This window comes from Oncorhynchus gorbuscha, linkage group LG19 (assembly GCF_021184085.1).
Source record: "Oncorhynchus gorbuscha isolate QuinsamMale2020 ecotype Even-year linkage group LG19, OgorEven_v1.0, whole genome shotgun sequence".
NCBI classification, from domain to species: Eukaryota; Metazoa; Chordata; class Actinopteri; order Salmoniformes; family Salmonidae; genus Oncorhynchus; species Oncorhynchus gorbuscha.
In genome coordinates this window covers 8,339,117-8,410,453 of record NC_060191.1, presented here as the reverse complement: position 1 = coordinate 8,410,453, position 71,337 = coordinate 8,339,117, and the positions used below count along the sequence as shown (strand labels likewise).

General features: G+C 42.9%; 4 protein-coding genes and 1 pseudogene across 15 annotated transcripts; all 5 read right to left on the bottom strand.

The window, feature by feature from the left end:
• Positions 1-21,102: 21,102 nt before the first annotated feature.
• LOC124006329 (gastrula zinc finger protein XlCGF57.1-like) lies at positions 21,103-25,257 on the bottom strand. Of its 2 annotated transcripts, none has more exons than XM_046316286.1 (3): positions 25,120-25,257; positions 23,760-24,267; positions 21,103-23,364 (listed from the first exon to the last, which is right to left on the bottom strand). In XM_046316286.1, the coding sequence occupies exons 2-3, from the start codon at positions 24,211-24,213 to the stop codon at positions 21,941-21,943; spliced, it is 1,878 nt and encodes a 625-aa protein (XP_046172242.1). In that variant the 5' UTR covers positions 24,214-24,267; positions 25,120-25,257; the 3' UTR covers positions 21,103-21,940. The 2 variants fall into 2 exon arrangements, with proteins under 2 accessions (XP_046172242.1, XP_046172241.1); XM_046316285.1 differs by having other exon boundaries at positions 25,000-25,180.
• Positions 25,258-27,931: 2,674 nt separating this feature from the next.
• LOC124006014 (zinc finger MYM-type protein 1-like) lies at positions 27,932-42,597 on the bottom strand. 2 transcript variants are annotated; one of them, XM_046315675.1, is made up of 3 exons: positions 42,334-42,597; positions 28,615-31,278; positions 27,932-28,475 (listed from the first exon to the last, which is right to left on the bottom strand). In XM_046315675.1, exons 2-3 carry the CDS (start codon positions 31,189-31,191, stop codon positions 28,473-28,475), a joined length of 2,580 nt encoding a protein of 859 aa, XP_046171631.1. In that variant the 5' UTR covers positions 31,192-31,278; positions 42,334-42,597; the 3' UTR covers positions 27,932-28,472. The 2 variants fall into 2 exon arrangements, with proteins under 2 accessions (XP_046171631.1, XP_046171632.1); XM_046315676.1 differs by lacking the exon at positions 42,334-42,597 and adding an exon at positions 31,620-32,908.
• Positions 42,598-43,289: 692 nt separating this feature from the next.
• On the bottom strand, positions 43,290-57,974 carry LOC124005279 (gastrula zinc finger protein XlCGF57.1-like). Of its 6 annotated transcripts, XM_046314387.1 has the most exons (7): positions 57,894-57,964; positions 56,074-56,253; positions 55,882-55,977; positions 55,699-55,774; positions 45,215-45,594; positions 45,032-45,107; positions 43,290-44,829 (listed from the first exon to the last, which is right to left on the bottom strand). In XM_046314387.1, the coding sequence occupies exons 1-7, from the start codon at positions 57,921-57,923 to the stop codon at positions 43,445-43,447; spliced, it is 2,223 nt and encodes a 740-aa protein (XP_046170343.1). In that variant the 5' UTR covers positions 57,924-57,964; the 3' UTR covers positions 43,290-43,444. The 6 variants fall into 6 exon arrangements, with proteins under 6 accessions (XP_046170343.1, XP_046170341.1, XP_046170342.1 ...); XM_046314385.1 differs by having other exon boundaries at positions 55,882-56,253; XM_046314386.1 differs by having other exon boundaries at positions 55,882-56,253; positions 57,776-57,904.
• A 978-nt stretch (positions 57,975-58,952) lies between these two features.
• LOC124005281 (gastrula zinc finger protein XlCGF57.1-like) lies at positions 58,953-63,765 on the bottom strand. 5 transcript variants are annotated; one of them, XM_046314393.1, is made up of 4 exons: positions 63,666-63,765; positions 62,924-63,230; positions 62,736-62,820; positions 58,953-61,702 (listed from the first exon to the last, which is right to left on the bottom strand). In XM_046314393.1, the coding sequence occupies exons 2-4, from the start codon at positions 63,215-63,217 to the stop codon at positions 60,270-60,272; spliced, it is 1,812 nt and encodes a 603-aa protein (XP_046170349.1). In that variant the 5' UTR covers positions 63,218-63,230; positions 63,666-63,765; the 3' UTR covers positions 58,953-60,269. The 5 variants fall into 5 exon arrangements, with proteins under 5 accessions (XP_046170349.1, XP_046170350.1, XP_046170351.1 ...); XM_046314394.1 differs by having other exon boundaries at positions 63,677-63,762; XM_046314395.1 differs by having other exon boundaries at positions 63,390-63,745.
• A 3,041-nt stretch (positions 63,766-66,806) lies between these two features.
• On the bottom strand, positions 66,807-70,609 carry LOC124006169 (annotated as a pseudogene).
• Between the last annotated feature and the right edge of the window lie 728 nt (positions 70,610-71,337).

Here is a 71,337-nt window from a genome sequence, read left to right as displayed (position 1 = left end):
TGGCCCCCCAATGGTGGAACAAACTCCCTCACGACGCCAGGACAGCGGAGTCAATCACCACCTTCCGGAGACACCTGAAACCCCACCTCTTTAAGGAATACCTAGGATAGGATAAGTAATCCCTCTCACCCCCCCCTAAGTTTTAGATGCACTATTGTTAAGTGACTGTCCCACTGGATGTCATAAGGTGAATGCACCAATTTGTAAGTCGCTCTGGATAAGAGCGTCTGCTAAATGACTTAAATGTAAATGTAAATGTCTGTATCATAATTCCAGTGGGTCAGAAGTTTACATACACTATTACTACTGTGCCTTTAAACAGCTTGGAAAATTCCAGAAAAGGATGTCATGGCTTTAGAAGCTTTTGATAGGCTAATTGACACCATTTGAGTCAATTGGAGGTGTACCTGTGGATGAATTTCAAGGCCTACCTTCAAACTCAGTGCCTCTTTGCTTGACATCATGGGAAAATCAAAAGAAATCAGCCAAGACCTCAGAAAAAAACATTGTAGACCTCCACAAGTCTGGTTCATCCTTGGGAACAATTGTCAAACAACACAAGGTACCACGTTCATCTGTACAAACAATAGTACGCAAGTATAAATACCATGGGACCACGCAGCCGTCATACTGCTCAGGAAGGAGATGCGTTCGGTCTCCTAGAGATGAACGTACTTTGGTGAGCAAATGGAAAGGAATGAAGAGAGGGAAAGAGAGAGCGTGTGTGTGTGTGTGTGTGTGTGTGTGTGTGTGTGTGTGTGTGTGTGTGTGTGTGTGTGTGTGTGTGTGTGTGTGTGTGTGTGTGTGTGTGTGTGTGTGTGTGTGTGTGTGTGTGTGTGTGTGTGTGTGTGTGTGTGTGTGTGTGTGTGTGTGGTTGAAAAGCAATGGACAACAAAATACACAGAACAAATACTGACGTGTCAATATGAGCCTCAGAGGAATAAGACAATCCGCTTCTGGCACCTATACAAATCAATGGATTAGAGGTACTCATTATATATAGAACTTTCACACTATCAAATAATATGGATTGTAATCTCAAATTGAGAGGAAGCATTGAGAGAGGAGATGGTCTGAGACAAAGCGAATGAGAGAGATTGACTGAAATGTAGCGAGGAGTGGACAAGAGTGGGTATGCCACTGGACTAGGATGCACACACACACACACACACACACACACACACACACACACACACACACACACACACACACACACACACACACACACACACACACACACACACACACACACACACACACACACACACACACACACACACACACACAGTATGTGTTGACACAGAGGGAGAGTGTGAGTGTGTATTGAACGGCAGTGGTAAGCGAACCCTCCCCTCCCTCCATCTCTCCCTCTATCGGATATCAGTCCCTCCTCCTCTAATCATTTCCTTCCTTCTGGCCCTCTCTTCTTTCTAATGCAATTATCCATCATTCATCTCTTCCTCTCTCCTTCTCTTTACCTCTTGTTTTATGGTTACTTCATCCCTCTATCATTTGTACTCTTTGCTTGGATGGCAATGGCCTTTTGCTGCATCTTTATCTGAAGCTTCTCTTGTTGTTTCTTCTTTTGTTGGTTCTCACCTTCTGCTCTTTTGTTCTGATCAATTTACACCCTCAAATAGTGAAACAAAATATCACTCATCCATGTATGTCACTCTCCAAATCCTAAAGGAACTTTCCTATGGTAAATATAAATGTCTATTACGTCTAACCTTTATGAACAGAATTCAATTATCATTTTCAAGCAAATGCACAGTGGAGCATCCACCTGCTCTATAGCCTCTCTGGATCTGGCCCAAATCTTTGGACACTGTTGGAGTCAACAACAACAGATCAGATCTAAGATCACCTCTCCCTCCCTTAGCTTTGATCTGAACCTTTATGAGCAGAACAAGATGACAGGCCTGGGACCAGCTATTTAGCTGACCATAAGATGTAGTTAGACATACAATAACAAGCACCAGTCAGAAACAGAAAACCCTCTAATATGTGGTCCTCAACCTGTGGGCTGAAATGTAGCAAACCAATTTTGGGACCTATGCTGTAAACAAAACCAACACCACAGGCTAGGACACAGTCTTAAGATACACTTCAGAAGGAATCAGCTGTGTGCGTTCCTCCAGTGCCCACAGTTGGGAAGCACTCCACTCCTCTAATCTATGCACTGTATATAATCACATGTACTGTATAAGCCATTGACTGCCTTGGGCACTTCCCCTCAAAGAGGTGCTTTGTCTCTCTGCCAGTTCACCTTGATAACACACACACACACCTTGTTCTGCGCCAGACGTTCTCTTAATGAACAGAATGGGAACAGTGTTAATTTGTTGACAACCTTCAACCCACCTGTACTTTCCCTGGTCTCTCTTCCTTCCATCTTGCTCAATCTTCCTCTATCCATCTCTCTGTTTCTCTCTGTCTCTCTCACTCTCTGTCGCTCTCTCTCTCTCTCTCTCTCTCTGTCTCTCTCTGTCTCTCTAATGTGCAAGTTTTTTGATCTCTTCTGAAATGAAAGAATACACATATCTCAGATTCTGTTTATGAGAAGTACACTTACAGTATATACATTTAATGCAATGTAACTCGATAAAATTCAGTAATGTAAGATAGGTAATAGGTTAGTGATATAGGAATAAGCCTGTGACGCCAGTGTTTGGTCACTCTCATATGGACCCTATATGAACTCAGTATGTTGAGGATATCCTTTGAATTACGATTTTCATCCTAAAAGAAGACCGTTAATCTGATGGGAAGATGTGGGTGTTTATAGACTGGGCTAGTGTGTGGCGGTAGGAAGGAGGTTTGTTGATTTCTGGTTCTGCCAAGGAAATAAAGGAAAAGGAAGATAGCATGTATTTTCTTACCTCCTGTTAGGTCTTTAGAAAAGTTGAGTGGAGAGAGAAAATAAATCAAACGGAGCATTTTCACAGTAACAGGCGTATTGGCAGACAACCACCTTTCCCCGCAAATTTGCGAACTCCGCTTCCTACCCTGCGCTCAGAGATCTTCCGGAAACAGATGGTTGCCGGAATGTCCTCGAGCAAAGTTCTACACAACTTGCTAGCCAAGAGGCGCGTGACAAGGGGTGCGCGCATCTCTGACAACTTCTGCTATTTTCTATCGTCGTCCTCTTGGCATGAAAAACTGATAACAGTCGTTAAAATATATCTTGAAGTGTAAGTGCAAAACAGACAAATGAGACGGAAGATAAAGTAGGGCCTATTCGGTGCTAAAGGCTATTTATCTCTACGATGGAATATACGTGGCCCACATATGTCATAGGAAAATGTTAGAATGACAAGAACTGCCTACAAAGTTCAAAAAGTGATGCAGTCTTGAGTATTTTAGGAATCTGCAACGTGAACTCGATCTGGCGCTGACCAAAAGCAAGGTGCTGACCTGACGCTGTCCATGGTGCTGAAATAGCTAACGCCGGGCACGGTCATTCCGCGTTCAATGAAACTCATATATAGCAACATTGGCTATAGGCCTAATATGAATAGGATATTGTAGGCTGCACATTTTGAATCCCATAGGCCTAGGCCATGACTATATGAGAACCGTATCCAACAGTTTCGATTTGGCCTATGAGGGAGTAGTGGGACGACAGAGGCCTAAACGAGAAGCAGAATGTTGGAACCACCTCTTTTAATGGATTTACAGACTCATTTCCAATTAGCCCGTTGTAATCCACAGCTCATCCCTGTTTTACGCCCCGCTTATCCCAACACCCGATACTTTGATCTGGACTTAGCGGGCCTGACGCTCCTGCCCTTTGTTAAAGACTTCGCCGGGACTAATCTCAGTGGCCCGGTGGAACCTTGACCACCCACTCCCCGGCCTTGGGTTTGGTTCGTCACCGCCACGGACAAACAACGTTTCCCGGGGAAAGACCTTGATCGTTTCATCAAACAGTGTGCGCCGTCGACTTCTCTCTCATCCTAACATGGATGGAGGGGGCACCGCCATCAAGAAAATGATCTATAAACAGCGCAGGCCAATAGTCAAATGGGTAATGAGATACTTTATTTAAACTTCAGAAGCATGCGCTGAAAACTAAAATAAACTAAATAAGTGGGAGAGGATTTTGCATATGGCTATTGTTGATTATGGATGGATGTATGGAAAGTTTTTTTTCTCTCCCTCTGAAGACAGATGTGATAAGGGAAGGGGTTAGGCTACAATGTCTCAGCAGCTAACAATGATCTTAATGGGAGTCTACGTTTGTCATCATTGTATCATTAATAACGGCACGCCAATTTAACAACACTTCAACCAAAGAGAATGGGGAGAGCTAATACGGAGGCGTATACATCAATCGTTTTGCATATATTTAGTCGGAAGGGTACAGAAAATGATACGCACAGACGAGTAAACTCAATCGGATGAAGATAAAAACGGTGTCACTGGCTCTTATTGCAAAGCAATATACAACACAAGACACTCTCACAAGCACTCAAACTCAAACAGAGAGAAGGAGAAGGAGAGAGAAGGGGGAGAGAGAGTGAGAGAGCCACACAGTGGCACCTCTCACCCCCAACCCTCCATCCTTCCTCTATCTCTCGCTCTCTCTCTCCTCTCTTTCCCTGTAAAAAAAACGGCAAGCAGCCGTGACTCGCAGGGCCGCACATAGCTGATCAATATTCGATTTAGTTGCTAATTTAGGGCCTTTCTATACCTGTCATCCCGTGATGTATGAGTCCTAACCCGAGGTCGCCGCGGAAAAGAAGAAGGAAAAATAAGAAGAAGAAAAAATCAAACACCAGTCAACTTTTCACTTAACAATAGAGCGACTTGAATATTATTTATGGGCGAAAGGCTCACTTTATGGGTGAATTGCTCCTATAGCTGGCGGAATGATGAAGCGCCTTGTAAGTACATGCCACACAGGCATTGACACAGGCGTAAACAGACACACAGGGGACAAAACATGTAAACATGTGAAAACATGCTGTTTTGTATAACGCCTGCAAAGAGAGGAAGCATTGGCATCAGCACACATCAATTGAGTATCGATACACGGGATAACTAACTACACATGAGGTCACAGCTTGTGTTTTTTTTTATGTAAAGGGGATTTAGCTAGTACAACATCAGTGATGACATTTGGCCATTGTAAGTAAGTACATTATAACGTACTATAACATATGGATTGAAAACAAGCCTTATGGACTTTTACTGTTAGAGAGTTACATCCAGAGATAGATGATGTGCTTTCCTGAGAAGACACACACACACACACACACATCCCAATCCCTGCTTTATTTTTTATCAGTTAATGTCTTACCGATCGATCACTGTTCTAAGGATGTTATCAATAATTTCAAAGCTTGATTAACTTCAACGTTTCCACAACAATCCTCTACGTTTATACTCTCTCGAATTTTTAATTAACGCTTGCTTAATTAGTTCGAGATCGTTTAGGAGTAAGACGCTTTATTTTAGGGGGAGGGGTGAAAATGAACATAGAAATCTCGGCTGATAAATTGATATATTATCAGGAAATGTTGTAGGAATTTCTTGGCGGAACGAATCATAAACAGACATCCATCAAAATAAGGCAGCTAGAGATAAAATATGATTCTTTAGCAATATTATTGAATTATTTCATGCCTTTACAACCGTTTAAATGTTTTAGACTGGAATAATGAGGATACAGTCATAATGTACTTTAGTACCGCCTCTTCACAAATGCCAATTAAATTGCCTATTGCTAAATATTCTATCAAAGGGCACAATAAACAAAGACAGGCCACCAGAACACTATTTATCTCTCGAAGCCAAACAAATCATTTCAAACATCAGTAGGTCTGTTGTTGGGCAAGTATAGAGCACCTTTGATATGAAAGTACTGACTTTGTCTGTGGTGCAGTAAAGTCCCATTCCTCCTCATTGGATCTGTAAAGATAATCAAACATGATGCATCGACAATTTTAGATACAATTGCCACTTCCGTTGTTTTAGGGTCAGTGGAATGAGTCAAAGGTCACGGGGGTCAAGGTCTGGGTGATGTGCTGAAGGTAACCTATATTCCAGACAAAGAGGAAAGCTCTAACTCTGTATTAGTTTGGCATCAGACCTAAGACCTAATGGTGAATAAATTAATGCATGTTCTAATGCAATGCTAGTTCATAGAAGGCATTTCATTAGTATAATCACTTGAAGGATCAATGAGCTGGTATTAGCAACACTACTGTTGGCCAACCATCTCCTAAGAGATCTGTGGTGACTTTGTCACCTGCATAATACCTCGTGTTAACATTTCAGAACCATGGACAGCTATTATAGCTGTGTTCAGTTTCCAAACTTCAGCACTACAGGGCAATGGACTGGGACCATCAGCCATATTAGAATTTTTTTCCCTTTAGAATTGTAAATAGTCGCACCACCTAAGGGCTCTCTGAGACTTCTGGACAGACCAATGTCGAAATAACACACTATGATTAAACATGAGGTGAATAAAGTATACTAATTTATGTCAGTTGTTGTAGGTCCCTTATTAGAAGCTTAGGAAGCATTGACCGTGAGTCACTGGCTTTAGACTGCGATTTCAAATTATTCACACACATTCAATCATACAACACAAATGTGATTCTCTTTTACAGTATAGAAACAAACCATGATAGTGGATGGAGAATGGATCAACTTGACCTGTTTATAGCTCCCTCAGCTCAGTCCTATAGGATCCAGTTGTTTGGTGGAAGTGTGAGTGTGATTTCCCCAGACCCTGCTCTCCAGAGACGCCCCGCTCCCCTGCCATTTCTCTGAGCCCGGCTGGTTAAATGGACAGGTCATTCATTCCCTGCTGCCTTTCAATCTCCCCCCCCTAGATGGGCCCTCACTGCCTTAAAGGCCACATTTCCCTGCCCATTATCTACAAGTCACAGGGAATATCTCAGCGCACTGCAGAATGATAACCCAATCAACACCATTGTAATCATCATAACCCAATCAACACAGTCGGAATCATCATAACCCAATCAGCATCTCTATACCAACACCAGTGAGCTACAGATGTAGGATCTTAATTTCAGCCAGTTTGCTACTGCAGGAAAATAATCCTGCACCAACAGGAAATGTGAATTATTATGTGGATTAGAATTAATGGACATTTTACATATTTTTCATGAGGGGAAATCAAGTCTGAAATTTCTAAGTGAAATTTACAAACTTCAGAAGCCTTTTTGAACCTCAAATAAATTACAAGTTTTAAATGTCCTGCAACAGGGTGATCAAATTAAGATCCTACATCTGTAGAGGCATCATCTAAGTGAGTCAAATGAAATGGGTGCCACCTCCAAGAGCCTACATGACAGGCCATAGTGCTGTGTGCTGGGAATGAGAGATGATCAGAGTGTGCATTAAGACTTGTCTGTGTTGATGACGGTGGTCCTGACTGGGCCGGTTAACAGTGTTATTAATAATCCTATGATCTATGAGCTTGTCTGATGTCAGTCAGCCATTAGAGACTTGCCTCTATGTTCTCCACACCTCGTTTCCTTTACGTCGGTGTCGGCAACGGCCAAGAGGCCCGTTCACATAATTGTGCGTTAATAGGCAAAGAGTGGTGGGGGTGAGGAGAGGGGGAGGAGGGGGAGAGAGGGAAAGAAGGGTTTAAAAGGCAGGGTCATTATTTACAGGGATGATTAGGTGCCTTGACTGACCCATGCCATGCAGCTCACTCACCGGAGTCAAATGATGGACAGATAGACGGACCAGAGATAAAGAGATAGAGCGAGAGGGGGAGGAATTAGAGACTTAGTAAGAGAACAAGCTTGTGAAACAGGGAGACTGCAGACAGATAGGGAGGCCAAAAGAGAACAGAAGAAAATATGAAGAGAGTAGACAGAAACAAAAAGAGTGAGAGGAAAATAGAACAAGGTAGGGGTGCTCTGACAGGATGTCTAGTGGGCAGAGCAGTAGCCTACAGGGTAGGGGTGCTCTGACAGGATGTCTAGTGGGCAGAGCAGTAGCCTACAGGGTAGGGGTGCTCTGACAGGATGTCTAGTGGGCAGAGCAGTAGCCTACAGGGTAGGGGTGCTCTGACAGGATGTCTAGTGGGCAGAGCAGTAGCCTACAGGGTAGGGGTGCTCTGACAGGATGTCTAGTGGGCAGAGCAGTAGCCTACAGGGTAGGGGTGCTCTGACAGGATGTCTAGTGGGCAGAGCAGTACAGCCTAGTGGGCAGAGGGTAGGGGGGTGCTCTGACAGGATGTCTAGTGGGCAGAGCAGTAGCCTACAGGGTAGGGGTGCTCTGACAGGATGTCTAGTGGGCAGAGCAGTAGCCTAGTGGGCAGGGTAGGGGTGCTCTGACAGGATGTCTAGTGGGCAGAGCAGTAGCCTACAGGGTAGGGGTGCTCTGACAGGATGTCTAGTGGGCAGAGCAGTAGCCTACAGGGTAGGGGTGCTCTGACAGGATGTCTAGTGGGCAGAGCAGTAGCCTACAGGGTAGGGGTGCTGACAGGATGTCTGGGCAGACAGGGAGGGGTGCTCTGACAGGATGTCTAGTGGGCAGAGCAGTAGCCTACAGGGTAGGGGTGCTCTGACAGGATGTCTAGTGGGCAGAGCAGTAGCCTACAGGGTAGGGGTGCTCTGACAGGATGTCTAGTGGGCAGAGCAGTAGCCTACAGGGTAGGGGTGCTCTGACAGGATGTCTAGTGGGCAGAGCAGTAGCCTACAGGGTAGGGGTGCTATGTCTAGGAGGATGTCTAGGAGGCAGAGGCAGATGTCTAGGAGGATGTCTAGGAGCCTACAGGGTAGGGGTGCTCTGACAGGATGTCTAGTGGGCAGAGCAGTAGCCTACAGGGTAGGGGTGCTCTGACAGGAGGATGTCTAGTGGGCAGAGCAGTAGCTACAGGGTAGGGGTGCTATGTCAGGGTAGGGGTGCTCTGACAGGATGTCTAGTGGGCAGAGCAGTAGCCTACAGGGTAGGGGTGCTCTGACAGGATGTCTAGTGGGCAGAGCAGTAGCCTACAGGGTAGGGGTGACAGGATGTCTGGGCAGAGCAGTAGCCTACAGGGTGTCTAGGAGGATGTCTAGGAGGCAGAGCGGTAGCCTACAGGGTAGGGGTGCTCTGACAGGATGTCTAGTGGGCAGAGCAGTAGCCTACAGGGTAGGGGTGCTCTGACAGGATGTCTAGTGGGCAGAGCAGTAGCCTACAGGGTAGGGGTGCTATGTCTAGGAGGATGTCTAGGAGGCAGAGCAGTAGCCTACAGGGTAGGGGTGCTATGTCTAGGAGGATGTCTAGGAGGCAGAGCGGTAGCCTACAGGGTAGGGGTGCTATGTCTAGGAGGATGTCTAGGAGGAGGCAGAGTGGTAGGAGGCAGAGTGGTAGCCTACAGGGTAGGGGTGCTATGTCTAGGAGGATGTCTAGGAGGCAGAGTGGTAGCCTACAGGGTAGGGGTGCTATGTCTATGAGGATGTCTAGGAGGCAGAGTGGTAGCCTACAGGGTAGGGGTGCTATGTCTAGGAGGATGTCTAGGAGGCAGAGCGGTAGCCTACAGGGTAGGGGTGCTATGTCTAGGAGGATGTCTAGGAGGCAGAGCGGTAGCCTACAGGGTAGGGGTGCTATGTCTAGGAGGATGTCTAGGAGGCAGAGCGGTAGCCTACAGACAGAGTCAAGTGAAGAGGACATTTTAAAGGGCCTAATCGGAGCGGAATGAGCCATGAGAGGAGGGAGGAACTAACGAACACTGACTAGCAGGTCTCCCCTGACCTCTCTCCAACTCCCTCTCTCCCACCTCTACTCCCCCCCCCTTCATTTCCTCACTTCCTTCCTCCCCGTCCATCCTCCACTCTTTCTTTCCCTTCCATCTACAAACAAAGTTGCCCAGTGTTGACTGGACTCTGGAGGCTTCAACAGGACGGTGGGGGAGAGAGAGAAAGAGAATGAAAGAAAGACGGGGAGGAGATTGAAGCAATTCTAATTTAAATAAACCCTTTGGCAGACTGAAACTGGCAGCAAGCTTCCCCTCCACGCGCCAGTGAAAGAAAGAGGAAAAGGGAAAAGAGGGAGGGCAAAAGGAAAGGAGAGATAGATAGATGGATATAGAGATGTCTCCATGTTGGTTTGGTTATCCGCATGGGAGAGCTAGGGGCGGGGGACGGGGGTCGAAGGGAATAGGCTAAAGTGGAAAAAGATAGGAAGGTATATAGAGGGGAAAGAGGTGGGACAGGTAGAAATAATGGGTCCCAAAGAGAAAGGATAACGGAGAAGATAGAGGAAGTAAAGAGGTGGGGGGAAGAGAAGATAGCTGGGAAAAGTTAGGCGTTAAGGAGAGAACTCACTGTGTGTGCATGTGTGCGTGAGAGAGCTGGGAAAAGTTAGGCGTTAAGGAGAGAACTCACTGTGTGTGCATGTGTGCGTGAGAGAGCTGGGAAAAGTTAGGAGTTAAGGAGAGAACTCACTGTGTGTGCATGTGTGCGTGAGAGAGCTGGGAAAAGTTAGGCGTTAAGGAGAGAACTCACTGTGTGTGCATGTGTGCGTGGGAGAGAGAGAGATTGGGAAATAAGGGACAACGGCATGAGGTCATCCATTGGGAGACCTCCAATCCTGCTCCCTGTTTCAACCACACACACATTCAAACAGGGTCTCTCAGTGGTGGGCCGATCAGTCTAATTTAATCAAAAGTGGGCTTAAGTTTTTTGGCTTGTTCCCAGGACATAATGCTAGTCAGTCAGATTGTCTCCCCCTGCCCCAGCACAGCAGTGGCCCTACCTCTCTATCTCTCACTGGGCCACATATCAACCACCTGGAAAGATGGTTCAGTACAGCAACTAGGCTGAACAATCATTAAAGTCTCACTTTCGAATGCCTGAGAGTAAGGACTGTTGGACAGTGATATCCTAAGGATTTATTTGTTCATGAAAAGTTTGTGGTTCAGAAAAAAACAGTCTGTTCAGTCATAAACAGTAATAAAAGAAAAACAGATGGAAAGAAGGCAAATGCCTTACAGCCTCACAGACATACAGTCTATTTTAAAACTATGAATGTAGTCTGTAGAAACCCAGAACTAAAGCATCCTGTTACCCTGTATTACATGAAGTATGGACTATCACCGAGCTCCATAAGAGGCACCAATCGAAGAAACAGGTCCTAAGACATGCATGTAGACAAAAATGACAAGATGCGATTACACAGTCCCGGAATAAAGGAGCATGTGCACATTGCGAGACACGCGAGTCTGTTAGTGTATATGCAAGGTATGTGGAGAGAGAGATCACCCCCTCCTTTCTTCAAACACACACACACACCGAGAACTGGCTCTGGCTTCGGCGGCGCTGGAGTGGAGCGGAGACGAGGGGAGAACCATAAATCTTCATATAGCGGCTGTTTTGATTAATGCAGCCGAGTCGAGCTAGGGGGCTGGACCTATCCCATTACGGCCTAATGGAAGATGGAGCGGCGCTGTCTCCACCACTAGGCCCCTGTCATTTGTTCCACTTTGCAGTCCATTTGGCCGAGAGACTACAAGCCACTCCATCAAAAATATTTTCAGAGTTAATTTCCGCCCGCTTAATTCGCCTTGATTCGGATTGCGTATCGAATGGCAGGATCGATTTTCGCCTCGCGTCTAAATTAAATAAAAGAGGGGGGTATACTTTAAGTCTGCGTTTTCTTGCTTTTCTCTTTTCCATTTCATTCTTCCACCCATTTTTCCAACCATCCTTTACTGTTGGTAATCCTCATTCCCCCCCATGCATCTCATTTCCCACCTCTCTCTTAGATTTTGATATGTTTGGGGAGGAGGAGGAGAAGGAGGGAGAGTGGGCACAGATTCTTGGGTGTAGTTACAGATGAAGGCAGACCTATTGAAAGACAAGTAGTTTAGGTTGATAGATTTATGGATTTGTCATAAATTATAAACGGACACAAATAAAGACACTCGTTTTGGGTAGCCTATGGGGTTAGTAGCATGATCCCACACTGAGAGTAGCATCATGAAATGGGTTGATCTTCGGTTAAATGTAGGCAGGTAGCTTATTATTAATAATACATAATAGCATAATGCAAAAAAGAAAAATTACAAACAGATACAATTTTAGGCAAATGATAGGCGAATAGTAGCCTAAACAAGACAAACACAAAGTGGGAAATGTGTAAAGAGAATGGATGGAACAGGATGGTGGGGTATATTAGGGGCATCGGGGTGTTGAAGCGGCGAAAATAATAGGGGGAAAAGTACAAAAAAAGACATGAAAAAAGGTAAAGAGCGCAGTGACAAATTGGTCGAGTGTGTCGCGAATTCCCTTTCAGATTTAAAGCTGCGTGTAGCCTATCGTCATATCTTTCCAGAGTCATTTATTTTCTCATTTCTCCTTCAGTCTCTTTCCCTCAGTCTTTCTCTCAGCCCCCACACAGGCTCCAGTCACGTGCGATTGAGGAGGGGGAAAGTCAATACAAGTCTCCAGCGCCAACTGTTTCCCCCCCATCGGCCTCGAGCGTATCTAGCACTCTCTTCCCGGCTTCGCCTTTTATTTGTTTATTCGTAAAAGTTTCTTTGTTTCTCCTTGTTTCCTTCCCGTCCTCTTTCTCTCTTCTGTCTCTCAACATTTCCCTTTCTATCACATTGCTTCATTTATTCTCCTCAGCAGTCAACATTTAGATATTGATTTGATTCTTCCTCCTTCTCAACTGTTCACACTGAAATGAATGATTAGCCTAAATCTATCTCGAGTCCAGAGGGGAAGTTCTTTAGAAATATGAACACAGGCATAGACATACATGGGGGTCACAGTTGATAAGGCCTCTGCTTAGCCCACCCTGAGGGGGTAAGACATGTCCAGATAGGAGGACTGATGACCAATGTCTCTACTAGTGATATGACCAGCGCACTCAACCCATCCCGATATCTGTGTCTCTATTTCAGACCCCACATCTGTTATTGTATGATCTTTAAGAAAAACTGCCTGAGCACAGAATAATGAAATCAAAACACAACACACACAGTCAACAACCCTCTGGTAAGAAACACACCGTGTCAATATTAATCACACTGACAGAAAGTCGAAATATGGCATCTGCCACACGCCATCTTCCCTCTCTCCTGTCTTTCTTTGTGGAGGAAGGAGAGATGGAGGGAAAGGCAGAGAGGGGGAGGTTTGGGGTGAGAGAGGAACGGGAAGGTGCTTTCAATGGAGGAGTTGGAGGGTCAGTGGAGAAGAGGGGAATTTGAAAGTGAAGGTATATGAGGTATAGGCCTAATGATGTATAAATGGTCTAGTTGCCTTGGTAATGTTTAATGTGCAGGTTTGAGTTACAGTGGGGAGAACAAGTATTTGATACACTGCTGATTTTGCAGGCTTTCCTACTTACAAAGCATGTAGAGGTCTCTAATTTTTATCATAGGTACACTTCAACTGTGAGAAACGGAATCTAAAACAAAAATCCAGTTTATCACATTGTATGATTTTTAAGTAATTAATTTGCATTTTATTGCATGACATAAGTATTTGATCACCTACCAACCAGTAAGAATTCCGGCTCTCACAGACCTGTTAGTTTTTCTTTAAGAATCCCTCCTGTTCTCCACTCATTACCTGTATTAACTGCACCTGTTTGAACTCGTTACTTGTATAAAAGACACCTGTCCACACACTCAATCAAACAGACTCCAACCTCTCCACAATGGCCAGGACCAGAGAGGTGTGTAAGGACATCTAGGATAAAATTGTAGACCTGCACAAGTCTGAGAAGGCAACAACTGTTGATGCAATTGTCATAAGGTGAATGTACCAATTTGTAAGTCGCTCTGGATAAGAGCGTCTGCTAAATGACTTAAATGTAAATGTAAATGCAATTATTAGAAAATGGAAGAAGTTCAAGATGACGGTCAATCACCCCTGGTCTGGGGCTCCATGCAAGATCTCACCTCGTGTGGCATCAATGATCATGAGGAAGGTAAGGGATCAGCCCAGAACTACATGGCAGGACCTGGTCAATGACCTGAAGAGAGCTGGGACCACAGTCTCAAAGAAAACCATTAGTAACCCACTACGCCGTCATGAATTAAAATCCTGCAGCACACGCAAGGTCCCCCTGCTCAAGCCAGCACATGTCCAGGCCCATCTGAAGTCTGCCAATGACCATCTGGATGATCCAGAGGAGGAATGGGAAAAGGTCATGTGGTCTGATGAGACCAAAATTGAGCTTTTTGGTCTAAACTCCACTCGCCGTGTTTGGAGGAAGAAGAACCCCAAGAACACCATCCCAACCATGAAGCATGGAGGTGGAAACATCATTATTTGGGGATGCTTTTCTGCAAAGGGGACAGGACGACTGCACCATATTAAGGGCCGGATGGATCGGGCCATGTATCGTGAGATCTTGGCCAACAACCTCCTTCCCTCAGTAAGAGAATTGAAGATGGGTCGTGGCTGGGTCTTCCAGCATGACAACGACCCGAAACACACAGCCAGGGCAACTAAGGAGTGGCTCCGTAAGAAGCATCTCAAGGTGCTGGAGTGGCCTAGCCAGTCTCCAGACCTGAACCCAATAGAAAATCTTTGGAGGGAGCTGAAAGTCCGTATTGCCCAGCAACAGCCCCGAAACCTGAAGGATCTGGAGAAGGTTTTGTATGGAGGAGTGGGTCAAAATCCCTGCTGCAGTGTGTGCAAACCTGGTCAAGAACTACAGGAAACGTATGATCTCTGTAATTGCAAACAAAGGTTTCTGTACCAAATATTAAGTTCTGCTTTTCTGATGTATCAAATACTTATGTCATGCAATAAAGTGCTAATTAATGACTTAAAAATCATACAATGTGATTTTCTGGACTTTTGAAAACCTGCAAAATCGGCAGTGTATCAAATACTTGTTCTCCCCACTGTAATTCAGTAGGAAATGCCTCAACATAATGATAATGGCATCCAAACTATGGCTAATAGTGTAAAAAGCATGGAGGGAAAATGACCACAACACAGTAAATAAATGTATTTATTGGTTTACGTGGAAATCTCTTTAAGAAATGAAGTGATTGAAGGTCAAGGTCTGAGGTTCAACCAGTCTCTGAAATTGAGATCCGAAGCCTGTCCGTCTAGAGGGTTAGAATGACACCAGGATCTACACATTGTCAGGTATCACACTTGTCAGAGCTCAAACAATATAGAACACATTCTCTGTCCCTCTACATTTCATCAGTCTTCCTGTTTCCCATGCTGCCCCAAATACATCCACTATCCTCTATTTATCCCTCAATCCTCTCCAATCTGCCTCCTCCAACTTCCCCTCTCTCTTTCTCCCTTCTTCTTTGGCTACGGTGGTCACTTCTGTTGCCGCTCCTCCTTGCTCCTTTCCTCTACCCTCCTTTCTGCCCCTCTCTGTCCCCCTCCTCCCTCTCCCCTGTGATGAATGAGTCTGTCTGCTGGGTGCAGTTCATATTTACTGAGCAGGGGAGCGCACACTGTCAGTCTCTCTCAACATCCACATTTCTATCCCTCCCTACACAGACAGAGGGAGCAAAAGGTTACATGGGGATGGAAGAGGAGGGAGGCCACGGTCAGAGAGCCCGACAGCAGCGGCCGCGACAGATGCTAGCTGGATGGTACAGCGGGACAAGCCCATAATCAAGCCAAGGGAAAGTGGTTAGCAGTTCCTGTTAGCGATAGCCCTGGAAGTCCTCACTACATACAATACATGTCCTGACTAGGAAAACCTCTTGTGTAGTTGATTCTACCAGTTGTGTGGGTGATTCTACCAGTTGTGTGGTTGATTCTACCAGTTGTGTGGTTGATTCTACCAGTTGTGTGGGTGATTCTACCAGTTGTGTGGTTGATTCTACCAGTTGTGTAGTTGATTCTACCAGTTGTGTGGGTGATTCTACCAGTTGTGTGGTTGATTCTACCAGTTGTGTGGTTGATTCTACCAGTTGTGTGGGTGATTCTACCAGTTGTGTGGGTGATTCTACCAGTTGTGTGGGTGATTCTACCAGTTGTGTGGTTGATTCTACCAGTTGTGTGGTTGATTCTACCAGTTGTGTGGTTGATTCTATCAGTTGTGTGTTTGAATCTTTTATGGTGCAAAAAACATTCACCTGATGTTACCAGAATATTCCCAGAACACATTACATCTGTTCTTTAAAAGTTCCCATAATAATGTTTTGGGTAATTAAAAAAAACAAAAAACATTTTGTTATCATCTTAACATTAGATAAAACCATAACTTGAACTTAATGGGAATGTTCTGGGACCTAAATGAGAAATTCAGTGTTTTCCATGGGCCCAAGCTCATAAAAACATGCCTCCTTAAAAACAATTTTCAGCAATTCTACTAATTTTGCCATGGGATGGAGTGAAATCTTCTCAGTTTTAAAGGTAGACTCAGAGATATGACGTAGATGCAGAAAGTAAACAGCATTGTGGGTCTGTGTGCCCTCCATGCCCAGATGGTATTCAGCCTTGATTACTTCAACTTTAGATAAACTGGCTAGATTAATTTACCATGTAAAAATTGTTCGATGACATGACTAATTGAGTGACTGTCAGTGATTGACATAACAAGACGAAAACTGCTGAGGCACAACCAAATTTCAAAATGAAACCTTGTGTACTATTCTAACTCTCAACCGTAAGTTGAGAGCCCAGAGGGAGTTCCTAATAAATGTAAAAATATATAGGCTATAAATATATATATATTTTACTCTGAAATGTTGCGATCCACCATTAACATATCAGTGGTCCACTTTGGGTCGCGACCCCACTTACATTCCCACGTTGTTCACCAGCCTCTTCATAGCACTCTTTACCAAACAATTGAGTTGTTTTTTTTCTTCTTCTTTTGTGTAAACCAATAGTTTTAGGCGTCTTTGGACTTGTGAGAGAGTGAAGCAAAATAACTATTACCAGCTGCAGCCTATACCAAAGCCCCCCCAAAATACCCAGTTTCATCTACGCCTACACACCAGCGCCTCTCTCCAGAGTCTAACGGGATGTTTTGACCCGTATTCTGACCCCTTCATGAATGAGAGGAGTGGATGCGGACCTGGTGGAGCCCAAAGGGACGGGCCGAGAGCAGCTCCAAAGCCCCCATAGAGCCACCCTCTCTTCCCACACACTGACCTCCAGGGCCAATGAGAGCCAAAACCACCGTACCGCGACGACACCGGTGACACCGAAGCACCAACACGTACAATGTGTTCCTCTGCCAAATTGACAAAAATATAGACAGTAAATACGAGGAAAATTGGATACCTCAAATTACATCACCGAAAGAAAATCCCCCCCAACTGGACTTTTATAGGATCCAATATGAGGTAATTCAATTTTCAGACTGCAACCTAAAAGACTACCAACTGTCTGTCAGGGGGACAGATTGAAAACGCTTTTGCCGTTTGTCTTTGGGATGTCGAAGGCTAAATAAATGTTTGGTTTCATGTTTCGATTTGTTGATGATTTGCAGTAGTATCCGCAATACTACCATCTATATTGTACTGATGAAATATAATGTCATTGCAGAGTCAGACATTCATAGAGTATACTGGAGCACCATAAATACAATGTATTTGAGGCTGGAGAAAGATAATGGATGGAAAATAAGAGCCATAGAGAGAAAAAATATATTATTGAAGGGAGGGAAGAGATGCATCATGCCATAATTATGTGAATATTATAGAAAATAGGACAGAATGTAGGAGAGAGAGGTTTGTCATTGGACACAATGACTGGTTCCAAAACAGGAAACACAAAAGCATTGGCTGTGTTGTCTCTCTCTACAGGTTCTAAAAGTAGTTTTAGATGTGAGAAAACTGTGCTAAATAAAAGGGGTGTATTCCACTTGTGGCATGTAACACTGATCAACCTTATAGATACAAGAATACATGTAATACTGATCAACACTATAGATACAAGAAAACATGTAACACTGATCAACATTATAGATACAAGAATACATGTAACACTGATCAACATTATAGATACAAGAATACATGTAACACTGATCAACATTATAGATACAAGAATACATGTAACACTGATCAACATTATAGATACAAGAATACATGTAACACTGATCAACACTATAGATACAATAATACATGTAACACTGATCAACATTATAGATACAAGAATACATGTAAAACTGATCAACACTATAGATACAAGAATACATGTAACACTGATCAACACTATAGATACAAGAATACATGTAACACTGGTCAACATTATAGATACAAGAATGCATGTAACACTGATCAACATTATAGATACAAGAAAACATGTAACACTGGTCAACATAGATACAAGAATACATGTAACACTGATCAACATTATAGATACAAGAATACATGTAAAACTGATCAACACTATAGATACAAGAATACATGTAACACTGATCAACATTATAGATACAAGAAAACATGTAACACTGGTCAACATTATAGATACAAGAATACATGTAAAACTGGTCAACATTATAGATACAAGAATACATGTAACACTGGTCAACACTATAGATACAATAATACATGTAACACTGGTCAACATTATAGATACAAGAATACATGTAACACTGGTCAACATTATAGATACAAGAATACATGTAAAACTGGTCAACATTATAGATACAAGAAAACATGTAACACTGGTCAACATTATAGATACAAGAATACATGTAACACTGGTCAACATTATAGATACAAGAATACATGTAAAACTGGTCAACATTATAGATACAAGAAAACATGTAACACTGGTCAACATTATAGATACAAGAAAACATGTAATACTGGTCAACACTATAGATACAAGAAAACATGTAACACTGGTCAACATTATAGACACAAGAAAACATGTAACACTGGTCAACATTATAGATACAAGAATACATGTAAAACTGATCAACACTATAGATACAAGAATACATGTAATACTGATCAACATTATAGATACAAGAATACATGTAACACTGATCAACACTATAGATACAAGAATACATGTAACACTGATCAACCTTATAGATACAAGAATACATGTAACACTGATCAACATTATAGATACAAGAATACATGTAACACTGATCAACACTATAGATACAAGAAAACATGTAACACTGGTCAACATTATAGACACAAGAAAACATGTAACACTGGTCAACATTATAGACACAAGAAAACATGTAACACTGGTCAACACTATAGATACAAGAAAACATGTAACACTGGTCAACACTATAGATACAATAATAGATTATCAAATGGAATAGAGACCTTCTGATTCGGACATTCTGTGTTAAGTCTGTTCACTGCCGTCTCTAGCTTGTGCCATCTAACAGCACTCAAGCTCTTCCTCCTGCCTGCCCCTAACTCAGAGGAGAGATTTCCTCCTGTATTCTCTGGCTGAAGCATCCATCGACAGCTAGCGGTTTCCCCCTGCTGCCCCGAGAAAGGAACTGCTTGTCAATTAGGACCCTTCAGTGACAATTCACGGGTGAACTCAACTGCATTAAGGCAGTTCAGGATTTCAAACTATGACACATCCGGCCATTACAGTACTAACCATAACAGAGACACACACTCACTCAACATATCTTCACACTAACACCTTTATCTGTGAGGCAGGATGCATTCTCTGCTGCTGCCCTGTGTGTGTACTGTTTTATTCCCCCACCACAACTCCAGATCATATTTGTCCATCTTCCTGCCAAACCAATGGAACATTCTAAATGTGTTTGCTGCACAATCCATCTCAATTTTCTAAATCTATTAACTTTCTTTGTGTGGCCTGCCTCCCCTAACGCCCGATCTTTAAAAACCGTGGTTGTTCAACAATTATGATAACGGCAACAGGGGAATTAGAAGATCCAGCCCATTTATCTCCCGGCTCCTCCTCTGCACAGACATGACGCGGCTAAATGAAAAATGGACACGGTTTAAAACATATTGATTCCAGCTTTAAACAAAGGTACACTCAATATTATTTAGCTCTAAATACATCTGTGTTATCTGTGCCCGAGTGGTAGTTACAGCTACGTCCTCGTAATCACAGACGTAAAAATAATAGAGCAATTCCCTTTGAATTGACACAGACAAGCTTGTTTGGGACCCTAGTCCAAGTGATGCATATTCAGGCTGTAAATTAATAGGTTCCCAGGTGACGACTGTCTGGCTTACTTTAGGATACTATTAGGGACAAAAGTGTTTGTGGTCCTCAATGACCTGAGGAGTGGATTTAACACAAGTTCAAACGATGCAAGTGATTTCAAGAATGCACATCAGCAAATAGCTTAGTGCCTTTGAACGGGGTATGGTAGTAGGTGCCAGGCGCACAGATTTGTGTCAACAACTACAACGCTGCTGGGATTTTCTCACTCAACAGTTTCCTGTATGTATCAATAATGGTCCACCACCCAAAGGACATCAAACCTACAACTGTGGGAAGCATTGGAATCAACATGGGCCAGCATCCCTGTGGAACGCTTTCGACACCTTGTAGAGTCCAAGCCCTGAGGAGTTGAGGCTGTTCTGAGGGCAAAAGGGGGTGCAACTCAATATTAGTGTATATCAGCAGAAAGGAAGAGGCGAAGCGAGAGGGTTCACTCTCACAAAAATCTGTCCAAAATAAGACAATGCATTTCTATGGGCTTAAGCTACTGTCCCGTGGGCTACCTTCCCACCTTTGGGAAACTACTCCAGGCTGAGACATGAGCATCTCATCATCATATACAGATCTTTCACTTAAATCTATGGTTGTCTAGCAATGACCAACAACCAATTTGACAGAGCTGAGGCAAATGTTGCACAATCACAGGTGTGGAAAGCTCTTAGAGACTTACCCAGTGTGAATACTTATGTAAATGAGATATTCCTGTATTTAATTTTCAATACGTTTGCAAAAAGTTCTAAAATCATATTTCACTTTGTCACTACAGGTTATTGTGTGTAGATGAGTGAGATTTTTAAAATATTTTTTTAAATCAATGTTGAATTCAGGCCTTAACACAAAATGTGGAATAAGTCAAGGGGTATGAATACTTTCTGAAGGCCCTGTACGTGCTATATTCATTCCTGGCATCTATTAGGCTTACATTGTACAGAAATGGTAAGCTTCAAAACAAAACACATCTACATAATAAAATAATATATCAATATACCATTTTTTGAAATAATTTATTGCATTGTGCAAGGTTTGGTTAAATAGCCTTAACATTTTTCATATGTATTAGTCAATGTAATGACTTAGTAGATATCAAGTCATTGACACATTCTTATAATAACAGTTGCCTAATCATTTAGAATAAATACAATGTAATTAATCAGTTATAACACTATTTATCAGACAGCAAGATAACACTACTATTTATCACACACACAAAGACAACACTATCAGTTAAAGTAGGTTATAGGTTCAGTACATAGGCTGTATAAAGAGTATTTGTTTCATGTATGTACTGCAGAGACCCAATCTGCTCACCTTCATAAGAAAAAAATTGTCATCATACATTCAGTAAAATAGTGTCAAGACTTTAGATATAGTACAAAACAGAGATAATTCACTCAAAATAGTAACTGACGTCTACCTTACTTTATTGCGCTATAATCACATCTTGACGTTTTGATGAATCATATACACCTAACGCCATGGTAATTGGGAAAGTATATACATTTGTATTTTGTCGTGAACTATCCTTTAAATGTCCAGAAAACAAATCTGAAACTGCATGCAAACTAAACTCTGCCCAACATCTAGCTGTATCTAGTGGAGTGTCAATGTCTGGAGCTCTTGGACCTTTGAATTGATGCTTCCTACAGCTTGTTTGTCCGCTGTAATAGTCAGCCAAATACCCCCCTCCCCAACCACCTCAGTGTTCTGGTGAAATATGGCTGCCCCCCCAGGTAAGGGCGACACATTGGGAGTAGTGGAAAGGGTGAGTTACCCCCAAAAAGCAATGAGTTTGAGAATTGCACGACAGTCAGGCAAATCATTATCATCAATCATCGACACTGAGCCAGGTGAACAGAGAGGTGGTGGGTGCGAGCGAAGGTCCGGAGGCAGCGGGGGCAGGAGTATGGTCTCTCCCCAGTGTGGGTCCTCATGTGAGTTTTAAGGTGGCCGACCAAGCGGAAACTCTTGTCACACTGCTGGCAGGGAAAGGGCCGTGAGCCATTGTGGATCCTCATGTGTTTGCCCAGATCCCCTGAAGAGGTATAGCAGCCGTGGCAGACAGAACATTCATACGGCTTCTCACCAGTGTGGGTGCGTATGTGTTTTGTGAGATCTCCAGACTGAGCAAAGCTCTTGCTGCACTCCGAACAGACATATGGTCTCTCCCCTGTGTGAGTGCGTTGGTGGTTCTTCAGATGTTCCAGTCGAATGAACTGCTTGCTGCACACTGTGCAGTGGTAAGGCCTCTCGCCGGTGTGTGAGCGCATGTGTGTCTTCAACGCTCCAATGTCTATCACCTTCAGGCCACACTCCCCACACTGGTGGCCTTTCTCATTGTTGTGGATCTTTAGGTGAAGCCTCAGGTTTCTCTTGATAGAGAAGTCTTTACCACACTCTGTGCAGTGAAAGGGTTTCTCCCCTGTGTGAGAGCGTAGGTGAATGGTCAGACTAGACTTGTATCCAAACTGCCGGTCACAGTGGGAGCAGGAGTACTGCTTTTTGCCAGAATGAGTGGTCATGTGACTCCTGAGACCCTTCATACGGGCAAAATCCTTCCCGCATTCCTGGCATTTGAATGCCTTGACTCCAGAGTGTATCAGCAGGTGTTTGCGTAAACTGCCGCTCTCAGAAAATCTTTTGCCACACTCCTTGCAGGCATAAGGCTTCTCTCCGGTGTGAATGCGCATGTGAATGTTCAGGCTCTGAGGACTACAGAGGATCTTGCCACACTCTGAGCAATGGAAGCCGACATCCAGACAAACCACAGGCTTAATGTCCTGAGGTTCAGTGCCCTCTGGTTCGTGACACTGGTGAGGTCCCAGTCCCCAACAATTCTTGAAGCTCTTCCCACAATCGGCACAACTGAGGTGTCCATTGGTGCTGACAACAGCCATTTTGTGTGAAAGCTCACAGTGGTTTTGCAGACTGCCCAGGTACCTGAATCTGCGGGCACACTGTGGGCAGGTGTAGAGTTTCACCGAAACCCTGTGGGGACGGGCAGGTTTCCGGGGAGTGGCAGAAGGGTGGATCTGGAGGGTGTGGATGCTAAGCAGCCGTGGGGTTTGGAACATGAGGCTACAGTGGAGGCAGCTGTGTGTTGGGACCGTCTCTGTTCCACTGCTCTTTGAAAAACTGTTTCTCAACATGGCCAGATACTCCTTCTGGTGGTTCCACTTGATGTGCTTCTCCAGGAAGGAATGGTCGGTGAAGGAGATGGTGCAGTATGTGCAAGGAAAGAACTGAGGAGAAGAGACTGAGGGAGAGTGGTAGAAGCAAGGAAAAAGACAAAGGGAGAATACTAGATGGTTATAATAAGAGTATTTTTGACCTGACTCTTTTTATTGTTATTATTGCTATTGACTGATGCACTGCATAGTTGAGGGCGCTAGCGCATTTCACTGCACCTTTTATACCTGCTGTAAACTGTGTATGTGATGAATAAAATGTGATTTGATTTACAGAAGAGAGACATGAAAACTAAAATAAAGAATAGAATTTCAAAAGTAAACGAGAGTAGTCCTATATTTTCATGATGAATCTTAAATTCAAAGTCAATATCAAATAGCCATTTAGCCTAGTCAGTCAATATCAAATATTCAAGCAAATTTTAAGATTGCACAGACTTTAAAGATGGGTGTGTATGCATACCTCTGTTGCTGTCTGTATCCCTCCTGTCTTCGGTGTCCTCATCTGTGTTTTCTTCACCCACATTCTCCTCCTTCATGAAACACACTTGAGTTTCTCTCTTAACCACCACCTTATGTATTTCAGTATCAGAATCATACTCCGCTTTTATCTCTACTGTTCCTTGGCTAATGTAAACGGAATCTGTTTCAGTCTTGGTTATGACGGTTCCAGAATCCTTGTGGAGTGCTCTAGAATCGAAGCAATGACTCTGTACTTCAAAGTCTGCTGGTTCCTCTTTAATTTGGATGGAGTTGGAAGTTACCCCTTTAGTGTTGGGAGAGGGAGCTTGGCTAATGTCTGGTTCTTCTATTTTGCAGTTAACATCATCTGACTGTGTTTCACACTCCGTTTTGATGGGGTCTCGATGGTGGTTAGACCTGATTTTGTGTTGTTTTTTCGCAGATTTGTTCTTCATCTTGTTGACTAGTGTGTCTCTGCTAAGGTCAACACCTTCCCATTACTTTACATTCTGTGGAGAAAAGACCAGGTTTGATTGAACATCACCCGTATTATTATTATTTGCCTACCTCCTCATGCCTTTTGCACACAATGTATATAGACTCTCTTTTTTTTCTACTGTGTTATTGACTTGTTAATTGTTTACTCCATGTGTAACTCTGTGTTGTTGTCTGTTCACACTGCTATGCTTTATCTTGGCCAGGTCGCAGTTGCAAATGAGAACTTGTTCTCAACTAGCCTACCTGGTTAAACAAAGGTGAAATAAAATAAAATTACAGAGAGCTACCAGGTATCATAATAACCCATCCAACATGTAAAAAGTAAGAAACCCAAATTCTGCATTAGCAATGCTGAAGTCTGGTTTAGTAACACTCTCAATAGCCTACTACTTCATAGCCCTTCATTGGGGCGGCAGGGTAGCCTAGTGGTTAGAACGTTGGACTAGTAACCGAAAGGTTGCATGAACAGGCAGTTAACCCACTGTTCCTAGGCCGTCATTGAAAATAAGAATTTGTTCTTAACTGACTTGCCTGGTTAAATAAAAAAATACACCGCATTATCATCATTACCACGGTCAAATGGATAGCATGCAGTGTAACTTTTGGTTACAACCGAACTAGCTATATTTTTTTACGCCGTCGTTGGGTAACCTTTATACGCTTGCATAGTTGTAGCAAGATAGCCTAGCGTGTCTTTTAGCTAACGTTACCAGGAAATGCTACTTTGTAAGATTGTCACCCACCAAATGTAGCTATCTTGATTATGAAGACAACCACGAGAGTAAAAAGCTGTGTTTCTCGTATAAATGCTCACGGAAAAAAAAGCAAGCTAGCAAAGTTTTGAAAATAGCTTTGCTAGCTACCTTATTTCTGATTGTTGTCATCTGAAACAGAGACGGAAGAGGAAGCGAGACATCCCACTCCCTAATTGTTCTGGTTCATCTACAGTCAATGAACCAAGCAGACCAGACCAAACTGCTAATGCATTGGAGAGCCACCACGTTAAGCAGACCGGAACTGAACATTTTATTTCAATGATCACCGGCCTGAGTGGGACATCTTTATTTATCCACCATCTTTGACCGGAAAGACGCTGCATTTCCTGGATTGTTAATGTCACGAAACCTGACCAATCAGGCAAAGGTCCCTGGGTCATGTGCAAAGATGAAGCGACTGATTCATTCTCGCCAAAAAGTATCTGCCATAGAGAACGATAGAGGCCTCTAGTGGCCAACAGGCTGAATTAGCATGGCCAGCACAATTGAGGGATTCCACCATTTTAATGTAGCCAACTGGGTGGGATTTACAACTTCATTGGCTGATCACTCCTGGAGACCCTGTTGCAGTCATGTCCAACCAGGCCATCAGGAGGGATCAGCCAATTGTGAAGAAGAAAATTGACCACCTCAAAATGGAGATTACCGCAATGTCGCTGCCCATGCTGTCACAGACACTATAATCACAGATAGAGCAATGAGACAGATATTTTACTGAATGCAAACGTGAAGCATCAAGGTTGGCGTTTCTACGCACTACAAAATATGGTAAAGAGATGAAGACCAGTGGCCAGCAGTAGGAGAAGATGGAGCGAGATGGATATTGTCCAACATTCTGCAAATGTTCTAATCAATGAAACATTTTATCTCCATACAGTTTTCTGTTTCCAAAACTAGAATCTGTAACAGTGGACTGCATTTAGTAGAATTGACCCTTTGCCAAAGTTTTACAAAAATTGTGTTGTTTAGGAGTGCAAGGGCAAATTGAGTTATTACACACGCACACTTCACAAGGTAGGCGTTCCCTAATGGAAATATGCAAATAAATGCTAGAACGTGCCAATAGGATCTCACTAGCTCGCACTTAGCTCTGCCCACCTCCTTGCTTGTTCTGCCCACTATGATGAATTTTCTCCCATTGGAAACGACAGGCTCTGGTCTATCTTGGGTTAGTTATAAAAAAACATTTGCTGTGATAGCACATATACAAAGATGAGTCTTCTATCTATCTCTATGTTATCAGCACAGAAATGAAACAGTTAAAAGTACACTACATGACCAAATGTATGTGGACATCTGCTCATCAAACATCTCATTCCAAAATCATGGGCATTAATATGGAGTTGGTTCCTCTTTTGCTGCTATAAGAGCAACATCTAGTGGAATGCCTTCCCACTCTTCTGGTGCCTTCCCACTCCCTAGATGTTGAAACATTGCTGCAGGGACTTGCTTCCATTCAGTCACAAAAGCATTAGTGAGGTCGGCACTGATGTTGGGCGATTAGGCCTGGCTCGCAGTTGGCGTTCCAATTCATCCCAAAGGTCTTCAATGGGGTTGAGGTCAGGACTCTGTGCAGGCAAGTCAAGTTCTTCCACACCGATCTCAACAAATAACTTCTGTTTGGACCTCGCTTTGTGCACGGGGGCATTTTCATGCTAAAAAAGGAAAGGGCCTTCCCCAAACTGTTGCCACGAAGTTTGAAGCACACAATCGTCTAGAATGTCATTGTATGCAGTAGCATTAAGCTTTCCCTTCACTGGAACTAGAGGGCCTAGCACAAACAATGAAAAACAGCCCTAGGCCATTATTCCTCCTCCACCAAACCTTAAAATTGGCACTATGCATTCGCGCAGGTAGCGTTCTCTTGGCATCCGCCAAAACCAGATTCGTTGATCGGACTGCCAGCGTGATTCATCACTCCAGTGAACGCATATCCACTGCTTCAGAGTCCAATGGCGGCAAGCTTTACACCACTCCAGGCTGTTAGGCTATGGAAACCCATTTCATGAAGCTCCCGACAGTTATTGTGCCGAGGTTGCTTCCGGAGGCAGTTTGTAACTCGGTAATGAGTGTTGCAACAGAGGATAGGTGATTTTTACGCACTACGTGCTTCAGCACTCATGTTCTGTGAGCTTGTGTGGCCTACCACTTTGCGGTTGCTCCTAGACATTTCTACTTCACAATAACAGCACTTAGTTGACTGGGGCAACTGTAGCAGGACAGAAATTTGACAAACTGACTTGTTGGAAAGGTGACATTCTATGATGGTGCCACATTGAAAGTCACTGAGCTCTTCAGTTTGGGCCATTGTACTACCAATGTTTCTCTATGGAGATTGCATGGCTGTGTGCTCGATATTTATACACCTGTCAGCAACGGGTGTGGCTGAAATAGTCAATCCACTAATTTGAAGGGGTGACCACATACTTTTGGTGTATCTTTTAGTATCAGTTGCACCCTTCTCATTTTATAGCTTTATCAAAGCAGTACTTACTGTAATAGTGTTGTCAACGATTAAATGTGTCCATTGAATTAGCAAGATGACGGTTATTGTAACCAATATCTAAACTACAGCGGAGGCTGGTGGGAGGAGCTATTGGAGGACGTGCTCATTGTAATGGCTGGACTGGAGAAAATAGCATAGGAACCCTAATCTAATTGGTAGAGACCATCACTGTCAGGATGTGGGAATGACAATGTGGCCTTCATGCTTGGCCCAATCATCTTCAATAGAATGAATGTGTTTGATTATTAGCAACTGAGACATGGAGCAATATCAAAACCAGTGCAGGCCATTGATGGCATATGATTGACACAAATCAGTTATGACAGGCTGTTTAAGTGATTACTGTATAATTGATTTTAAAGTCATGTCTAATGTGCAATTACCAAACATGTCCTCTTTCACATACTTTATTCACAGCAATCATTGTCACTTTTGTCATCCCCTGGCAGTAAGTCAGGCATATACAACCATCATCTGTGCATCACTTTTCCCTTGTTAATCAACTACAAAAATGTTATAACTGCCTTAATTTTGCTGGACTCCAGGAAGAGTAGCTAATGGGGATCCATAATAACTATAAAATACAACACAACACAAAATCAAGAACCATGCTCAACTCAACAGTTCAAATAAGTCTTTGGGTGCAGGGTCCAAAAGGCATACAAACTAGAAAAGGAAAATAGGCATTCAGCAAAATAGTTTACGTTTGAATGTTCTTTAGTAGCAGCAGCAGCGGTCAGTTTGTTTGATATCTTTCGATGACATTGACAGCTTTAGTCAACGCTGACTGCAGTGCATGAGAAGGGTTGAGGTCTCCAGAGGAAGTATGAGAGGATGTGGACATGTGCACACGCTGCTTTTAATACATTACTGGCATCATGGGACCTTTTACTCCATCTCAGTAGTTCAGGGAGTTTCCACCATCCGGTCTCAATCACTGTTGGAAGCAAACCAATTCAAAACACAGTTGGGCCGAAAAAAACCCCAAAACTATTTACATAAATATACAATCTATTACACATATGGATGCAATAAAAAAAGAGCACAATTAAAAAAAATGTTTAAATTAATATTACCTTGAATATAAAGTCCATTCTTCTCATAGTCTGGTTGGCAAACTGGTCAATGACCCTCTCATACCAGTGAGGATTCTTCTGCAATGATTTAAGAATTCTCCTTTCTATGGATAGGATTGCCAGGTTCTTGAGTCGCTCTTGTCCCATAGTGTTCTTTGTGTAGCTTTTCAGCCTCTTCAGACGAGAGAATCTGCTCTCCACGCCCGCTGACGTTGCCCCTATAGTTGCAACTAGGCACATGAGCCGGTACACCTCAGGCATCACTTCATTCAATCCACACCCCTTGAAATGCAAGATTCTGTCACACAGTTTCCGACTGTTCCCTTGAAGCTCCTCACCACAGTAGAACACTTGCAGCTCATTTTTCAGTTTTTCCATGTTAAAAAAACATCCATAGCTCTGGGACAGGCTTTCCATTGCATTTGCAGGGAATTCACTCCGGAATGACTCAAATTTCTCATCATCTAACAACTCCATGTATCTCCTGCTGTCCAGGCTTTGGAACCTCTGTGCTATTTGTGTCTTGATGTTGTCATGGATTGAATCATACAGTGATTTGTACGTCCGCAGTACATCCTGAGTGCCCTGCCTCCGCTTCCTTCTGTGCATCAACTCTGGATCATCTGTCATGTTCGAAGCCTTCTGATATATAGCACTAAATTCTTCTTCAGATTTGTGCTCCTCTATCTTGAGTAAAAGATTCTCAATCCTCCTCTTACAAAATTCTACATCCATGGCATTCTGTTGCACACTGTCAAAAACCACATCTGTGCAAGCAAATATATATTCAAAGGTGAGAAGTAAAAAAATAAAATGAAAATCTTCCAGCTGTGTCTTGAACCCATTTGCATCGAAAATCGTGTCATCATCCATGTTAGGATGCTCTGTGATACTTGTGAATGTGTCCAACAGATGCTCAAAGTTTTTTGCCACTGTGTTAACGGCTCTGGACGTGAAATTCCAATGTGTTGGTGTGTTTTTTGGCAAACTTGCACAAGCGGCCTTTTCTAGCAGCATTCTATTGGTGGACTTACAAAAAAAAGTTGCGAAGCCACCCAGTGTGGCAAAGAAAACCTTGGTCTTGGGCATAAACTTCACGCTCTGGCTTAATACGGAGTTGAGGGGATGTGCATAGCAATGCACAAAGGTAGCGCTCGGCGCTACAGCTCTTACTTTTGCTTGCAGACCATTTAAATCAGAAGCCATTACAGCAGCGCCATCATATGCTTGAGCGACTAGTTTCTCCACAAAGTTAAACTCTGACATCTCCGAATTCACTAGATCAAACACAGACTGTGCATCTCGCCCAGCTGACACATCAAAGTAGCCCAAGAAACGCTCCTGAACACACCCCCGATCATCCACATACCTGACAATGACAGACAACTGCGAATGGTCTGTAGTTTCATCCATTTGCCATGAGAAAAATGGAGCAGCGTCAACCTCGCTTTTAATCTCACTTCTAATTGATGATGCGATAGCAGTTATCAAGTCATTCTGAATAGTTCTCGACATTCCAGTGAACACAGTTGAAGATTCCATATGCTGAGCAAGTAAAGCATCATACCGCGCGATTACCTCTGCCAATTCCCTGAAGTTGCCTTTGTTAGCGGAACTTTCCGTCTCATCGTGCCCTCTAAAAGCCAACTCTTGCATGCCTAAGAATGCAATGCTATCAATGAGGCGTTTGAGAACATCCCTGTTTCTTCTGACCTTTTCGTTGTGTTGCGCAGCTTGAATACGCAGGCCTTCATTGAGTGAGTGATTGGTACAATGACTCGGCTGTCCCAAAAGCTTGAGTTTCGCGTAGGAGTTGAGATGCTCCCGGCTTTCGTCATGCCGTTTAGCTGAACGGTCAATGTTCTTCAGGTCACTGAACCCCCCTTTAGCCCAAGGCTCAAACGTTCCAAAGAGCAGACAAGGCCAGCAATACAAGCGGCTTGATGAAAGACTACCTGTTAGCCATTGATACTTTTTATACCAGTTGGTATTGAACGCCCTCCTCACTTTGTCATCCTTCCTTATGTACTTGATTTCAGGCAGAGGTCGACCCTCTGTTTTAATTCGCACCTTTTCTGTGGACTCCAAAGAATGAAACGGGGTCTTCAACAAAAAATCAACAATGTTGTCAGAATTCGCAACCTGGCAGGTGTGGACAAGTAGCTGTTGTGGTGTGTGGAACATGCAACTGCAGTGGGGGCAGCTGTGTGAGGGGGCGTGCACTAGAGTTTCTGTCTTAACCACTCTGATTTCAGAATCATGCTCAGTCTTAATTTCTGTCGTTCCCTGGCTAATGTAAACAGAATCTGTTTCAGTCTTTGTTTTGATGGTTAAAGAATCCTGGTGGAGTGCTCTAGAATCCAAGTGGCAATTTGATCTGATTCCGTTATGTTCCTCACTTGTTTCATGCACGTCAAAGTCTGTTTCCTCCTCTTTGATTTGGATGATATTGAAAGTAAACCCATTACTGCTGAGAGAGTGGGCTTGGCCAATGTCTGAATCTTCTCTACTGGAGTCAACATCATCTGACTGTGTTTCACAATCCGTTTTGATGTGGTCACGATGACTTCTAGTCATCTTGGTTTTATTGCCGTTGCTTTTTCCCAGGTTTGATCTTAATCTTGTCGATTGGTTATTGTCTACACCTTCCTCTTCATTTGCATTCTGTGGAAAAAAAGACTTGATTTGAATAAAAATCACCCTTGCAGAGACACCAGGTTAGGAATCAGCATGACAATCATCTTATCCAACACCACAAAGTAAAACAAACAGGCTGGTACATACTAAGGAGAGCACTTGGTTACAACATGCATTTTTACATAGCTATTTATTCACCCATGGATTAGCTAGCAACGTTACTCTTTAGTCGATGGACCTTACATGTTGTTTAAAAATACTCATAAATGTGAATTGATTCTTAAATTGCAGTACGGTTCTAGAAACATAAATCCCTCTACTTTCATCTCACATCAAAATAATTTCACAAATGCAAAATATACACTTACTGTAAGCTAATTAGCACAGGTAGTCGACTGTCTTTCGTAAACAAGCGCTGTAACATGGAAATAAGGCCGTGTGGGGAACCCTAACCCTATAAAAAAGGTGTGTATCAATTTAACCTGTTTTTTCAAAATTATTTCTCGCCAATATGAAAGATAAGGTCCTTATGCTTCCAAAACCGTACCGCAAGTGATGCGTGTCAAAATGTTCAGGCCGAGCATCACTAATCTTAACAAAAACTACCCACTACAGAAGACTCTTTAGTCAAATGACTATTTTTGTGTAATGCAGAGTCATATACAGTGCATTCAGAAAGTACTCACACTCCTTTACCTATGCCACATTTTGTTGTGTTACAGACTACATTTTTTATTGATTCAATTGAGATTGACACAATCTCACACACTACCCCATAATGTCAAAGTGGATTTTGTTTTGTAGATTTAAATGATTAATTTAAAAAAAGCTGAAATGTCTTGAGTCAATAAATATTCAACCCCTTTTGTTATTGCGAGCCTAAATAAGTTTAAGAGTGAAAATATGCTTAACAAATCACATAAGTTGCATGGACTCATTCCGTGTTCAATAATAGTAATTAATAACTACTCCATCTCTGTACCCCACACATACAGTTGTCTGTAAGGTCCCTCAATCGAGTAATGAATTTCAAGCACAGATTCAACCACAACGACCAGCAAGGTTTTCCAATGCCTCGCAAAGAAGGGCACCAATTGGTAGGTGTAAAAAAATAAAAATAAACAAATAAAAAAAGCAGATGCTGAATATCCCTTTGAGCATGGTGAAGTTATTAATTAGGCTTTGGAAGGTGTATCAATACAAAGATTCAGGTGTCCTTTCAAACTCAGTTGCCAGAGAGGAAGGAAGGTGCTCAGGGATTTCACCATGAGGCAAATGACTTTAAAACAGCTGCTAAGTTTAATGGATGGATAACAACATTGTGGTTACTCCACAATACTAACCTAAATGACGGAGTGAAAGGAATGAAGCCTGTACAGATTAAAAATATTCCAAAACATGCACCCTGTTTGCAATTAATACTTAAGTAATACTGCAAAAAATATGACAAAGAAATATACTTTTTGTCCTGAATAGAAAGCATTATAAAAAAAACATCCTTTTTTCAGGACCCTGTCTTTCAAAGATAATTCGTAAAAATCCAAATAAATTCACAGATCTTCATTGTAAAGGTTTCTAAACACTGATTCCCATGCTTTTTAAATTAACCATAAACAATTAATGAACCTGTGGAACGGTCGTTAAGACACTAACAGCTTACAGACGGTAGGCAATTAAGGTCACAGTTATGAAAACTTAGGACACTAAAGAGGCCTTTCTACTGACTCTGATAAACACCAAAAAAAAGATGCCCAGGGTCCCTGCTCATCTGCGTGAACGTGCCTTAGGCATTCTGCAAGGAGTCATGAGGACTGCAGATGTTGCCAGGGCAATAAATTGCCATGTCCGTACTGTGAGACGCCTAAGACAGAGCAACAGGGAGACAGGACGGGCAGCTGAACGTCCTCGCAGTGGCAGACCACGTATAACAACACCTGCACAGGATCCGTACATCCGAACATCACACCTGGGGGACAGATACAGGATGGCAACAACAACTGCCCGAGTTACACCAGGAACACACAATCCCTCCATCAGGGCTCAGATTGTCCACTATAGCCTGAGAGAGGCTGGACTGAGGGCTTGTAGGCCTGTTGTAAGGCAGGTCCTCACCAGACATCACCTTCACTGGACCAGACAGGACTGGAAAAATGTGCTCTTCACTGACGAGTCACGGTTTTGTCTCACCAGGGGTGATGGTCGGATTTGCATTTATCGTCAAAGGAATGAGCGTTACGCTGAGGCCTGTACTCTGGAGCGGGATCGATTAGGAAGTGGAGGGTCCGTCATGGTGTGTCACAGCATAAGCCTGTTGTCATTGCAGGCTATCTCAATGCTGTGCGTTACAGGGAAGAAATCCTCCTCCCTCATGTGGTACCCTTCCCGCAGGCTCATCCTAATTTGACCCTCCAGCATGACAATGACACCAGCCACACTGCTCGTTCTGTGCGTGATTTCCTGCAAGACATGAATGTCAGTGTTCTGCCATGGCCAGCGAAGAGCCTGGATCTCAATCCCATTGAGCACTTCTGGGACCTGTTGGATTGGAGTGAGGCCTAGGGCCATTCCCCCCAGAAATGTCAGGGAACCTGCAGGTGCCTTGGTGGAAGAGTGGGGTAACATCTCACAGCAAGAACTGGCAAATTTGGTGCAGTCCATGAGGAGATGCATTGCAGTACTTAATGCAGTTGGTGTCCACACCAGATACTGACTTACTTTTGATTTTGACCCTCCACTTTGTTCAGGGACACATTACTCAATTTCTGTTAGTCACATGTCTGTGGCACGTGTTCTGTTTATGTCTCAGTTGTTGAATCTTATGTTCATACAAATATTTACACATGTTAAGTTCGCTGAAATAAACACAGTTGACAGTGAGAGGATGTTTTTTTTCTCCTGAGTTTATGTTTGGGACATATCCAACATCGCTGAGTACCACTCCTCATATTTTCAAGCATGGTGGTGGCTGCTCATGTTATGGGCATGCTTGTCATCTGCAAGGAGTAGGGAGTTTTTGGGGGATTATAAACATAATACAGCTATAAGCACAGGCAAAATCCTAGAGGAGAACCTGGTTCAGACTGCTTTCTAACAGACATCAGTAGCCAAATGTATCTTTCAGCGGGACAATAACCTAAAACACAAGGCCTAATCATGGTCAAGGGCTAGCAAGATACAGTTGAAGTCAGAAGTTTACATACACTTAGGTTGGAGTCATTAAATCTTGTTTTTCAACCACTCCACAAATTTCTTGTGGTAAACTATAGATTTGGCAAGTCGGACACAAGTAACTTTTCAAACAATTTTTTACAGACAGATCATTTCACTTATAATTCACTGTATAACAATTCCAGTGGGTCAGAAGTTTACATACACTAAGTTGACTGTGCCTTTAAACAACTTGGAAAATTCCAGAAAATTATGTCATGGCTTTAGAAGCTCCTGAAAAGTTCATTGACATCATTTGAGTATTTCATTTGATGTATTTCAAGGCCTACCTTCAAACTCAGTGCCTCTTTGCTTGACATCATGGGAAAATCAAAAGAAATCAGCCAAGACCTCAGAAAAAAAATGGTGGACCTCCACAAGTCTGGTTCGTCCTTGGGAGCAATTTCCAAACGCCTGAAGGCACTACGTTCATCTGAACAAACAATAGTACGCAAGTATAAACACCATGGGACCACGCAGTTGTCACACCGCTCAGGAAGGAGACCCGTTCTGTCAAAAACTGTAATATCCTGTTTGTAAATAACAGCTGGTGCACAAAATCTAAGGAAGTATCTAGATTTCTCTCACCTAAAGTAGAGTATATTGTGATAAATTGCAGGCCACACTAGTTGCCTAGAGTTTTCAGCTCTACTCTTCATGGCTGTTTATTTACCACCACAGACAGATGCTGGCACTAAGACCGCACTCAGTCAGCTGTATAAGGAAATAAGCAAAAAGGAAACTGCTCACCCAGAGGCGGTGCTCCTGGTGGCTGGGGACTTTAATGCAGGGAAACAAATCAGTTCTACCAAATTTCTATCATCATGTTAAAGGTGCATCCAGAGGGGAAAGAATTCTAGATCACCTGTACGCCACACACAGAGACGCGTACAAAGCTCTCCCTCGCCCTCCATTTGGTAAATCCGACCACAACTCTATCCGCCTAATTCCTGCTTACAAGCAGAAATTAAAGCAGGAAGCACCAGTGACTTGGTCTATTACAAAATTGTCAGACGAAGCAGATGCTAAACTACAGGACTGTTTTGCTATCACAGAATGGAACATGTTCCGGGATTCTTCCAATGGCATTGAGGAGTACACATCAGTCACTGGCTTTATCAATAAGTCAATCGAGGACGTCGTCCCCACAGTGACTGTACGTACAGTGAAGGAAAAAAGTATTTGATCCCTGCTGACTATGTACGTTTGACCACTGACAAAGAAATGATCAGTCTATAATTTTAAATGGTTTATTTTAACAGTGAGAGACAGAATAACAAAACAATCCAGAAAAACACGTCAAAAATTGATTTGCATTTTAATGAGGGAAATAAGTACAGTGGGGCAAAAAAGTATTTAGTCAGTCACCAATTGTGCAAGTTCTCCCACTTAAAAAGATGAGGCCTGTCATTTTCATCATAGGGACACTTCAACTATGACGGACAAAATGAAAAAAAAAATCCAGAAAATCACATTGTAGGATTTTTAATGAATTTATTTGCAAATTATGGTGGAAAATAAGTATTTGGTCAATAACCAAAGTTTACCTCAATACTTTGTTATATACCCTTTGTTGGCAATGACAAGAGGTCAAACGTTTTCTGTAAGTCTTCACAAGGTTTTCACACACGGTTGCTGGTATTTTGGCCCATTGCTCCATGCAGATCTCCTCTAGAGCAGTGATGTTTTGGGGCTGTTGCTGGGCAACACAGACTTTCAACTCCCTCCAAAGATTTTCTATGGGGTTGAGATCTGGAGACTGGCTAGGCCACTCCTTCGTTGCCCGGGCGGTGTGTTTGGGATCATTGTCATGCTGAAAGACCCAGCCACGTTTCATCTTCAATGCCCTTGCTGATGGAAGGAGGTTTTCATTCAAAATCTCACTACATAGCCCCATTCATTCTTTCCTTTACACGGATCAGTCGTCCTGGTCCCTTTAAAAAAAACAGCCCCAAAGCATGATGTTTCCACCCCCATGCTTCACAGTAGATATGGTGTTCTTTGAATGCAACTCAGCATTCTTTGTCCTCCAAACACGACGAGCTGAGTTTTTACCAAAAAGTTATATTTTGGTTTCATCTGACCAGATTACATTCTCCCAATCTTCTTCTGGATCATCCAAATGCTCTCTAGCAAACTTCAGACGGGCCTGGACATGTACTGGCTTAAGCAGGGGGACACGTCTGGCACTGCAGGATTTGAGTCCCTGGCGGCGTAGTGTGTTACTGATGGTAGGCTTTGTTTCTTTGGTCCCAGCTCTCTGCAGGTCATTCACTAGGTCCCCCCGTGTGGTTCTGGGATTTTTGCTCACCGTTCTTGTGATCATTTTGACCCCACGGGGTGAGATCTTGCATGGAGCCCCAGATCGAGGGAGATTATCAGTGGTCTTGTATGTCTTCCATTTCCTAATAATTGCTCCCACAGTTGATTTCTTCAAACCAAGCTGCTTACCTATTGCAGATTCAGTCTTCCCAGCCTGTTGCAGGTCTATTTTGTTTCTGGTGTCTTTTGACAACTCTTTGGTCTTGGCCATAGTGGAATTTGGAGTGTGACTGTTTGAGGTTGTGGACAGGTCTCTTTTATACTGATAACAAGTTCAAATAGGTGCCATTAATACAGGTAACGAGTGGAGGACAGAGGAGCCTCTTAAAGAAGAAGCTACAGGTCTGTGAGAGCCAGAAATCTTGCTTGTTTGTAGATGACCAAATACTTATTTTCCACCATAATTTGCAAATAAATTAATAAAACAAATCATACAATGTGATTTTCTGGAGTTTTCCTCATTTTGTCTGTCATAGTTGAAGTGTACCTATGATTAAAATTACAGGCCTCTCATCATTTTAAGTGGGAGAACTTGCACAATTGGTGGCTGACTAAATACTTTTTGCCCCACTGTATTTGACCCCTCTGCAGAACCTGACTTAGTACTTGGAGGCAAAACCCTTGTTGGCAATCGCAGAAGTCAGACATTTCTTTTAGTTGGCCACCAGGTTTGCACACATCTCAGGAGGGATCTTCTCCAAGTCATTAAGGTTGAGGCTGACGTTTGGCAACTCGAACCTTCAGCTCCCTCCACAGATTTTCTATGGGATTAAGGTCTGGAGACTGGCTAGGCCACTCCAGGACCTTAATGTGCTTCTTCTTGAGCCACTCCTTTGTCGCCTTGGCCATGTGTTTTGGGTCATTGTCATGCTGGAATACCCATCCACGACCCATTTTCAATGCTCTGGCTGAGGGAAGGAGTTCTCACCCAAGATTTGATGGTACATGGCCCTGTCCATCATCCCTTTGATGCGGTGAAGTTGTCCAGTTCCTTTAGCAGAAAAACAACCCCAAATCATAATGTTTCCACCTCCATGTTTGACGGTGGGGATGGTGTTCTTGGGTCATAGGCAGCATTCCACCTCCTCCAAACACGGCGAGTTGAGTTGATGCCAAAGAGCTCCATTTTGGTCTCATCTGACCACACTTTCACCCAGTTGTCTTCTGAATCATTCAGATGTTCATTGGCAAACTTCAGACGGGCATGTATATATGCTTTCTTGAGCAGGGTGACCTTGGGGGCTTTGCAGGATTTCAGTCCTTCACGGCGTAGTGTGTTACCAATTGTTTTCTTGGTGACTATGGTCCCAGCTGCCTTGAGATCATTGACAAGATCCTCCCGTGTAGTTCTGGGCTGATTCCTTACCGTTCTCATGATCATTGCAACTCCATGGGGTGAGATATTGCATATGGAGCCCCGGGCCGAGGGAGATTGACAGTTTTGTGTTTCTTCCATTTGCGAACAATCGCACCAACTGTTGTCACCTTCTCACCAAGCTGCTTGGTGATGGTCTTGTAGCCCATTCCGGCCTTGTGTAGGTCTACAATCTTGTCCCTGACATCATTGGAGAGCGCTTTGGTCTTGACCATGGTGGAGAGTTTGGAATCTGATTGATTGATTGCTTCTGTGGACAGGTGTCAGTGGGCAAACATACAAAATCAGCAGGGGATCAAATACTTTCACCCCCCTCACTGTACATACCCCAACCAGAAGCCATGGATAACAGGCAACATTCACACTGAGCTAAAGGGTAGAGCTGCCGCTTTCAAGGTGTGGGACTCTAACCTGGAAGCTTACAAGAAATCCTACTATACCCTGCGACAAACCATCAAATGGGCAAAGCATCAATACAGGGCTAAGATTGTATCGTACTACACCGGCTCCGACGCTCATCTTGTGTGGCAGGGCCTGCAAACTATTGCATACTACAAAAGGGAAGTACAGACGCGAGTTGCCCAGTGACACAAGCCTACCAGATGAGCTAAATCACTTCTATGCTTGTTTCAAGGCAAGCAACACTGAGGCATGCATGAGAGCATCAGCTGTTCCTGACGACTGTGTGACCACGCTCTCCATAGCCGACGTGAGTAACACCTTTAAACAGGTCAACATACACAAGGCTGCGGGGCCAGACAGATTACCAGGACGTGTGCTCTGTGCATGTGCTGACCAACTGGCAGGTGTCTTCACTTACATTTTCAACATGTCCCTGATTGAGTCTGTAATACCAACATGCTTCAAGCAGACTACCATAGTCCATGTGCCAAAGAACACATAGGCAACCTGCCTAAATGACTACAAACCCGTAGCACTCACATCCGTAGCCATGGAGTGCTTTGAAAGGTTGGTAATGGCTCACATCAACACCATTATCCCAGAAACCCTAGACCCACTCCAGTTTGCATACCGCCCAAACAGATCCACAGATGATGCTCTCTATTGCACTCCACACTGCCCTTTCCCACCAGGACAAAAGGAACACTTATGTGAGAATGCTATTCATTGACTACAGCTCAGCATTCAACACCATAGTACCTTCAAAGCTCATCACTAAACTAAGGATCCTGGGACTAAACACCTCCCTCTGCAACTGGATCCTGGACTTCCTGACGGGCCACCCCCAGGTGGTGAGGGTAGGTAGCAACACATCTGCCATGCTGATCCTCAAAACTGGAGCTCTCCAGGGGTGCGTGCTCAGTCCCCTCCTGTACTCCCTGTTCACCCACGATTGCGTGGCCAGGCATGACTCCAACACCATCATTAAGTTTTCAGATGACACAACAGTTGTAGGCCTGATCACAGACAACGACGAGACAGCCTATAGGGAGGTCTGAGACCTGGCTGGGTGGTGCCAGTATAACAACCTATCCCTCAACGTAACCAAGACTAAGGTGATGATTGTGGACTACAGGAAGAGGAGGACCGAGCATGTCCCCATTCTCATCGACAGGGCTGTAGTGGAGCAGGTTGAGAGCTTCAAGTTCCTTGGTGTCCACATCAACAACAAACTAGAATGGTCCAAACACACCAAGACAGTCGTGAAGGGGGCACGACAATGTCTATTCCCCCTCGGGAAACTACAAATATTTGGCATGGGTCCTGAGATCCTCAAAAGGTTCTACAGCTGCAACATCGAGAGTTGATTCACTGTCTGGTACGGCAAATGCTCAGTCTCTGACAGCAAGGCACTACAGAGGGTAGTGCGTACGGCCCAGTACATCACTGGGGCTAAGCTGCCTTCCATCTAGGACCTCTACACCAGGGGGTGTCAGAGGAAGGCCCTAGAAATTGTCAAAGACCCCAGACACCCCAGTCATATACAGCCTGTTCTCTCTACTACTACATGGCAAGTGGTACTGGAGTACCAAGTCTAGGACAAAAGGAATTCTCAAACGTTTTTACCCCCAAGCCATAAGACTCCTGAACAGTTAATCAAATGGCCACCCGGACTACTTGCATTGTGTGCCCCCCAACCCCTCTTTTACACTGATGCTACTCACCATATCTATATGTATATACTACCTCAATCAGCCTGACTAACCAGTGTCTGTATATAGCCTCGCTACTGTATATAGCCTGTCTTTTTACTGTTGTTTTATTTCTTTACTTACCTATTGTTCACCTAATACCTTTTTTGCACTGTTGGTTAGAGCCTGTAAGTAAGCATTTCACTGTAAGGTCTAACACCTGTTGTATTCGGTGCACATGACAAATAAACTTTGATTTGAAGATGCTGGAGGAACAGGTACAAAAGTATCTACATCCACAGTAAAATGAGTCCAATATCGACATAACCTGAAAGGCCACTGAGCAAGGAAGGAGCCAATGCTCCAAAACCGCCATAAAAAAAGCCAGACTACGGATTGCAACTGCACATGGGGATTAGAAAGATTGTACTTTTTGGAGAAATGTCCTCTGGTCTGATGTAACAAAAATAGAACTGTTTGGCAATAATGGGGGTGCTTTGCTGCAGTAGGAACTAGTGCACTTCACAAATGAGATGGCATCATGAGGGAGGAAAATTGTGTGGATATATTGAAGCAACATCTCAAGACATCAGTCAGGAAGTTAAAGCTCGGTCGCAAATGGGTCTTCCAAATGGACAATGACCCCAAGCATACTTCCAAAGTTGTGGCAAAATGGCTTAAGGACAACAAAGTCAAGGTATTGGAGTGGCCATCACAAAGCCCTGACCTCAATCCTATAGAAAATCTGTGGGCAGAACTGAAAAAGTGTGTGCAAGCAAGGAGACCTTATAAACCTGACTCAGTTACACCAGCTCGGTCAGGAGGAATGGGACAAAATTCACCCAACTTATTGTGGGAAGCTTGTGGAAGGCCACCCGAAAAGTTTGACCAAAGTTAAACAATGTAAAGGCAATGCTACCAAATACTAACTGAGTGTATATAAACTTCTGACCCACTGGGAATGTGATGAAAGAAAAGAAAGATGAAAGAAATAATTTGCTCTACTATTATTCTGACATTTCACATTCTTAAAATAAAGTGGTGATCATAACTGACCTATGACAGGGAATTTTTACTAGGATTAAATGTCAGGAATTGTGAAAAACTGAGTTTAAATGTATTTGGCTTACAAGGTGTATGTAAACTTCTGACTTCAACTGTAGATACTACAGAGTAAACAAAATACTAGGCTGGTGGAAACACAATTCTGCCTTAGTAAACAGACTTATGGTTTTGTTTTCGACATACCTTAATTGCACAACATTATCATCACAGTACGAGTCATAATACCCATAAAACCTAGCAGTCAAACAAGGAAATGGTTCCAATCGTTTTTCCACCATACATTTTTCCCCATTGGGGATTTTAGAAAATTCATATATAGGCTTTGTTTCGTGTAGGTTAACCCTGGCGTGACGTTTTGATAACCATGTGAATCTCTCTTGGACAAGGTGACTTTTACCAATATATTCACCTATATTTACCCCCTCCAAAATTAAATGTGTAGTCTTGCATATCTACTTGGACTCTAATTAGCCATTTTTGGATCTGATAGTAAATAGAGCTGAATATCTTGATAAAGGTCACCTTGTCCAAAATAGATTTACATATTTATCAAAACGTCATACCAGGGTAAGCTTCCACGAAACACAGCCCTTATTTTAAGTGTTTCTTCAATTCCCAGTGGGAAAAATGTATGGTGGAAAAACGATTTGAACTATTACCCAGTTTGACCGCTAGGTTCTATTGGTATTAGGACTCCTTGACATACTACTATCAAAGACAGTAGCACCAAGTTTCTGTACAGTCGCAAATCACAGGTTTAACATGCAGAGAGCATTTGAAAACATAATACATTTTTACCATATAATTGGGAGGTTAGTTAAGTTAGCTAGGTTGCATATCTTTCTGGGTCAGACATGGACTCTCTTCGCCTGGCTAACGTTAGCTAGCAAGATTAGCTCGATTGTATATCATGTAAGCGACTTTACTACTCTTGACGACTAAATATCACCCACCAAATACTGATTGTAAAGATATTAACCATGAGAGGAACAAGTTTGTTTCTCGTAAAAAAATACTCACGAATAGAAAATAAAGTTTCGCTACTCCGGAAGAATTATGCGTTTCCTTACAGAGGAAGAGGCGAAGCGAGAGGCTTTACTCTCATTAAAATCTAACCGCGAGATAAATGTTTTGTTGTATGGAGTTCTATGAGTGTCGAATTCCGTGATGCTTTTTAAAATCAAATATAAGTTTCGTAATGTTTAGGTTGTTACAAATGTACGGTTGCAAGTGGCATTGCGGCAGCTAGGAGAAAAACGACTTAGTACTGCCTGTTGTGCCCAAGTTTATCTGCCCCCTGATTGGCTAGAATGGTCCCGCCTGTCTTCCTTCATTGAGGGAGGACATGCATTTCCATTGCTTGAGCGGTCACTTGACTATCTTGTCAACATAATAGACAAGCTTTGCTTTTCTGCAGTTAAAACGTCACGGTACCTGACCAATCAAACAATGGCTCCTCGATTATATGCAAAAACAAATAGAGGCTGTTGATTGGTGTGTATTCTTAAATAAATATTAATTTTCGCTAAAAGTATCAGTTTTGTATCAGCAATTTTTTTGTCGCTATGCCAGTTCTGGACTCTAATCTTATTAATCAAGGACGAATTGTGGTCATTGTAATAGCAAGAAGATAGTTATTGTAAGGCTAAAGCACCTGTTGTAAAGAAGATGGAGCATACCCTTTTATTTACTGTCCTGATTCTCCATAGGCAGACAGGTTGACTCCCACACTAACAATGTTGCCCTAGGTCTGGGATTTCAGAAACAAATAGACTAAATTGGTGAATCAATCCTCTTCAAAAGCTTTCAAATTGTAATATGAAATGTACAACTTACTGTAATATCAAAACCAGCCAGTGCAGGCCAATGATGGTTTACCAACAGAAAACTGGAAGACTGAAATGTATGTGATATGACTCTTATTTCAGCTCAAAGAAAACATACAAAAAACACCAGAACCACACAACAGGCATGGCATCTTTCACAGATTATAGCGGCCTTTATTGACATTACCATTTATTGTTAATAACACAACAAAGTCGGGCACAAAACCATCTTCTGTATCATCACTGTTCTTTATTAAATAACTACAAGAGTAAAAGAGTTGACTGTATATAAATAATCTAATCATTCAGCAACATCTAGGCAGGTGACCAGATAGGTGGTGGGCGCGAGCAAAAGTACGATGGCAGCGGGGGCAGGAGTATGGTCTCTCACCAGTGTGGGTCCTCATGTGAGTTTTAAGGTGACCGACCATGCGGAAGCTTTTGTCACACTCCTGGCAGGGAAAGGGACGTGAGCCATTGTGGATCCTCATGTGTTTGCCCAGATCCCCTGAAGAGGTATAGCAGCCGTGGCAGACAGAACATTCATACGGCTTCTCTCCAGTGTGGGTGCGTATGTGTTTTGTGAGATCTCCAGACTGAGTGAAGCTTTTGCTGCACTCAGTACAGGTGTATGGTTTCTCACCTGTGTGAGTGCGCTGGTGGTTCTTCAGGTGTGCGTGTCGGAAAAATGTCTTGTCACACACTGTGCAATGGAAAGGCCTCTCCCCAGTGTGTGCGCGCTGGTGGGTTTTCAACGCAGCACTGTTTATGAACTTCAGCCCACAAACCCCACAATGGTAGTTCCTTTCATTGTTGTGGATCTTCAGATGTGTCTTCAGATAACCGTTGTCCGCAAAGTCTTTACCACACACAGTACATTTGAAAGGTCTCTCCCCTGAGTGTGTGCGCAGGTGAAGCTTCAAAGAATAACTGTATGCAAACCGCCTGTCACATTTGGGGCAGGATAAAGGCTTCTCGCCAGAGTGAACGGTCATGTGAACTCGGAGGTGCCACATCCGGGCAAAATCCTTTCCGCAGTCCTGGCATTTGAAAGGCTTGACCCCCGAGTGTATCATCATGTGTTTACAATGACTGCTGGCTTCTGAGAAGCTCTTGCCACACTCCTTGCAGACGTAAGGCTTCTCGCCGGTGTGTGTGCGCATGTGAATGCGCAGATTCTGAGGACTAGAGCAGCTTTTGCCACACTCTGAGCATGGCATGCCGATGTTCAGACAGACAGGGCCATCCTTAGGCTTAGTGTCCTCAGGTTTGTGACACTGGTGAGGCCCCAGTCCCCAGCAATTCCTGAAGCTCTTTCCACAGTCAGCGCAACTGAGGTATCCATCGATGAAAGTAACAGCCATTTTGTGCCAAACCTTGCAGTGAGTATGCAGTCTGGCTATGTACTGGAAGCTGCGTTCACAATAGGGGCAGGGGTGGAGTTTCCTTAGATAGGGAGAGGGGTGGGCCTGACGGGTGTGGACGTGTAGCTGTCGTGAGGTATGGAACATGCAGCTACAGTGGGGACAGCTGTGTGTGGGGGCATACACAGTTTTACTTGTTGAGACATAGCTTTTGAACAAAGCCAGGTACTGCTTCTGGTGTTTGGTCTTTATGTGGTTCTCCAGGAAGTAACAGTCAGTGAAGGAGATGGTGCAGTGTGGACAAGGAAAAAATTGAGGAGAAGAGACTAAGGGAGAGGGACAGAGCAGTGGAAAGAAGGTAGAAAGAGAAAGATGAGAGGGAACAGAACATAGTTATGATTTCCTACATTTCCTCATTCAACAAAAAAATGCTTGAGTAAATGAATGTTCAAATGATGTTCAAGTAATCCCATCATCCATTTCAAATGCAGCGTTGAGGATGGACTGGATGTATGAACTATGCCCTACCTCCATCTGTCTCGTCTGGGTTTTCCTCCTTCACCAAACACACTTTAGTGTCTCGCAGAAGAGTCTTAACCACCACCTTATGGATTAGAAAGACGAAGAAACCACAGTATGCATGAAGCAAAAGTCTAAATACTATTGTCTAGTTACTGTCACATGTTGGGAAAGACCACTAACTCTTCTTACATTAGACAATCTTGTTAGCGTCACCACAGGACTCCTTGATATCTGGCTACATCCGGTCATTGGATTGGATGTATTTTGATGTTTGATGTGCTTCTTCTGGAAGGAAGGAACAGAACGGTTTGGTTCCTCTCCCATTCCCTGCTGCTCAAAGTCTGTTGGTTCCTCTTTGATGAGGATGGAGCTGTTACAAACCCCTTTAGTAATGTAGGGTGATTGGCTAATGTCTGGTTCTTCTCTATTGCAGTCAACATCATCTGACTGTGTTCCACACTCTGTTTTGATGGGGTCTGGATGGTGTTTAGTCCGCTTGGTTTTATTGTGTTGCTTTTCCCCAGGTGTGCTCTTCATCTTGTTGACTAGAGTGCTTCTTCGTTTGAATTCTGTGGGGAAAAGAGCAGGTTTTATTGAGCATCACCCTTAGAGCTATACCAAGCAGTGATCATATTAATAAACCATGCAACATTATAAGCCACAGGAGGCCAAAAAGATCATCAAGGACAAGAACCACCCGAGCCACTGCCTGTTCACCCCGCTATCATCCAGAAGGCGAGGTCAGTACAGGTGTATCAAAGCTGGGATCGAGACTGAAAAACAGCTTCCATCTCAAGGCCATCAGACTGTTAAACAGCCATCACTAGCACAGAGAGGCTGCTGCCTATATACAGACTTGAAATCATTGGCCACTTTAATAAATGGAACACTAGTCACTTTAATAATGCCACTTTAACAATGTTTACATATCTTGCATTACTCATCTCACGTCTATTGCATCTTAGCCTATGCCGATCTGACATTGCTCATCCATATTTGTATACATTCTTATTCCATTCCTTTAGTTAGATGTGTGGGTATTAGGCTTTTGTTTTGTAATAGTTAGATATTACTTGTTAGATTTCGCTACACTCACATTTACACATTTAAGTCATTTAGCAGACGCTCTTATCCAGAGCGACTTACAAATTGGCAATAACATATGCTAACCATGTGTATATGACCAATCCAATTTGATTTGACCAATCATCGGGTAATTGAAGAACAATGAACAATAAATGTAACTGCATACGTTTCTAACAGTCAACCTACCAGTAATAATTGGCCTATAGACGGGTTGGTTGTTTAGCAACAAAACCGACGCGCACACAACTAGGGCAAAACAAACCGGGGTGTCTTAAATTGTTGATAAAATGTAAACTATATTTCGTCTCCAATGTCTATTGAATACATAAATACATTTGCTGCAAAATGAGAACCTGTCTCTCAATACATCGTTACAGTTGTTGGTTAGCTAGCTAGCGGAATTTAGCCATTATAGCATAGATGACGTGGCAACAGTTAAAACACCTCAAAAAACGACATTCTATCAAGAAACTAATAAAGCGATATGAAACTATTCCCCACACGGCAGCTTCTAGTCATTGTTAGCTAGTTGGACATCCAGAATCAAAACAAGGAGTTCTGCCCCATTGAAGCATCGTTTTCGTGACGTTGTCAGCTAACCCTTCAATATGACATTAGCATTCATGTTGTTCCCAACCCGCTCAAGACATAAGCATAGCTCGTTATATTACAGGCAGCAAACTCTACTTACTGTTGCAACCAACTAGCTAGCTACTGTTTTGAGCTGCTAGTAGCCTAGTCTTTGTAAATGAGAACAACATAGCAAAGGCCAATTACTTTGTATCTTGAAATTCTCAATGATAGAATGGCACACAGCTTCACTTCCTTTGCTGACGTCATAAAACGCTGCACTTTCTGGTCTATGTCCGCAACGTTCCCCCACAGATAGAACAAGGTCGTCACTAGTTACAACAGCCACAAAGTCATAAACCCGCCTCTTTTGTACATTCTACCTCATTTAGCAGACTCTCATATACCGTAGTGAATGCATACATTTTTGTACCGTTCCCCCGTGGGAATCGAATGCACAACAAGCGCCATGCTCTACCAACTGAGCCACACTGAACCTATTTCTACAATTTCTCAAAAATGTCGGTTTAAACCTTAACCACACTGCTAACCTTATGTCAAAACCAATTTTGATTTTGTGGCTTTGGTAACTAGTGGAAACCATTTGAACAAGGTACCAGATGTTTTACCGGATGTATAAATCTGAAGCATCCGGTAGGAATTCCCACTTCACAACGTTTTTGATGAGAAGAAGCCCAGTGGTCTAGCCTGGCCACTGAAGTATAATAAGAATGAGCCTGATGACTTGCACTAAATTCTTCCGCTGCTCTGTCTTTCGCTACATACTTTAGTCCGAGACTCCCATAATTGAGGGGTTTTGTTGTGAAGAGGGGCACGAGTATCAAAGACAACAACATATTTTCAAACCACCGCTTTACCCAGGGAGAAAGCCTGCCAGCTCTCATTGAAGCATAGACAGCGTTAAAATCAATTTCAATTTCAATTCAATTCAAGGGCTTTACTGGCATGGGAAACATGTGTTAACATTGCCAAAGCAAGTGAGGTAGACAACATACAAAGTGAATATATAAGGTGAAAAACAACAAAAATGAACAGTAAACATTACACATACAGAAGTTTCAAAACAGTAAAGACATTACAAATGTCATATATATATATATATATATATACAATGTACAAATAGTTAAAGGACACATGATAAAATAAATAAGCATAAATATGGGTTGTATTTACAATGGTGTTTGTTCTTCACTGGTTGCCCTTTTCTCGTGGCAACAGGTCACAAATCTTGCTGCTGTGATGGCACACTGTGGAATTTCACCCAGTAGATATGGGAGTTTTTCAAAATTGGATTTGTTTTCGAATTCTTTGTGGATCTGTGTGATCTGGGGGAAATATGTATCTCTAATATGGTCATACATTGGGCAGGAGGTTAGGAAGTGCAGCTCAGTTTCCACCTAATTTTGTGGGCAATGAACACATAGCCTGTCTTCTCTTGAGAGCCATGTCTGCCTACGGCGGCCTTTCTCAATAGCAAGGCTATGCTCACTGAGTCTGTACATAATCAAAATCACTAGATGGCGATAGCGCTGACGTCATCCACCTATTCCTATGGGAAACTCCCAATGGCGAATTTGAAGATGTAATGAGATGGATTTTGAAACATTATGCTAATGTTCTCATTGACGAAACGTTTGATCTCAATACAGTTTTCTGTTCCCAAAACTAAAATCTGTTACGAACAGAGTGGACAAATTTTAGTTGATTTGACCCTTTCACAAAGTAAAACAATTTAAAAAGTTGTTTAGAAGGAGTGGAAGGGCGAATTGGGTTGCTGGAGTGTTTACAGACATGTTCAATCTCTCCCTATCGTAGCCTGCTGTCCCCACTTGCTTCAATATGTTCACCATTGTTCCTGCACCCAAGAAAGCAAAGGTAACTGAACTAAATGACTATCACCCATTGAACTCACTTCTGTCATCATGAAGTGCTTTGAGAGGCTAGTTAAGGATCATATCAACTCTACCTTACCTGACATCCTAGACCGACTTCAATTTGCTTACTGCCCCAATAGAGCCACAGAGGATGCAATTGCCATCGCACTGAATACTGCCCTATCCCATTTGGACAAGATGAATACCTACGGCAGAATGCTGTTCATTGTCTATAGCTCAGCCTTCAACACAATGGTACCGTCCAAGCTCATCATTAACGCTTGGGGCCCTGGGTCTGAACACCGCCCTGTGCAAATGGGATGTGGAACTTCCTGACAGGCCAGGTGGTGAATGTAGGAAACAACACCTCCACTTCGCTGATCACCAACACAGGGGTCCCACAAGGGTGCGTGCTCAGCCCCCTCCTGTACTCCCTGTTCACCTATGACTGCGTGGCTACGCACGCCTCCAACTCAATCATCAAGTTTGCATACGACACAAACGTAGTAGGCCTGATTACCAACAATGACGAGACAGCCTACAGGGAGGAGGCGAGGGTCCTGGTGGAGTGGTTCCAGGAAAATAACCTCTCCCTCAAAGGAGAGGAAACAGCAGAGGGAGTGTAACAGTATAACTTTAGACCGTCCCCTCGCCCATACCCGGGAGCGAACCAGGGACCCTCTGCACACATTAACAACAGTCACCCACGAAGCATCGTTACCCATCGCTCCACAAAAGCCATGGCCCTTGCAGAGCAAGGGGAACCACTACTTCAAGGTCTCAGAGCAAGTGACGTCACCGATTGAAACGCTATTTAGCGCGCACAACCGCTAACTAAGCTAGCCGTTTCACATCTGTTACAGGAGCACACCCCTATCCACATCGACTGGACTGCAGTGGAGGTGGAAAGCTTCAAATTCCTCGGTGTAGACATCACTGACAATCTGAAATGGTCCACCAATGTAGACAGTGTGATGAAGAAGGTGCAACAGTGCCTCTTCAACAGTGCCTCTAACCGTTTCACTCACCCCCCTTTTGACCTCCTCCTTTTCCGCAGCAACCAGTGATCCGGGTCAACAGCATCAATGTAGGAGTATAACTTTAGACCGTCCCCTCACCCATACCCGGGCGCGAACCAGGGACCCTCTGCACACATTAACAACAGTCACCCACGAAGCATCGTTACCCATCGCTCCACAAAAGCCATGGCCCTTGCAGAGCAAGGGGAACCACTACTTCAAGGTCTCAGAGCAAGTGACGTCACCGATTGAAACGCTATTTAGCGCGCACAACCGCTAACTAAGCTAGCCGTTTCACATCCGTTACAGGAGCACACCCCTATCCACATCGACTGGACTGCAGTGGAGGTGGAAAGCTTCAAATTCCTCGGTGTAGACATCACTGACAATCTGAAATGGTCCACCAATGTAGACAGTGTGATGAAGAAGGTGCAACAGTGCCTCTTCAAACTCAGGAGGCTAAAGAAATTTGGCTTGGCCCCTAAGACCCTTAGAAACTTTTACAGATGTACAATTGAGAGCATCCTGTCAGGCTGTATCACCGCCTGGTGCGGCACCTGCACCGCCCAAATCCGCAGGGCTATCCAGAGGGTGGTGCTGTCTGCCCTCCAGGACACCTACAACACCCGATGTAAACAGGAAGGCCAAAAATATCAAATTACATCAACCACCTGAGCCACGGCCTGTTCACCCTGCTATCATCCAGAAGGAGAAGTTAGTACAGGTGTACCAAAGCTAGGGCAGAGAGGCTGAAAAACAGCTTCTATCTCAAGGCCATCAGACTGTTAAAAAGCCATCACTAGCCAGCTACCACCCGGCTACTCAACCCTGCACCTTCGAGGCTGCAGCCCTATATACATAGATATGGAATCACTGGCCACTTTAATAATAGAACACTAATTTAAATCAAATTTTATTAGTCGCATGCGCCGAATATAACATGTGTACGTAGACCTGTAGACCTTACCGTGAAATGCTTACTAGTCACTTTAATAATGTTTACTCATCTCATCTGTTTACTCATGTACATACTGTATTCTATTCTACTATATTTTGTATTTTTGCCACTCCGACTTTGCTTGTGTTAAATATTTATATATTTTTTAATTCCATTATTTTACTTTTAGATTTGTGTATTGTTGTGAATTGTTAGATGTTACTGCACTGTTGGAGCTAGGAACACAAGTATTTCGCTACAATAACATCTGTTAAATATATGTTTGTATGCACACCCGCACAGAGTAAGCGGTCCCTAACGGAAAAAATACAAATACTTGCTAGAACGGCCAATAGGATCTCACTAGCTTGTGCTTGGCTATGCCCACGTCCTTGCTTGTTCTGCCCACTATGACTTATTTGTTCCCATTGGAAATGACAGGCTGTGGTCTATCTTGGGTTAGTTATAAAAATCTTCGATATTGCTAAAGATCCATGCTATCCAGGTTCATTGGGACATCACAACTCTGACTTTACCCCATTGAAGTTGAAATGTAAAATGGTTCATTAAGGAAAGGGTTAGGTAAGGGTTATGGTTAAGGTAGGGGAAGGGTAGGGTAGGGTTTAAGGTTACAGTTAGCGTTAGGGCAGGGACGTCCCAAGGATCACAAGTAGAACTACCCATTTCTGAATGGGGCAGAATCAAGGGGCCACGGAGATGCACCGTTTCGACTGCTCCTAGAGATTAGTTTCGGTACTACAGTTTAACTGACGCTCGGCCCAGAAATAACATTTCGAAACATGACCACATCGAGAAGTCAGATTTGAAAATTCCTAATAAGACACTTTAGTCATAGCCTTTGTGCACACAACATACATTAAATTATTCAAATAATTGTTGTTGAGGCCGATTATTTTTTAATCACCCACAGACGAAATATTAACATTTTATATTCATCCAATGTCTGCCATGTTTAGGGATGACGTACGATGTCGTCACTGCTCCCTGTGCACACTGAATGCTAGTGCGCTATGTGATGTAGGTCCATATAAACCAGATATAGACGGTCCATGAATCAGTGTATGCGAATCTGAGTAGATTACCTTGAAAACATCAGTCGGAAATCTTGGACACAGTCTCCAGTTATTATTATACCCAAAGATTATAGATATACTGACAAGATACATATCTCTTCGCCCGAACAATGGGAGTCGATGTCCACAAATCAGCACAGCGGGCTGTCTAGCTCCCGCCTATACTTTATTTTGAATGGTGAATGCGTCTCATAATTGTAATCCTTTTTGAATATTCGACGAGGGTTGTTTACGTCAACCACCCGTATTTAACTGAGAGATGCTACGCTACAAGCCTCATAACAAGAATATGCATAGCCATCTTTTTACCAGGATGTCAGGTGTCCTACTTATATCAGTACACTTTTAAACACTTCAGCATTACACGACTTCTATTCGATCAAATAAATATCACGTAGCAAATAAGCCATTAATTTTTATGTTGATCAATTTCTACACTCTCATTGACCTCCATACAAAAACTCAGTTTTACGAGGGTATGTTTGGCGGGATGAGTGAAGGAGGCTTTGTTGCGAAATAGGAAGCCGATTCTAGATTTAATTTTGGATTGGAGATGTTTAATGTGAGTCTGGAAGGAGAGTTCACAGTCTAGCCAGACACCTAGGTATTTGTAGTTGTCCACATATTCTAAGTCAGAACCGTCCAGAGTAGTGATGCTAGTCGGGCGGGCGGGTGTGGGCAGCGAACGGTTGCAAAGCATGCAATTGGTTTTTACTAGCATTTAAGAGCAGTTGGAGGCCATGGAAGGAGTGTTGTATGGCATTGCAGCTCGTTTGGAGGTTAGTTAACAGTGTCCAAAGAAGGGCCAGATACATACAGAATGGTGTCATCTGCTGTAGAGGTGGATCAGGGAATCACCCGCAGCAAGACCTACATCGTGGATAAATACAGAGAAAAGAGTCGGCCCGAGAATTGGACCCTGTGGTACCCCATAGAGACTGCCAGAGGTCCAGACAACAGGCCCTCCAATTTGACACGCTGAACTCTGTCTGAGAAGTAGTTGGTGAACCAGGCGAGGCAGTCATACGTTGATTGACAGAGCTGAAAGCCTTGGCCAGGTCGATGAAGACGGCTGCACAGTACTGTCGTTTATCGATGGCGCGTTATGATATCGTTTAGTACCTTGAGCGTGGCTGAGGTGCACCTGTGACCAGCTCGAAAACCGGATTGCACAGCAGAGAAGGTGGAATTCAAAATGGTCAGTGATCTGTTTATTAACTTAGCTTTCGAAAACTTTAGAAAGGCAGGGCAGGATGGATATAGGTCTATAACAGTTTGGGTCTTGAGTGTCACCCCCTTTGAAGAGGGGGATGACTGCGGCAGCTTTCCAATCTTTAGGGATCTCGGGAGATACGAAAGAGAGGTTGAACAGACTGGTAATATGGTTTGCAACAATGGCGGTGGATAATTTTAGAAAGGGAGGGTCCAGATTGTCTAGCCCAGCTGATTTGTACGGGTCCAGGATTTGCAGCTCTTTCAGAACATCTGCTATCTGGATTTGGGTGAAGGAGAAGCTGGGAAGGCTTGGGAAAGTAACTGGGGGGGGGGGGGGGGGTGGAGCTGTTGGGTTAGCCAGGAGGAAAGTGTAGCCAACCGTAGAGAAATGCTTATTGAAATTCTCGATTATCGTGGATTTATCGGTGGTGACAGTGTTACCTAGCCTCTGTGCAATGGGCAGCTGGGAGGAGGGGCTCTTATTCTCCATGGACTTTAGTGTCACAAAACATTTTGGAGTTAGAGCTACAGAAAGCAAATTTCCTTGATCACCTTTTTCAAAAGGCGGCAAGGAGAGGATGGAAGGGTTAGCTAACCAATTGAGAATGCCCCTATGTCCTCATTTGACTAAAAATGTGGGAATGATAGTGTAGCCTAAAAAACAATTTATGCTTGATCTGCATATGTGGTCGGAGGCTTTGTATGGCGGGTGTGAGCCTCCGGAGGCATGCAGAGGCCAAATCAAGCTCCGTACCACATCGCTGTGCTCCTCTCACATTTTGTAACAATGTGGAGGGATCTTTATAGCTCAGCATTGACATGATTGGTTGACGGTAGGTGGGGGCAGAAGGTCCTGTATAAACACAAACCGACTTACTTAAAAAGTTTGTTTCCTCTGACTACTGCGGCGGCTGCATCTCAGTAAATGCTATACTGCAATCTATAGTACATGCTATATTGCACTGGCTGCAACCCATACTGGGAGACTGAAATGTATGTTGTATGACTCTCTTATTGGCTACGCACACCTCCAACTCAATCAAGTTGGCATACATAAAAACACCAGAAACTACAGAACAGAATAGCCTTTATTGTCATTAACATTTATTAGCATTACCAGGTCAGAGTCGGGCACAAAATCATCTTCTGTACCCCACTGTTCCCTTATTAAATAACTACAATAAGAGTAAAAAAGTTGATTTATATAGTCTAATTTCATCATTCAGCGACATCTAGGCAGGTGACCGGTGAGGTGGTGGGTGCGAGAAAAGGTGCGATGGCAGCGGGGGCAGGAGTATGGTCTCTCCCCAGTGTGGGTCCTCATGTGAATTTTAAGGTGGTTGGCCAAGCGGAATCTCTTGTCACACTCTTGGCAGGGATATGGCCGTGAGTTATTGTGGATCCTCATGTGTCTGGTCAGATCAGCAGAACAGATAAACCGTCGGTGGCATTCAGAACATTCAAATGGCCTCTCCCCAGTGTGGATGCGCTTGTGTTTAGCCAGATCTCCAGACTGAGTGAAGCTTTTACCGCACTCGGTACAGGTGTATGGTTTCTCACCTGTGTGAGTGCGCTGGTGGTTCTTCAGGTGTTCATGTCGAAAAAATGTCTTGTCACACACTGTGCAATGGAAAGGCCTCTCCCCAGTGTGTGTGCGCTGGTGGGTTTTCAATGCTGCACTGTTTATGAACTTCAGCCCACAAACCCCACAATGGTAGTTCCTTTCATTGTTGTGGATCTTCAGGTGCAACTTCAGATAATTTCTGTAAGCAAAGTCTTTACCACACACAGTACATTTGAAAGGTCTCTCCCCTGAGTGTGTGCGCAGGTGAAGATTCAGACAATCTTTGTATGCAAACCGCTTGTCACATTTGGAGCAGGAGAAAGACTTCTCGCCAGAGTGAATAGTCATGTGAACTCGGAGGCGCCCCATCCGGGCAAAACCCTTTCCACAATCCTGGCATTTGAATGGTTTGACCCCCGAGTGTATCATCATGTGTTTGCGGTAACTGCTGTCTTCTGAGAAGCTCTTGCCACACTCCTTACAGACGTAAGGCTTCTCGCCGGTGTGTGTGCGCATGTGAATGCGCAGATTCCGAGGACTAGAGCAGTTTTTGCCACACTCTGAGCATGGCATACCAATATTCATATAGACAGGGCAATCCTCAGGCTTAGTGTCCTCAGGTTTGTGACACTGGTGAGGCCCCAGTCCCCAGGAATTCTTGAAGCTCTTTCCACAGTCAGCGCAACTGAGGTACCCATCGATGAAAGCGACAGCCATTTTATGCCAAACCTTGCAGTGAGTATGCAGTCTGGCTATGTACTGGAAGCTCCGGGCACAATAAGGGCAGGGGTGGAGTTTCCTTAGCGGGGCAGAGGGGTGGGCCTGACGGGTGTGGACGTGTAGCTGCCGTGGGGTATGGAACATGCAGCTACAGTGGGGACAGCTGTGTGTGGGGGCATACACGGTTTTACTCTTTGAGACATGGCTTTTCAGCATGGCCAGGTACTGCTTCGGGTGTTTGGTCTTGATGTGATTCTCCAGGAAGTAACAGTCAGTGAAGGAGATGGTGCAGTGTGGACAAGGAAAGAACTGAGAAGTAGAGACTGAGGGAGAGGGACAGAGCAGTGGAAGGATGGTAGAAAGAGTGAGAAGAGAGCGATGTGAGGAGGAAACAGAACATAGTTGTGATTTCCTACATTTCCTCATTCAACAATAAAATGCTTGAGTAAATATCTTTGCTGAAAATTAATTTCAAAGATTGGTAAATTAATGTTCAAATGATGTTCAAGTAATCCCATCATCCATTTCAAATGCAGCGTTGAGGATGGACTGGATGTATGAACTATGCCCTACCTCCATCTGTCTCGTCTGGGTTTTCCTCCTTCACCAAACACACTTTAGTGTCTCGCAGAAGAGTCTTAACCACCACCTTATGGATTAGAAAGACGAAGAAACCACAGTATGCATGAAGCAAAAGTCTAAATACTATTGTCTAGTTACTGTCACATGTTGGGAAAGACCACTAACTCTTCTTACATTAGACAATCTTGTTAGCGTCACCACAGGACTCCTTGATATCTGGCTACATCCGGTCATTGGATTGGATGTATTTTGATGTTTGATGTGCTTCTTCTGGAAGGAAGGAACAGAACGGTTTGGTTCCTCTCCCATTCCCTGCTGCTCAAAGTCTGTTGGTTCTTCTTTGATGAAGATGGAGCTGATACATACCCCTTTAGTAATGTAGGGTGATTGGCTAATGTCTGGTTCTTCTCTATTGCAGTCAACATCATCTGACTGTGTTCCACACTCTGTTTTGATGGGGTCTTGATGGTGTTTAGACATCTTAGTTTTGTTGTGTTGTTTTACCCAGGTTTGCTCATCTTGCTGGAGTGCTTCTTGATTTGAATTCTGTGGGGAAAAGACCAGGTTTTATTGAGCATCATCCCTTAGACAGCAATATCAGGCAGGGATCATACTAATATATCGAACCAGGGTCTGTAGTAACGCCTATAGCTCTGAGATGCAGTACCTTAGTTTAGGGATCTCAAATGGTGCAGCAGTCTAACTAGCTAATGTCTTGAGCTGCTAGTATTGGTATTTTATTAGGATCCCCATCAGCTACTGCTAAAGCAGCAGCTACTCCTACATAACATTAATAGATAGGTACAGAACAACATACATTTTAAATTAGAATACACACTTTTATACAATTATGCCTTGGCATTCCATGCATAATGTAGTCATTACAACGGCAATACTGCGGCAATTAATTTCCCATATAGTACCATCCTTTGCTCTACCGTTAAAAAAAAGCCGATTAATGCCACCTCTGGTGGCATGCAGAGGCCAAATTGAGCTCCATACAGCACCGCCGTGCACCTTCCAAATGTTGTAACAATGTGGAGGGCTCCATATAACTCCTTCGCATTGACATGGTAGGGTGACGGTAGGTGGGGATGGGAGGTCCTGTATAAACACAAACTCATTCCTTGACAACTTCCTTTACAACAGATCTGCGCTGCTCCGCAAAGCGCAATAAGTATACATGCCCTGACTTCTGCAGAGGCGTATCTCGTAAATGCTGAACGGCCAATGCAAACATCAGATTGACCACGTAACGCCTTTAAACAGGTCTAATGTTCATATGCTAATCTAGCAGCATCCTCATGATATAATAATCTCACAGTAGAAGTGGTTTTGTAAACACCAGAGAGAATCTCAGAACATCAGGGGTGTAACCATGTCCAACCACGAGTTTCTATTGGACAAATTCAGATAAGACCCTCCCCGTTTCGTTCCTTTTGCTTCCGTTAAAGAAACGTTTTGCAACAGCATCAGAGTAATAAATAGCCCCTGGAACCGTCCTGTCCTTGATTCTTCCGTTTACGTCTATTCTATGTAATCCATAGATGCTACTGAATGCAAGTGCAACCAGATAGGAAGAGGCAAAGCGAGAGCGTGTCTCTGCCCAAAATCTCTCCACGTTAAGCAGATCATTATTTATGTGAGGAGTTTTTGTATGGGGTCGGGGCAATGAGTGTCGAATTTAGTCAAGATAAAAAGGAAATTCTATTTTTATACGTGTGGCTTATTTGATATAAGTTCGGTAATGCTTAGGTTGTTACGAGTATACTGATATAAGTGTGATGCACTGACATCCAGGCAGATTTAAGAAAAAACACTTTATACAAGAGTTGTCCCTATTGAAATTCGAGACTGTTTTACAGGCGGCGGACGTCAACACCCCTCATAGAATATTCAAAAACGAGACGTAAATCCACCTATCTAAAGAAAGGAATATGGGGGAGCCCGCCGTTATGCTCTGTAGACAACGAATCCCCATTGTTAGGGTAGAGACAAGCATCTCGTATATCCAGTATCTTTGGTGCAACACACGAACACGAAAATGAATAATCATATGGAGTTTCACCTTAGTCGTTAACGAGTAGTCTCGTTTTTGTTGATGAGAATAATACAGCAAAGGCTAACGTATTATTGTATATCTCGTAAATGCTCAATGATAGAAGGGCCAACACAGCCTCGCCTACCTTAGTCGACGCCATAAAAACGCTGCACATCCTAGTTTATGTCCTTAAAGTGCTTACTACACGTGGCCTTGACCAATCAGGTAATGGCTCCTCGATATGCAACGATTTGGAGGCGGTTTATTGGTGTGGATTCTTAAAGAAATATTCCTCAAAATAAATTATATCGGAAATGTGTTATGTTTCTGATAATAAAAAGTTATTTTATTGCAATAATAACAGGCCTCTTCTGTCAAAATGTGGGAACGATACTGTACCACCAACTAAATGTTGCTTTGCCTGGAGTACCCTTGAAGTATACCATAATGTACATTTTACCAGTAGGCCTATAGTCTCATAAGTCTTCTCAAGTACCCCCAGGGGTCCTAGGCTTGTACCCTTAGTTGGGAACCAATACTGTACAGGACAAGGGAATATCAACACCACTACAAGCCAATGATGATTCTTAGCTTATGGACTGGTCCAAATCAGTTAATGACAGGTTGGGCGGTTCTCTGTTCAAGTGGTAACCCTGTTAACCCAACTTAACTGAATTGACATTACTCTGGGAGTGATGTGGATTTATGTTAAAGGTAGACTCAACGATATGACATGCACAAAGTATACAACATAGCAGGTCAATTTCCACAAGAACTAAGTGCATTGAAGTGCGAGGCTAAATCTCTCTGCGGTTTTGGTCCTGGTGCTATCACGCTGTAATAGTATGAAGTGACCCATGCACATAGCGTAGATCAGAGGAGGCTGGTGGGAGGAGCTATTGGAGGCCAGAATCATTGTAATGGCTGGAATGGAACCGTATAAAACAAAAACATGGAAACCACATTTGACTCTGTTCCATTCCAGACATTCCAATGAGCCTATCCTCCTATAGCTCCTCCCACCAGCCTCCACTGGCACAGATACCATGTGAGAGCAGTCTTGCATCTCCCTCATCGAATTATCTGTGGTGCTGCTCGTGGCAACTTCATTTGACTGAGTCTACCTTTAAGCACAAAACAGACGTGACAGTTTGTGAAATATGGCATTTTTATTGTCAGTCATCACCAGGAGTCGACATACAAATCTTGTGTACATCATTTAAAAAGCGAAGAAATTAAGAAAAAAATACAGAAAAAGTACAAAACATAGTTCATTAAACAATGTAACTATAACCTAATGACGATCCATTATAAGGTTAGAATTTCACAGTGGCAGAGTCATCTCCAAGTGATACCTATTTTTATTTATTTGTTATTTTACCTTTATTTAACTAGGCAAGTCAGTTAAGAACAAATTCTTATTTTCAATGACAGCCTAGGAACAGTGGGTTAACTGCCTGTTCAGGGGCAGAACGACAGATTTGTATCTTGTCAGCTCGGGGGTTTGAACTTGCAACCTTCCAGTTACTAGTCCAATACTCTAACCACTAGGCTACCCTGCCGCCCCTATGAATACAATGTGTTTCATTATATATGGTGTGAAATAAAAAAGGCAAATCATGATCATTTACAACACTAGGCAGGTGTTTCTAGAGATTTGGTTTGTGAGTGAAGCTGGAGAAGCAAGGGGGAAGGGGTATGATCTCTCCCCCATGTGTCCTCTAAAGTGTTTCAGTTCATAGAAGCTTTTCCCACATTCTTGGCAGAAGTATGGCTTCATAAGTTTAGGACTGCAATATTACAACCAGTGCAGGCCAATGATGGCTAATGGACTGAAACAAATCATGTGTTCCAACTGTTCAAGTGGTCTTTATGTAATTACATTTCATTTTTCATTTTTTAACTAGGCAAGTCAGTTAAGAACAAGTTTTTTATTTACACTGATGGCCTACACCGGCCTATCCCAGACGACGCTGGGCCAATTGTGCGCCGCCCTATGGGACTCCCGATCACAGCCGGTTGTGATACAGCCTGGATTCGAACCAGGTGTCTATAGTGACGCCTCCAGCGCTGAGATGCCTTAGACCGCTACGCCACTCGGGAGCCCCATGAATCTAATGTCATGTTTATAACAATACTAGGGGTGTGTCCTTTACATAAATGCTCCTCTTCTTCCAAATCAAGGTATACACCACAAACACAAAGGAAAATAAACATCCCATCATCTTTTGAAACATCATCACCTACTAATTACTAGGACAATCAGTCAAACAATCTTCTGTACATCACTGTCCCTTCAGTACACATTTAAAAATAATATCAAATACAGGTTAAAAACAGACAAAAACATAACTAACAATCTAATGTATATGAACATATTGGAGTATTGCTAAAGACATTGTGGTATCATAGGTCGATTTTGTGATATGGAGTTACCATACACAGTAGGGGTACAGTTCGCAACTGTTGTCCAGCATCGATCACTGAAGGGAACGAACCCCCCCCCATTCATAGGTTTAACTCATTTAAGTTGAGGACATCTAGACAGGTGATTGGAAAGGTTGCTCTTGCGAGCAAAGCAAAAAAAGCAGTGGGGGCAGGAATACGGTTTCCCATTGTGGATTTTCATGTGGACTTTTACATGACTCTGTTCATAAAAGCTCTTCCCACACTCTTGGCAGGAGAATGGCTTTACATCACGGTGAGTGTGGGTCCTCATGTGCAGGGTCAGAGAACCTGAGCAGATAAAACGGCTGTGGCATTCAGAACATTCAAATGGCCTCTCCCCAGTGTGGTGGCGCTTGTGTTTAGCCAGATCTCCAGACTGAGTGAAGCTTTTACCGCACTCTGTACAGGTGTATGGTTTCTCACCTGTGTGAGTGAGATGATGGTTCTTCAGGTGTGAGAGTCTAAAAAACTTCTTGTTGCACACTGTGCAGTGGTAGGGCCTCTCCCCGGTGTGTGAGCGCATGTGTAACTTCAACAACCCAAGCCTTATGAACTTCCGCCCACAAACCCCACAATGGTAGTTTTTCTGGTTGTTGTGGATATTCAGGTGTGTTTTCAGATAACATTTGTCAGCAAAGTCTTTACCACACACAGTACATTTGAAAGGTCTCTCCCCTGAGTGTGTGCGCAGGTGAAGCTCCAGACTACCCCTGTATGCATACCGCTTGTCGCAATGGGAGCAGGAGAACTTTCTCTCACCAGAGTGAACAGTCATGTGATTCCTGAGAAGATTTGCCTGGGCGAAAGCCTTCCCACAATCCTGGCATTTGAATTCTTTGAACCCCTTGTGTATCAGCAGGTGTTTGCCTAAACTGCTACTATTCGAGAATCTTTTGCCGCACTCCTTGCATTCATAAGGCTTCTCTCCAGTGTGGATGCGCATGTGAGTGTTCAGGCTTGTAGGAGTAGTGAGGATCTTGCCACACTCGGAGCAATGAAAGCCGACTTCCAGACATATCACAGGCTTAGTGTCCTTAGGTTTAGTGCCCTCTGGTTCATGACACCGGTGAGGCCCCAGTCCCCAACAATTCTCAAAGCTCTTCCCACACTCCGCGCAACTGAGGTGTCCATCGATGCGAACAACAGCCATTTTGTGCAAATTTTTGCAGTGCTTCAGCAGGGTGCCCAGGTAAGGGAATCTGCGGGCACACTGCGGGCAGGGGTGGAGTTTCCCCGGAACCCTGCGGGGATGGGCAGGTTTCTGGGGACGGGCAGAGGGGTGGGCCTGGCGGGTATGAATGTCTAGCTGTCGTGGTGTATGGAACATGCAGCTACAGTGGGCACAGCTGTGTGTTGGGCCATACACTCTTTTACTCTTTGAGACTTGGCTTTTCAACATGGCCAGGTACTGCTTCTGGTGTTTGTTCTTGATGTGATTCTCTAGGAAATAACAGTCAGTAAAGGAGATGGTGCAGTGTGGACAAGGAAAGAACTGAGGAGACAAGACTGAGGGAGTACAGAGATGGAAGGAAGGAAGGTAAAGAAGAAGGGTATGATAAGACGAGAGAAAGGGGACAGAAATGTTATTTTCTGAAATCCTTGCTGACATTTAATTCACCCACTTAATCCTGTGAGACCCAAGCATTTTTGCAACACTTGTTTTCTACATAATAACTACATATTAGAGACTATAGAACACAACAAATGCTTCATCCAGATACATCTGGGTAGTGCTGAGCGATTAACTGAAATGTTGGTTATTTAATTTTTAAAAAAAAACTAAATTACCGACGTTGGTTCAATTATTAAAATTAAATTTATTTTTTATGCGAGCTCAATGCACAGTTTCTCTAAAGATTAATCAGATCAAGCCCGAACTCTGCAATGTAGTATGGAGTTGTAGTTTCCAAATAGTTTTGCAAAGAAAACATAGTAATTCACTACAATGACCATAATCAATTGCGTGCCTACTTGTCCGGTCCGTTTCTTTTACGCCTGCTATGTAAAAGAGACATTAGAATGCACGATCGAGAGCAGTTGCTTCGAGAGGTATCTTCACCTGAAAATACATGATCTAAGTGATTGATAGTTGGTAATCATTCAGTCATAAAAGTATGCCTCATTGAACTACTAAAACAGTGATTTTGTCAGAAAATAGACCGCAGCTCTATAGAGAGGAAATGACTTGGAATGTAATAATAAAGTCATAAGTGTAATACACAAATATTTTAAGTAAAGTAATGGGAATAAACTATGGTTAATAAGTGATAAGCAGTAATGGGCATCAAACTAACTTCATTAATTGTTATATTCCATGTTACAGCATTCAACCCACATAATGCATGGTGCATTTAAGGTTTTAAAAACTGATCCAAACTGAAAACCATGAACCTCTTATTATTTTAATTGAAACCGAACAAACCTCAAAAAGCACTAATCACTCAGCACTATATCTGGGTCACAGGAGATGAACTATGTAGTATTTGAGGGTTAAACTGCAGTATTGGGAGTAGACTGATGTATGAACACTATATCCTACCTCCCTTGTCTTCATCCCTCCTGGCATCTGTCTCTTCCTTCACCAAACACACTTTAGTATCTCTCCGAAGAGTCTTAACCACCACCTTATGGATTATATTGATGAGAAAACAGCACGCATTAACCAACAATCTAAATATTCGACTAGTTATTAACTGTCACATGTTTGGAAAGACTAACTCTTCTGACCTTAGACAATCTTGTTAACAGCACTAGAGGACTCCATGATATCTGACTACCAATGGTCGTTTGGTTGGATGTAGTTTGTTGTTGCTTGACATGCTTCTTCAGCAAGGAAAGTTTGGAACGGTCACCGTCCCCAATTTCCTTCTGCTCAAAGTTTCTTGGTTCCCGTTTTACTTGTATGGAGTTCAAAGTAACCCCATTCGTTTTGGAATGTTTAGTCCTCTTGGTTATGTTAACTTTCTCCAGGTTTGTTCTCCATCTAGTTGATTTGAGTACCTCAGCCTGGTTAACATTCATCTTTATTTGAATTCTGTGGGCAAAAGACCAAGCTGACTTAACTCGAGAGCTAGACCAGGCCATCACACATCCAACACAAAAAATGTAACATTAGGCTACATTATCAAATGTTCGGAACTAGCTAACAGGACTACTTATAAACAAACCAACAGCGGCGATCTATTGACATTACCATAATGTTGCGGGTTGCTACCATGTCAGAACGTGCATTTTATGGTATTTTATGGCACTAGCCTCTTTGCTAATGATGTAGCAAGTTAGCTACTAGTCTGCACCGTAGACCTGTGTCTGCACTAAATTGACTTGTGCTAGCGCTAGGTAGCTAGCTAATAATGATCTTTGTTGATGAGAACAGAGCGAGCTAAAATAGCAAACCACCACCTGCAATTCAACGCTATCAACTGGCAAGCAAGAACGCTAACGTTAGACAACTTTTAACCCGTCTCACCCAACAATTACCAAATTCACCAGGAACAGTTTTTATTTCTCGTTAATCTTCACGGATAAAACAGCATGGATTTCGTACTGGCCGAGATTAAAACCAGAAAACAATTTACTTTAGCGGGGACAACTGGCCAATCAGGTAATAGCCAAAGATTAAGAGGCTGTTGATTGGGTGTGTATCCTTAAAGGAATATTCCCGTGGAATCATGTACATAATAAATGGTAGTCAAAATGTAGGAATGATACTACCATAGATATACAATATAGATTGATGTAGAGTTTATATACATACTCACTGGACAGTTATCTCCATCTATTCATTCAAAGACTCAATCATGGACACCTTACTGACAGTTGTGGCTGATTCGCGTGATGTATTACCTTTTTTATATATATATTTTTTATTTCACCTTTATTTAACCAGGTAGGCCAGTTGAGAACAAGTTCTCATTTACAACTGTGACCTGGCCAAGAAAAAGCAAAGCAGGGCGACACAAACAACACAGAGTTACACATTGGTTGAACAAAGAGACAGTCAATAACACAATAGAAAAATCTATATACAGTGTGTTCTTTCCCTTTGTGCTGTTGTCTGTGCCCAATAATATTCATATCATGTTTTGTGCTGCTACCATGTTGTTGTCATGTTGCTACCATGTTGTTGTCATGTTGCTACCATGTTGTTGTCATGTTGCTACCATGCTATGTTGTCTTAGGCCTCTCATTATGTGGTGTTGTCTCTCTTGTCCCGATATGTGTTTTGTCCTATATTTTAATCCCAGCCCCCATCCCAGCAGGAGGCCTTTTGGTAGGCCATCATTATAAATAGACGAGCTAGCTATTTACAAACAAACCACCAGCAATATCAGTGATCTATTCCCAACATGATCATAATGTTGCGGGTTGCTACCATGTCAGAAAGCGATTTTTATGGCACTGGCCTCTTTGTTAATGCTGTAACAAACTAGCTACTAGTCTGCACCGTAGACCTATGTCTGCACTATATTGCTCCCGAGTGGCGCAGCGGTCTAATGCACTGCATCTCAGTGCTAGATGTGTCACTACAGACATCCTGGTTTGAATCCAGGCTGTATCACAACCGGCCGTGATTGGGAGTTTCATAGGGCGGCGCACAATTGGCACAGCGTGGTCTGGGTTTGGCTTGTGTAGGCCTTCATTGTAAATACTAATTTGTTCTTAACTTGCCAAGTTAAATAAAAAAAAACACAATATATACAGTGCATTCCTAAACTATTCAGGCCGGTTTCCACATTTTATGTTTACAGTCCTATTCTAAAATGTATTGAATCGTTTTCCCCCCTCAATCTACACACAATACCCCATAATGACAAAGCGTAAACAGGTTTTTAGACATTTTTGTAAATGTATTACAAATAAAAAACTGAAATATCACATTTACACTAGTATTAGTATTCAGACCCTTTGCTACGAGACTCAAAATTGAGCTTAGGTGCATTGATCGTCCTTGAGATGTTTCTGCAACTTAATTGGAGTTCACCTGTGGCAAACTCAACTGATTGAACATGATTTGGAAAGGTCAGTACAGGTGCGTCAAAGCTGGGACTGAAAGACTGAAAAATAGCTTATACCTTAAGGCCATCAGACTGTTAAACAGCCATCACTAACACAGAGACGCTGCTGCCTACATACAGACTTGAAATCATTGGCCAATCGAACAAATGGATCACTAGTCACTATAATAATGCCACTTTAATAATGTTTACATATCTTTCACTACTCATCCCAGATGCATATACTGTATTTTATACTATCTATTGCATCTCGTCTATGCCGGTCGGTCATGGCCCATCCATATATTTATATGTACATATTTTTATTCCATCCCTTTACTTAGATGTGTGTGTATTAGGTAGTTGTGGAATTGTTAGATCACTTGTTAAATATTTTTGCACTGTCGGAACTAGAAGCACAAGCATTTCGCGCCACTTTATTGCTTACATAGCATGTGTATGTGACCAATAAAACGTAATTTAATGTATATAAGGTCCCACAGTTGACAGTGCATGTCAGAGCAAAAACCAAGCCATGATGTTAAAGGAATTGTCCGTAGAGCTCTAAGACAGGATTTGGTCAAGGCACAGATCTGGGGAAGGGTACCAAAAAAAATGTCTGCAGCAACCCTAAGCACGCAGCCATACTAACGCAGGAGTGACTTCAGGAAAAGTCTCTGAATGTCCTTGAGTGACCCAGCAGAAGCCTGGACTTGAACCCGATCGAACATTTCTGGAGACCTAAAAATATTTGTGCAATGATGCTTCCCAACCAACCTGACACAGCTTGAGAGGATCTGCAGAGAAGAATGGGAGAAACTCCCCCGATACAGGTGTGCCAAGCTTGTAGCATCATACCCAAGAAGACTCAAGGCTGTAATCGCTGCCAAGGGTGCTTCAACAAAGTACTGAGTAAAGGGTCTGAATACTAACGTAAATATAATTTCATATTTTCAACTCTAAAAAACTTTTTTTGCTTTGTCGTTAAGGGGTATTGTGTTTAAATTGAGGAAACATTATTTAATCCATTTTAGAATAAGGCTGTAACATAACAATGTGGAAAAAGTGAAGGAGTCTGAATACTTTCCCGAATGCACTGTATATACACACACAAACATACAGAGAGAGAAATAATACTATATGCATGTCAGCCATGTTCAAATGTTTGGTAATGGAATAAATCACAACCAGTGCAGGGTTCCCGAGTGGCACAGCATCTCAGTGCTACAGGCGTCACTACAGACCCTGGTTCGATCCCGGGCTGTATCACAACCAGCCGTGAGCAGGAATCCCATAGGGTGGCACACAATTGGCCAGCGTCGTCCGGATGAGGCCGTCAATGTAAATAAAAACTTGTTCTTAACTGACGTCCCTAGTTAAATAAAGGTTTAATAAACAAAGAAAACGGCCAATGACGGCGTATGGACTGAAACAAATCATGTGGTCTCTAACTAATTAACTTAGATAAATATGTTTATAACAATACTAGACCATTACATAAATTATTTTTCCAAATCAAGGAATACACTAAAAACACAAAGCAAAAAAACTGAAGATCTTTCAGAATGTATTATCACCTACGGATCACCAGGACAATCAGTCATGAAACCATCTTCTGTACATCAGTATATTTTATTTGTTATTTAAAGAGCAAATAAAAAACAACTAGTGTTTAAAACCTCTTAGACTTAAGGTCCCGTTCGGGAGACTGTTGTTCTGGTACAGGTTCAGACCCTCTAACGTAGGATATGAAATCTTAGACCACTTGAAGCTGGGATGTCCCTTCTACCATTTCAATTGCTCTTCCAACTCTCCAGCTCCTGGTTGAACCCAACATCACAGCCACTGACATGCCTGAAATGCTTGCATCATAGCGCATCAGGAGTGGTTTCATCACAGTTAACCATTCAGAGATTGATTTATAGCCAATAATCTAAAATAATTCAGATTTTAAACAAAAAAATATGAATATGAAATGAAAGTTCCTAAGGAGTTCATGAAGCCAATCTAGAGCTCTGTGAGACTTTCACAGCAATGGGGGCAAACATTGACAGTAAACATACAAATATGTCATTTAAAGTTAAGGAACATGAAATCTTAGTCATTTTATAATTGATTTATGCTATATTCAGAAAGCAAGTAATTTCAAGCCTTATTCATACAATTTTGTTGAATAGGAAATACAATGAAACTTTATGCATCATATTTGTACTGTGTACTTGAGCTTGTGTCCTCAAAGTGACCATCTCAGTAATTTAACTTCTTTTTTTTTTTACCAGAAAAGTTAGATAAAACTCCTTCTTTGAGTATACAGCATTACTAGTTATTGTTCATGGCCCTCATGATAATTACTTTTGGGGATTATGTAGATTAAATTTTACTGGTTAAAAACAAATAACCATAAAACAAAAGTAACAACCTAATATACACTGAGCTCAAAGTATTGGTACAGTGAATTTTTGTTTCGTTCCTTTGGCTCTGTACCTCCATCACTTTGGATTTCAAATGATAAAATGAATATGAGGTTAAAGTGCAGATTGTCAGCTTTAATATTTGAGTATTTTTATCCATATGAACTGTTTAGAAATTACACCACTTTTTGAACATAATCCCTCAATTTTAGGGGACCAAAAGTATTGGGACAAATTCACTTGTGTAGTGAAGTAGTCAAAAGTTTAGTATTTGGTCCCATATTCCTAGGGACCAAATGATTACATCAAGATTGTTACTCTACTAACTTGTTGGATGCTACCATGATAACTAATAGTCCTGAATACATTGTGAATATCGAGTGAGAAAGTTAAGTGTACAGACGCACACATATTATACCCCATGCTAGCCTCTTACCATTACAATAACATGGGAGGTTAAGATATTGTTGGGGGTATGATATTTATGCCTCTAACTTTCTCACTCACTAATCACGATTCATTCAGGATAATCCGTAATCATGGTAGCCACTAATATAGAAGAAAACATTCTAGTCTTATTTTTAATAAAAGTGACAATACATGATTTACCATTCATTTCTATTGGGCACAAAATACTCTGAAACACACCCAAACAAACAGCAAATGCATCCAGTCACAAGCTTAATTGTAAGCATTGCGTGCTAGGAATATGGGACCAAATAATTGAACGTTTCCCTTAAAACGGGCAGGGAATATGTACAGAAAGTGTTGTTCTTAATAAACAGTTCACCCGCTATGGATGAAAATACCCCCAAATTAAAGCTGACAGTCTGCACTATAACCTCAGTCATTGTATCACTTCAAATCCAAAGTGCTGAAGTACAGAGCCAAAACATGTCACTGTCCCAATACATGGAGCTCACTGTGTGACCCACCTGGAGGACTGCTAAACCATTGTGGCGTTATCATAAACAGGGGAGCAACATTTCGTTAGCATTTGTGGTCACACATCCATCCCTGACAAGAGATCGGACTCCACTCCTATTAATTCATAAGAGTAACAGCTTCATAAAATGTGTTATGTTAAAAACATAGATAATTATCATTTAGGTTTATGACATCTAAGCAGGTATTTGGAGAGGTTGGACTTGCGAGCAAAGCTGATAAAGCAGAGGGGACAGGAATAACGTTTCCCATTGTGGATTTTCGGTGAGTGTGGGTCCTCATGTGCAGGGTCAGAGAACCTGAGCAGATAAACCGTTTGTGGCATTCAGAACATTCAAATGGCCTCTCCCCAGTGTGGTGGCGCTTGTGTTTAGCCAGATCTCCAGACTGAGTGAAGCTTTTACCGCACTCAGTACAGGTGTATGGTTTCTCACCTGTGTGAGTGCGCTGGTGGTTCTTCAGGAGGTCGAGTCCGGCAAATTGCTTGTCACACACTGTGCAACCGGTGTGTGAGTGCAGGTGTATGTTCAGCACCCCAATCCTCATGAACTTCCGCCCACAAACCCCACAATGGTAGTTTTCTGGTTGTTGTGGATATTCAGGTGTGTTTTCAGATAACATTTGTCAGCAAAGTCTTTACCACAGACAGTACATTTGAAAGGTCTCTCCCCTGAGTGTGTGCACAGGTGAAGATTTAGACTTCAGGAAAACTGCCTGTGGCTTTGGAAGCAGGAGTACTTCCTCTCACCAGAGTGAACAGTCATGTGCTTCCTGAGGAGCGACTTCTGTTTGAAATCCTTCCCTCAGTCCTGGCATTTGAATGGCTTGACCCCATTGTGTATTAACAAGTGATAACGGCAAGCGCTGGTATCTGAGAAGCGTTTGCCGCATTCCTTGCAGACATAAGGTTTCTCACCAGTGTGGATGCGCATGTGAGTGTTCAGGCTTGTAAGAGTAGTGAGGATCTTGCCACAATCTAAGCATTGGAAGCCGACTTCCAGACAGATCACCTGTTTAGTGTCCTTAGGTCTAGAACCCTCTGGTTCATGACACCGGTGAGGACCCAGGCTCCAGAAATTCTCAAAGCTCTTTCTCACAGTCCGCGCAATTGGTGTCCATCGGTGCGAACAATGGACATGTTGTGCAAACTCTTGTAGTGCTTCAGCAGGCTGCCCAGGTACTTGAATCTGCGGGAACACTGTGGGCAGGTGTGGAATTTCTCCTGAACCCCGTGGGGATGGCCAGTTCTCCGGCGAGAGGCAGGTTTCTGGGGACGGGCAGAGGGGTGGGCCTGGCGGGTATGAATGTCTAGCTGTCGTGGTGTATGGAACATGCAGCTACAGTGGGCACAGCTGTGTGTGGGGCCATACACTCTTTTACTCTTTGAGACTCGGCTTTTTAACATGGCCAGGTACTGCTTCTGGTGTTTGTTCTTGATGTGGTTCTCCAGGAAGTAACAGTCAGTAAAGCAGATGGTGCAGTGTGGATAAGGAAAGAACTGAGGAGAATTACCTGAGGGATAGAAGAGATTGGTATGATAAGAGGAGGGAAAAGGGGAGATCATAATGATAAATGTAATTTCCTCAATCAATAGTCCTTGCCGATATTAATATGAATGTTCCAGTAACCATCACCCATTTAAACTACACTGTTGGGAGTAGACTGGAGTATGTTAAACAGTATGTCCTGCCTCCATGGTTGTCTTCATCCCTCCTGACATTCGTCTCCTCTTTCACCAAACACACTTTAATGTCTCTCAGAAGTGTCTTAACCACCACCTTATGGATTAGAAAGATACAGAAACTACAAGTATGCATTAACAATCTTAATGATCTTGTCACAATACTAGGAACATTAGAAAACACTAATCCTACTTACCTCAGCCAACCGGGTTAGCACTACCACAGGATCCTTGTGGAGTGGACTAGAATCTGAATGATGAGTTGAACTGGTGCTATTTGAGAGGGTCCCCTTGATTTTTTGTGCAGTGGTTTAGTTTTTGCACGTTGTTTCATCTACATCTTGTTGACTAAAGTGCCTCTAATATCCTCCTTACTGGCATTCTGAGTGAAAAGAGAAGCAGTGTCAGTGAGCATCAGCCTTACCAAGACGAGCTAGACGAGCTTAACTATGCCACTTTGTTTACATTGTCTACATACTCATCTCATATGTATATACTGTACTCGATACCATCTACTGTATGCTGCTCTGTACCATCACTCATTCATATATCCTTATATACATATTCTTTATCCCCTTACACTGTGTATAAGACAGTAGTTTTGGAATTGTTAGTTAGATTACTTGTTGGTTATCACTGCATTGTCGGAACTAGAAGCACAAGCATTTCGCTACACTCGCATTAACATCTGCTAACCATGTGTATGTGACAAATAAAATTTGATTTGATTTAGACTAGGTCAGGGACCATAAGGAAAACTCTTCTCAAGGCACTTCAATATTTTAGTGACTTTTTTGTAGTAGGTTAGGAGACTGGTTAAGGTTGGGAAAATGTTCTCCTTACCGGCTACAAAAATCACTTTCTTTTTATGGCACTTTGATACAGCCTATACACCCAACACTGCAGACTTAGGCTGCTAGGCAATGATGATAACACACAATTATGGATAATTAGCCAAAAGTGTAATCATTCAACTAACAAGGCTAGTAGTCTTAAAATTACCATAAATTAATGTCCCAGGCATTTATTTTATTAAATCACTCTACATAATTGTCCTTTATTAGAGACAGGCTTCTATTAGAGCAAGTAATCTACACTGAACAAAAA

What these genes read in the sequence shown, in the direction of transcription:
- LOC124006014 (XM_046315675.1), bottom strand. Translation starts at nt 31,191, where the DNA reads ATGACTAGAAGTCATCGTGACCACATCAAAACGGATTGTGAAACACAG.
- LOC124005281 (XM_046314392.1), bottom strand. Translation starts at nt 63,280, where the DNA reads ATGGCCTGGTCTAGCTCTCGAGTTAAGTCAGCTTGGTCTTTTGCCCAC. An exon ending in TGTTAACAAGATTGTCTAAG is followed by an intron (nt 62,821 to 62,923) that starts GTCAGAAGAGTT and finishes ATAATCCATAAG; the next exon opens with GTGGTGGTTAAGACTCTTCG. An exon ending in GAGGGATGAAGACAAGGGAG is followed by an intron (nt 61,703 to 62,735) that starts GTAGGATATAGT and finishes GTACTCCCTCAG; the next exon opens with TCTTGTCTCCTCAGTTCTTT.
- LOC124005279 (XM_046314385.1), bottom strand. Translation starts at nt 57,923, where the DNA reads ATGTGCAGCGTTTTTATGGCGTCGACTAAG. An exon ending in TTTTTATGGCGTCGACTAAG is followed by an intron (nt 56,254 to 57,893) that starts GTAGGCGAGGCT and finishes TTTTCCCCACAG; the next exon opens with AATTCAAATCAAGAAGCACT. An exon ending in CCCAGACGAGACAGATGGAG is followed by an intron (nt 45,595 to 55,698) that starts GTAGGGCATAGT and finishes TTTTCCCCACAG; the next exon opens with AATTCAAACGAAGAAGCACT.
- LOC124006329 (XM_046316286.1), bottom strand. Translation starts at nt 24,213, where the DNA reads ATGAAGAACAAATCTGCGAAAAAACAACACAAAATCAGGTCTAACCAC. An exon ending in GGATACAGACAGCAACAGAG is followed by an intron (nt 23,365 to 23,759) that starts GTATGCATACAC and finishes ACTCTCCCTCAG; the next exon opens with TCTCTTCTCCTCAGTTCTTT.